We start from the raw sequence: 69,631 nt of genomic DNA, 5'->3' as shown, positions 1-69,631 counted from the left end.
GCAAGAACAGAGGGTCTCCAGGGCAAATTCGTTAGACTTTAGTCAAATAACCAATATCTGAGTTCAAGTGGGATGCTCTGTTTTGTTCAAGATGTGTTTAGGCATACGGATGTTTTACTGCTTGTATGCCTGTGTACCATGTGCTGCAGTACCCATGGAGGCCAGAAGAGGGCGTCAGATCTCCCTGGAACTGAAGTTATAGATGTCCTCTGCCGTCCTTTTTTGTTGTTGTTGCTGTTGGGATTTTTGTTTGTTTGTTTTTTCAAGACAGGGTTTCTCTGTGAAGCCATGGCATTCCTGGGCTCACACTGTAGACCAGGCTGGCCTCAAACTCACAGAGATCCACATGCCTCTGCCTCCCCAAGTGCTGGGATTAAAGGTGTTTGCCACCACACACGACTGTCAGCAGTCTTGTGGGTGGTAGGAACCAAACCCAGGGCCTCTTGGAAAAGCAACCAATGCTCTTAACTGATGAGCCATCTCTCCAGCTCCCAGGGGATAATTAAAAAACAAACAACAGCAACAACAACAACAACAACAAATACCACATGCATACCATACCCACATACATACGAAAAATAGATGAGCTTTAAAAAAAAAAATCTTGCCTGTGTTCGTTATTATTCAAAGTGTCTCCAACTCATATGTTGGTTAACTCACATTTTCCGTGGCCAGGGAGGGGCAAGGAAAAGGGCTTTTTCAGCTGCTTGCTGCTCCAGGCCCCTAGGCTAGAGGCTGCAGCTGTAAAGAATTCCTTTCTATGTGGGCCAGTGATGCTGCGATAAGCCTGGACCACAGGATGCAGTTATCATCAGGCTTGGAGAACACATCCCAGGCTGAGGAGGTTGTAAGCTGGCACCAGAGGAGAAGCCACTCAAAGCAGGCAGGCTCTGGACCCTGGAGGGGATGGGATGGAGGGGGTTGGGCAGGGAGGGGGCTGTTCTCCATAGCCTCAGTCTCACTCTTTGCCCTTGCAATCTTCCTCACGTCTACCCACTCATGCATCCTGCACAGCCAGCATCTGTTCCCCACCCCCATGGTTGCATGCACGCACACACACACACACACACACACACACACACACGTGCACACACACACACATACACCATACCTTACCACACCACACCACAAGATTCTCAGAATGAAAGCTCTGAAGCTCGACCTTTTTTTCTTTCCTTTTCTTTTTTGTTTGTTGTTTGTTTGTTTGTTTGTTTGTTTTCCGAGACAGGGTTTCTCTGTGTAGCCTTCGCTGTCCTGGACTCAGTTTGTAGACCAGGCTGGTCTCGAACTCACAGTGATCCGCCACCACCGCCCGGCTGAAGCTTGACCTTTAAATGTTGTCTAACATCCTGGGTTTGCAAGAGTAACCTTTGCCTGTTGGCTGCTGGGTATCAGCAATGGTATCAGCAGACTCCGGAGAGGGTAGAAACCTGGAAGCTGGCATATAGAGCTCTGAAATGCTATCTTCCAGGCACATCGTGGCTGTTACCCTCTTTTTTGTTTGTTTGTTTTGTTTTTGTTTTTGCTTTTTCCGAGACAGGGTTTCTCTGTGTAGCCCTGGCTGTCCTGGACTCTCTTTGTAGCCCAGGCTGGCCTCGAACTCACAGAGATCCACCTGCCTCTGCCTCCCGAGTGCTGGGATTAAACGCGTGCGCCACCACCGCCCAGGTAGCTGTTACACTCTTGAACTAACCAGCGCAAGATCAGGCTTTCAAACCCTCTATCATAGGTGTGAGAGGGACTCCCAAGGTCTCATCGCTCTCCAAAGATCTATACGCCGTGAGTGGTCGGTCGCTGAGGGGAGCAAGAGAGGTTTTCTTCAGTGGTGTAGCCACTGCTAAGTTGCCTCTGCTCTGTTAAATAACCATGCTCCTGTAACAAACTCTAATTATAAACTCACTGGGACACACACACACACACACACACACACACACACACACACACACACACAGAGAGATGTGACAGTAAAAGGGGGACTAGTTGGGAGTCAGAAGGGGGCCAATAGGAATAAGAAAGGGGACAAGAGAGGGTGCTGGGGGTGACTATGATCATGACACACACATATGAAAATGTCACAACGGAAGTCATTACTATGGATTTAATAGATGCTAATTCAAGACATAACATCTGCCATCGGCCTGACTAGGAGGCTTGGACCCTTCCCTTGGGGACCAGAGCCAGGTAACTTTGGAGTCCCAAGGGCTTTCGCTCATGCTACATGTCTATCCTGAAGCCCAAAGGGTTAGCGCCCGAGCAAGATGGCTCAGCAAGTGAAGACGCCTCCTGCTAAGCCTGGTGACCTGAGTTTCACCCCCAGGACCCATGTGGTAGACAGAGAGAACGGACTCCTACAAGTTGTCCTCTGACCGCCGCACGTGTAGCGTGTCACACACACACACACACATACAATAAATAAATGTAATTTTTAAAAGTAGTTATCAGTGACTGAACTGAGCATGAGCAGTGAGCAGGTTAAGGGGCTGGGGACCTATTTGCCGAGTGTCCAGGAGGACCAGGGATCATCCTCAGTTAGGTAGAGAATTTGAGGCCAGCCTGGACTACATGAGAGCCTGTCTCATTAAAACAAAACCAAAAGCAGGCCCGGCATGGTGGCGCACGCCTCTAATCCGGGCACTCAGGAGGCAGAGGCAAGGGGATCTCTGTGAGTTCGAGGCCAGCCTGGTCTAAAAAGTGAGTCCAGGACAGCCAGGACTACACATAGAAACCCTGTTTTGAGAAAAAAAAAACAAACAAATAAAAACAATCCAGTTATGATGACATTAGTCACTGCTCAGCAGGTCCCTTACCTCTGAGGTCATGTCTTTTCCACAGGCTAGCCCAGTTCCCTCTAGTTGTCTTTCCCCAGGCTATCCTCATCTGAGTCTCGGGGTTCTAGGGAGACCAGAGACCACCTGCTCCCATGGATGACCCCTGCCTTCCAGCTGTTGGAACTCCAAGAGAAGGCACGCAGAGAGGCAATCCAGTGGTCCCAGAGGCTCTTTTAAGTGATGCCAACAACCTCTCTCGGGTGGGCTGGTGTAGAGTGGCAGCTGTCACCAATCCGGGACAAGGGACATGTGCGCAGAGTATGTTGAGATGACTCTGTTGCCAAGGTAAGCCCTTCGGGTGAAGCCCGGAGAACGGTCCCATTTAGAACGGTCTGGGGAAACTCTCTGAACACAGGACCCCTAGCTCAGGGAAAGGGCCCCAGGCAGACAGCGGTAATGGTGGCAGACACAGCTCCTGACCCAGCTGGACACGGCCTCCAGCCCTCCAGATGTGCAGCCAGCATTCCGCTGTGGAGACGGGGCGGAGCAGCAGCGAGGGGCCCAGATGGGCTGTGTTAACCCAGAAACAGTGCTTCATGTCCAGATGCCCTGTGTTTAGCCAGCAAACCGGCTTTGCTCTCCAGATGTGAGCCTGGGCTTGGGGGATGGGGGAGTACATCGCCCCAGATGTGCACTCTGTGGACAAGAGCGGCTGCAGGATCCAGCTGCTGCGCCAGGGAACCCGACGGCTGGGCTTGGATTTCTCTATTTATTTAGACTGGGGGTCCCGTCCAGCACTCCTAATCCCAGCACTCTTGGTCCCTGGTTCAAGGAAGCTTCAAGGTTCATAAATGCTAAACTGCAGATGCAGGCAGAGCCCTGTGGTGGGAATAAGAACCAAGCCTGACCCGGCCAGGGCTGTAGAAGCCAGGGAGCCATCAGAAATGGGTCGCAGCGGAGTTGAAGGGTGTGAGGTCCCTCAGAGCACAGGTGACTGAGACTGGAGATGCACCTGGGTTGGGAGAGTGCTTGCCCTGCATGCATGAAGCGTGAGGTTGGATCCCTAGCACTGTGTGGCTAGTCCTGGTGGCTCATGCCTGTAATCCCAGCATTTGAGACGGGGAAGGAGGAGAGTTAGAAGTCCAAGGTTGAGCTGGAGAGATGGTTCAGCGGTTAAGAGCACTGTCTGCTCTTCCAAAGGTCCCGAGTTCAATTCCCAGCAACCCCATGGTGGCCCACAACCATCTTTAATGACATCTGGTGCCCTCTTCCAGCCTACAGTTGTACAGGCAGGCACAACATTGTATATATAATAAATAAATAAATAAATCTTTAGAAGAAAATTGAAGAAGAAGAAGAAGAAGAAGAAGAAGAAGAAGAAGAAGAAGAAGAAGAAGAAGAAGAAGAAGAAGAAGAAGAAGAAGAAGTCGTCCCAGGTTGTCTTCAGCCTCAGAGTAAGTTCAAGACCAGCTGGGCTACACACACACACACACACATGCACACATGCGCACAGATGCTAAGTAAACTAATGGAATGTAATGGGAGCAGAGAGAGGCAGGAATGTCTCCAAAACAGAACTTCAGAAGGTTTCCAAGATAGGGAACCTTCTAAAAGGAACCCCGGGGTCAAACTGCAGAGATAACCAGGAGCCCCAGGACCTGGACCTGCCTGAGACCCTGCAGCTTCCCTCCCCCAACAACCTAGAGGCACCCCTCCATATCAAGAACTGCCCCAGGCCTGGGAAGATGGATCACTGGCTAAAGTGCCTGCTACCAAGCCTGAGGACCCGAGTTGAGAACCATGGAACCCGTGTGGTGGAAGGTAGAACCGACTCCTGAAAGCCGTCAGTGCCCTCTGACCTCCACATGTGTGCAGTCATACACACATGTGCATGCTTGTGGGCGCCCACACACACACACAAATGTAGTCAATGAATTTGTTTAATTTTTTTAATATTTAAGTTATTTTACTATATGTTGCTGTTGTTGTTGTTATTGTTTATGCGTGTTCTGCATGTTTGTGTGTTTGTGCACCACATGTGTAGCTGCTACCCGTGAAGACCAGAAGAGGGCATCCAAGCCCCTGGGACTTGAGTTACAGACAATTATGTGCCACCATGTGGGTGCTGGGATTTGAACCTGGATCCTCTAGAAAAGCAGCCAGTGCTCTTAACCATTGAGCCATCTCTCCAGCTCCTCAATATAATTTTTCTTTTTAAGTTTTAAGAATTGGCCAAGTAGGGCCAGGCACGGTGGTGCATGTCTGTAATCCCAGCACTCGGGAGGCAGAGGCAGGTGGATTGCTGTGAGTTTGAGGCCAGCCTGGTCTACAAAAAGTGAGTCCAGGACAGCCAAGGCTACACAGAGAAACCCTGTCTCAAAAAACAAAAACAAACAAAACAAAAAAAAAGCATTGTCCAAGTAAAACCTCCCACCCCCCAATTTCCTACCAGGGGCAGAAACTGAAAAGCAAAAGTCACAAGTCAAGAGGAAAACCCCATCCTCTCCTGACTCTGAGCCAGGAAGGCATGGTAGCAGAGGTCAAAGGTCAACCCTATCCAACCACAAGGCAACTGAGGCCTGTGGATAGACAACAGCCTCTAAATCTTGCCAGGAAGAAAGCTGTAGGGGTGACTATGGGGTCATAGGGGGCTCTTTATAACCTGCTGGGGACAACAGGGTCGCCATCACAGGGCTTGGGCAGGGAGTCTCACCACGGAGCCTCTAGGCTGAGGCGTGAAGTCCTAATAAGTTGTGTCAGGCCAGAGCTCCGGGGAGGGGGCTGCGCTCTCGGCTCTGGCAAGCCCCACCTGGGGCCAAGCCCAGAGCTGGGATTTGAGGGAGACTGAAGTGGAGTATGAAGGCCCCAGAAGGGAAACGTAGTCTACAGCTGAGCGCTCCCCCCCCCTCCCCAGCTCCTAACAACGGAGTGAGATGGTGCTCTCATGGGCACGAAGATGGGGGGGCAGTCTTAGGTGGAAAGTTACCCAGGCTTGGGTGGGCTGGGTGAGATGCTAATCTCCAGGGACCTCAGCCCCATGCTCACACCAGGACAACCAGGAGTCCATCCCCCAATTTGGGGGGCATTGACCACTTACCCACTTCCAAATCTTCTATTGTTCTGCCTGACACGTTCATCTGCAATTGCGCTCCCCATGTAACTCCTGAAACCTTCGCCTTATTTGGGGGTCAGACGGGTTGAGGACCAGGGACACAGGGAGAAATTTGAACATCAGCCTCCTCACCCAGGCTGTAGCCCCAGAGAGAAGAACAAGTTGGGAACCTGTGCTAGCAGGAGGGTCAGTGAAGGGCCAGAGTCTAGGGATGGGGGGGCCCCCCCGCTTGCAATCACGGGCGAGACAGCCAAGGGCCCTGTGTGTCTTGGCCGAGCGGGACCCCTAGGCCCGCCAGGTATGTAACAATTCTAGCCGTTTCCTGTCGTAATAATGAGAAAGGGGTTGGTATAAATATACGCGCAGCATAAATAAATACAGGCCGGGCCGAGGCTGCATAGCAGACAGATTGCGTGGAGCCGACGGCCAGCCCTCCAGCCTGCTCCCCCCGACCCCCCCCCCCGCTTTGCCCAAGGCCTCCCCTCCCCCTTCGCTGCTTCTCCCCACTTGCTTTCTTCCAGACAGCCAGAGACCCTGCCACACTCGCAGGCCTGAGAAAGATGAGTTGGTGACCCTCAGCCATAGGACCTCAGAATCCCCATCACTCTGTGGCCCCTGGGAAGCCAAAGAGTCTAAAAGAGATAGCCAAGGGCACCAGGGCCAGCTGGAGCACAGGCCTAGACTAAACAAGGACCCTGTGAGGGCTGGGGTGCTGTCACCAATCAAAAATGGGGAAACTGAGGCTTGGGGAGTTAACTTGCCCAGTCACTTCACGGAGCTAAGACCGTCTAGGCTTTTGACTCTGGAGCTAAGACTCCAATCCAAGGTGTTCTCGCTCCAGGGCCTCTGCTCTGTGCGTGGTTATGAGGCCAGCTGAGGGGCTGAAGATACAGCTCAATGAGTAAAGTGCTTGCCACAAAAAGGATGAGGACCCCAGTTCAAATCCCCCCAGCCCCAGTGCTCCTGGAGTGAGATAGAAGGTAAGGATATGGGAATCTCTCGGCCAGCTAGCCTGGTGTACAAAGCGGGGAGCACAAGTCTGTCGTAAATGAGGCAGAAGGCTAATGTCTCTTCCCTGGGGGACGTGTGAGCATCTATCCCCACCCCCTTCCCAAGGTCCCAACAACAAACCAAAGTTCACCCCCAGGGAACTGATGCGCTTCTTAGACCCACCCTATAGAGCTTGAGGGAAGGGTTATGGCCAGAAGAATGGGTAACCCCAAAGCAGAGACCCTGGATAGTCTGCATCCTGCATGGCTGATGTCTCCGCTGTGGCCGGCACCCTCTTCCCCCTAGCCTTCCGCCAGGCCATACACTCCAGCTCTCCCAAAGCCATGTACAGTCGAGGCAAGAACTGCATACAAATGGCTGGGAGAGTGGATGAACTATCAGGTCAGAGGACCCAGTGAGCCTTCCCAGCCCTCCGTCTACGAGGGACCGCCAGCAGTCAGCCAGCCCAGCCCTGAGAATCCTGCACACGAGACAGTTGGTTGTTCAGCTTGGATGACAATATATCAATGGGCGAGAGGGGAGGATGCAGAAATAGGAAGCATAAGTCTAATCTTGTCTCCCAAGCCCTGGCCTCAGGCCACCGGGGTCTTTAAAAGGCTGGAGGATTTATCTCCAAGGCTGGAAAGCAAATACAGCAACATCCGGGGATGGGGGGGGGGGAGGGCCAGAGATGCCAGGGGTCAGATTCCATGCAGCTTGTGTAAAGGTCCAGTGGCCAGGGCTGTGTACACAAGAGGCCTAATTGGTCTGCAGCTCGGCTTAGCTTTCAGCTAGGGCACTCAGGGGCAAGGGCTGGTGGGCCGTCCTTCATCAAGTTGTGTACACGGGGAAACTGAGGCTGAGAGAGGGCAAGAGCCTCATCCAAGGCCACAAAGGAAGTCAAGAACAGACACATAAGGATCCTAGAAACTTGGACTATGGCCTAGTCCAAGAAGGGCCACGCCCCCAGGCCCCAACCAGCTCCCCAGACTGATCATCTGAAGGGCTTCCCAGAGCCTGGCCTGGTGGGACAGGCCCGTTATCCCACCTATTTGGGAGAATGAGAAAGGACCACAACGTCAGGGCTAGCATGGACCAATTCGTGAAACTTCATCTCAAAGTGACAAGTAAAAGGAGCCAGGAGTGATGGTACAAGCCTTTAATCCCAGCACTATGGAGGCTGAGGGAAGCAGATCTCTCTGTCCTGTGGTTCCAGACCATCCAGGGGCTATATAGTCTCAACAAACAAACAACAACAATAATAAACAAAAAATTTAAAAAGCTCTGGAGATGTAGATGGCCAGCCGGTCTAGCAAAGTCAGCGAGCTTCAGATGCGAAAAGAGCGAGTTGGAAAGTAATAGAAGGAGACACCCAACATCAACCTCTTACCAGAGAGAGAGAGGGAGAGAGACAGACAGACAGACAGACAGACACATGAGGTCACCTCCGCTCAATGCCAGGGCCTGTTCCATCCCAGTCTCCAGCCCCACCCTGCTCAGCATTGTGTCCCTCTTGCTCGGACTTTTGCCGCCTCCCTTCTTGGGCTTTGAACCCCTCTCCACTCCCCGCCCCCTCTGTTCCAGTTGAGATGGCCTGCGGTCCTGGCCCTAGCAGCTCTAGCACCTTCCTGGAGCTGGCACCCTTGTTCCCCAGCAAGTTGTGGGTACTGTGGAACCTCTAAGAGGCTGCCCTTTCATCAGGAGCTTGCAGGTCACACCACACACTCCAGGAACTGTGCAACCTTGAACAAAGGGAACTCACTCTGATGTCTCTCAAAGGCAAGTAAGTTGCTTCCTGTATTCGGAGGAAGGACCTGGAAGACACATCTAACCTAGACCATTTGCAGTCTTTTTTTTTTTTTTTTTTTTGGGTTTTTTTTTTTTTTTTTTTTTTTTTTTTTTTTTTTTTTTGGTTTTTTGAGACAGGGTTTCTCTGTGTAGTTTTGACTGTCCTGGACTCACTTTGTAGTCCAGGCTGGCCTCGAACTCACAGCGATCCACCAGCCTCTGCCTCCCAAGTGCTGGGATTAAAGGCGTGCGCCACTATGCCCGGCTACCATTTGCAATCTTAAGGGAGGCACTAGCTACCCTGAAAATGAGGAATGGGGTGAGGTGGGGGGAACCAAGGTTCTCTGAACCTACACACACACACACACACACACACACACACACACACACACACACACACACACGATGACAGGTCTTGAGCTAAGGAAAAGGGTAAGAGGTGATGGTTGATTTTCAAGAAACCAATCCCACCTCTTTTCTCCTAAGAATCACTCACCCAAGGCCAGGGCAGGAGCCTGTGCTAACTCATGTCTAAAGGACCCCACCTTCCCCAGTGAGAGGCTGAGGACTGGGTAAGTCCTCTCTTGCCTGGGGGAGATTGACAGTCTGCGGCGTGACATTTTTGGAAAGAGGGAAAAGTAGAGTAAGGAATCTGTGAATGAAGAGAGGAAGGTGGGTAGATGCGTTCTGGGATAGATGGACGGGTGGGCAGGCAGGTGGGCGGGTGAACATTTGGGTGGATGGATAGATGGACGGGTGGGCAGGCAGGTGGGCGGGTGAACATGTGGATGGATGGATAGCTGGACGGGTGGGCAGGCAGGTGGGCGGGTGAACATGTGGATGGATGGATAGATGGACGGGTGGGCAGGCAGGACGGGTGGGCAGGCAGGTGGGCGGGTGAACATGTGGATGGATGGATAGCTGGACGGGTGGGCAGGCAGGTGGGCGGGTGAACATGTGGATGGATGGATAGATGGATGGGTGGGCAGGCAGGTGGGCGGGTGAACATTTGGGTGGATGGATAGATGGATGGATTTTGAGTGGACGGAGGGATAGATGGATAGAGGGAAAGAGGGGGGAGGGAGAGGGGGAAAGAGGGAGGGAAGGAGGGAGGGAGGGTCCTCTGGATGGATTGGCAGGTGTGCAAATGCACTGGTGGGTGTGTAGGGCCATAACCATGTGTGGGTGAATGGATAAGCTACTTCCACCAGTCTCAAGTGTCTCTAAATTTTTTTTTTAATCCTACGTCTCTAAACTGTGAGGTCCTGGCACCACCCAGAGGCCAGAGTCTCTAACTGCCCAGTTCCCTTTAAGTCCCTGGGGAGCTAAGAACTAAGAGTCAAGAGTTGGGAGGCCTGGGAAACAGCCATCTGCAGACCTGAGCTGGTTCTGACCCGTTCCATGACCTTGGAAATGTCCAGTTCCTGAGGCTTAGTATTGTGTGTGTGTGTGTGTGTGTGTGTGTGTGTGTGTGTGTGTGTGTAAAATGATGGTCAAGCCAGATGCTAGGGTTGCTAGGAGGCAAACCAAAAAGTATAAAGTGTCAAGTGTCTGTGGGAAGTTGATAACTGAGGCACTCGAGGAATGTGATTTCCTTCCCAGAGGCGCCTCAGCCTGGGATTTCATCCCTGTGTCCCGCTAACCACAGGTACACACAGATACACACATGCACACATATGACTCAGAATGGCCTTTCCAGGCCAGCTAGGTAGAAAGACGGTTGAGTCTGAAAGGCAGATGGGGGATCACATTTATTCTCCGGGGGTTCCAGGCTGGGATGGGAGGGGCTCAGCCTCAGTGATGGAAGGTTCCGGAATTAAGAACTGAGGCAAGGGCCCCGAGGTCTCCTGGGACTTGGCCTCCTGGGCTTGTGCCAGTTGGGCTGTGTGTTCAAAGGCAGCCTGAAGCAGGTGGGAAGCAAGGCAGGTAGTCCAAGTGACAAGATAGGCCAGGTTCCAGGAAGTGAGTGTGGTCGTGTGCTCCGCCCACAAGTAGAGGCGTCTCAGTAGTGCCAAGGCTTCCAGCAATACCGAATTCTGCAGGAGGGTGTGGGAAGGCAAGAGCCTTGGTAAGGGCTGAAGGGGATGGCTCAAGCAAGCAGATTTTGCACTCCAGTACCCTCTCTTTTTTCTTGGGGGGGGGGAGCTTTTTTTGAGACAGGATTTCTCTGTGTAGCCGTGCCTGTCCTGGACTCCCCTTGTAGACCAAGCTGGCCTCGAACTCACAGTGATCTGCCTGCCTCCCCAGTGCTGGAATTAAAGGCATGTGCCACCACTCCCGGCCTCAGGAGTGCCTCAGGACCCTCATGATAGAAGAAAAGAAACAAATCCTGCTGTTCTCTGACACCCACTTATATGCAGGCACAAGCATGCCTACATACATACATGCTCACACATAAATAAATAATATATTTTTAGTAACACTCCACAAGGCAGGTGGTGGGAGCACGTGCCTTTAATCCCAGCACCCAGGAGGCCGAGGCAGGCAGATCTCTAAGAATTGGAGGTCAGCCTGGTCTACAGAGCGAGCTCCAGCACAGCCAAGGCTTCATAGAAAGACCCTGTCTGGAGAAAAAAAAGTTAAAAATAACACTCTGTGGACCTGGAGAGACAGACTGGTGATTAAAAGCAAGTGATACTTTTGCAGAAGACTCCAGTTCAGTCTCTATTACCCACAGCTGGTGACTCCAGCTCCAGGAGATCTGATGCCTTCTTCTGGCTTCTAAGGACACCTGTGCACATACACATGCACGCACGTATACACACACACACACACACACACAATCTAAAATTAAGAATAATTTTTTTGGTTTGATTTTTGTTTTTCAAGTCAGGGTTTCTCTACGTAGCCTTGGTTGGTCTGGACTTGCTTTGTAGACCAAGCTGGCCTCGAACTCGCTGAGATCTGCCTGCCTCTCTGCCTCCAGAGTGCTGGGATTAAAAGCATGTGCCACCATGCCTAGCCAAGTATAATTTAAAAGGAGGAGGAGGAGGAAGAGGAGGAGGAAGAAGAGGTAAGTAGCCCCCAGGACCTGCTCATAACCAGTACTGACCAGCTGTGGCCACACACACAGGTTCATCAGCATCCTCAGCCTGCATCCCTGTCAACCCACCTGGCTGGGTAACCAGCTCAGACCCAAGTGATGGGCTTTCTGCACCAGCCTCCAGGTTAACAGCAGCATCAGCAGGGCCACCAGCATCAGGCTATGCAGGCAGGATAGAAACAGGTCCCTGAAAGTGGCCGCAGACACGGCCAGAGGTTCACAGGCACCCAGGTGCCCCAGGGCCAGTCTCACGGTGCGGGTACAGCGCAACCCGACTTCGTATGCCAGCCTGGGTCCCCAGAGCAGCAGCCATATGGGGACCCATAGAACTGCCAGTCCAGCTCGAAGGGCCAAGCCCAGAGGGCAGGTTATGACGACTCCCGGAAGCAGATGGGCCGCGTCACTTCCGGAGCCCCGGGCCTCCTTGGCCAGCCCCAACACCCAGTGCTGAAAGATGGCCATCTTCAGGAGCAGGAAACGGTACAGGTGCGTGCGGTTCTGGATCAGCTGTAAGGAGGATGGGGACACCAGTGTTACGGGTGCCACGAACCTAGGGTGGAACCCGACCAGTGCTTTAGCGGGAGGGGCTGCCAGGTCATTGTGGGCGGAGTCTCAGGTCACTTGTGAATGCGCAAGAGTAGTCTCTCTCTTGTTTTTTTTTTTTTTTTGTTTTTGTTTTGTTGTTGTTGTTGGTTGGTTGGTTGGTTGGTTGGTTGGTCGGTCGGTTTTTGGAGACAAGGTTTCTCTGTGTGGCCTTGGCTGTCCTGGCCTCGCCTTGAACTCAGAGATCCGCCTGCCTCTGCCTCCCGATTAAAGGCGTCGGCCACCATGCCCGGCGTCTCTCTCTTGTTTATTCACTTGATTTTGGTTTTGAGACAGTGTCTCTCAATGTAATCCTGACTGTCTCAGAGATCGCTGTGTAGACCGGCTGGCTTTGAACGCACAAGAGGTCCCCCTGCCTTTGATTCCTGAGTACTGCGATTAAAGGCCTTTGCCACTATGCCTGCTCAAGGCCAGCTAGGGGTATACAGTGAGTTTTGAGGCTAACCTGGGCTGCATGGTGAGTTTGAGGAAAGCCTGAACCGCGTGGTGAGACAGTGGGGGAGGGGAGGAAGACAAAAGGAGGACCGGAGAAATGGCCTAGCGGTTGAGAGTGCTGAAGCTGGGTGGTGGCGTGCCTTTAATCCCAGCACTTGCACTTGGGAGACAGAGGCAGATGGATCTCGGAGAGTTCGAGACCAGCCTGGTCTACAGAGGGAGTTCCAGGACAGCCAGAGTTGTTACAGAGAAAAACTCTGTCTCAAAAAACCAGGGGGGGGGGGGGGGGAAGAGAGGGAAGGGGGAGAGGGAGCGCTTTCTGCCTAAAATTGAGGATTAGAGAACCCACTGGTCTCAGTACCCACATATTAAGCCAGTGTATGCATGTTCCAGCGCATGCCTGCAACCCCAGCACTGGAGATGCTAAACTGCCAGACAAAACAAACAAACAAAATTGTCAGCTCCAAATTCAGAGGATCAAAAAAATAAATAAATAAATAAATAAATAAGGTAGAGAGTGTTAGGAAGGATGCCCATGGCCTGCCTCCGGCTTCAATGTGCACACACACAAGCATGTGCATTTGCACACATCATACCCACACACATGCACACTAGAAAGAAAGAAGGAAGGGAAGGGAGAAGGGAAACAGAGGAAATGGAAAGTAAGGCAATGAGATGGCTCAGTAGGTAAAGACACTTGCTGCCAAGCCTGAGGACGTGAGTTCGATTCCCAGGACCCACATGGTAAAAGAAAAGACCTGACTACACACACACACACACACACACACACACACTAAGTATAATCTTTTTAAAGGAAAGAAAGAAGCCAGGCAGTGGTGGCGCACGCCTTTAATCCCAGCACTCAGGAGGCAGAGGCAGGTGGATCTCTGTGAGTTTGAGGCCAGCCTAGTCTACCCAGCGAGTTCCAGGACAGCCAGAGCTATGACACAGAGAAACTTTGTCTCGAAAAACAAAACAAACAAACAAGCAAACAAAAAAAAAGGAAAGAAAGGTCTGGGTGTATAATGGGTACACACCTTTAGTCTCAATAGGCAGATCTCGAGGAGTTCAAGGCCAGCTTGGTCTACAAAGAAAGTACCAGGGTAGCCAGGGCTACATAATAAGACCTTGTCTCAAAAAAAAAAAAAACATATAAATAAATAAAAAGAAGGAATGGGAAAGAAAAAGAAGAAAAGAGATAGGGAGGGGAAGGAAGAAAAATGGCTGATAGACAGCCACGCCACAATAGTTTGGGGGTGGGGTTTCCAGGAGTGCTCTGGGTTTCCCCGGGTGGCTGGGAACAGGGAACCTCAACAGGCCCCCTAGCCCCGCCATGCTTACCAGCGCAGAGAGCCTCCCAACCTGCAGCAGAATTCTGAGGAGGCCAGATCTGCCCCGGGAAGCGGCCTCCATGTCTGTCCTCCATCCATTCCCAACCAGGAGAGGCAGGGTGACCTCACAGATGCCATGGAGTGGGAGGTCCAGTTGCCATGGGGACCCGGTTGCTACATGAGACACTACCCGTTTCCCTAGATTCCCTGCCCTGCTGCTCTCGGACCTCAGCTCAAATCTGGCTACACAGACAGGATCATAGGCCAGACGGCTGATCCTAGGATCAATCCCCTGTCTACTCCGGTGAAACAGCTCAGAGCAAATTTGAGTATCAGCTTAATTTACCTGTCAGGCATGGGTGCTAGGGAGGTAGGGAAAGAAGAAGGGAATGAAGGATGGAGGAGGAGGTGAAATCTGTATGGCCTTACCTTCCAGGATGGGCCGGAGGAGAGCAGATTTGCCGCAGGAGGAGCCCCAATTTAGCTTCCTCACCTGGGAGCCCTCTGTCCTCAGCCCCAGGCCTCCCTCGCTGTCCCCATCGTGCTGGTGCTTGGAATTTCCCCATACAGAGGATCAGGGATGAGCACCTGGGAGCATGGAGAAATCAGCGGATGCTGCCTTGCACCACGCCAGGGGGAGCCATTCCGGATCCTCCCTGGAGAAACTAGATCTCATCCTCAGAGCAAGACCTGCAAGGGCTCGGATCGGGTGCAATACCGAGATATGGCCACGCGGGGGCAGAAGACACCGCGGGGCAAGCAGGGCTTGAGAAAGTTTCTGGATTTTTTGCCCTACCACCTGCGAGGTGGGGTTTCCTGGTAGCAGGCTTGTCTGGGAATCTGAGAGCACTCCTTATGCAGTTCCCGCCAATACCTGGGTTACAAGAAGAGGAACCACCCAGAGATAAGGAGCCTTTATGTAACCCTCTTCTCTTTATTTAACCCTCTCATATGTGCAGAACTGGGCGTTGAAAACGGCCTTCTTGCAAGCAATACACCCATGATTTTCTTTTTTAATTTATGTGACTTGGATAAAGCCATTTTTAGCAAGAAAAAAAATACAAGTTCCCATACAAACATACATGGTGGCATATCAATCATTTTTGTATACTTCAGAAAATAATGAAAGAAAAGAATAGAAATAAAAGAATGAACCCAAAGCCAGCACACTTTTAATCCTAGCACTTGGGAAGCAGAGGCAGGTAGATCTACAAATTCAAAGCCAGCCTGGTCTACACAGTGAGCCCCAGGACAGCCAGGGCTACACAGAGAGACTCTGTCTTGAAAAACAAACAAACACTCTCTCTCTCTCTCTCTCTCTCTCTCTCTCTCTATATATATATATATATATATATATATATATATATACACACACACACACACACACACACACACACACACACACACACACATACATATAAAGAGCTTTAAGACTTTTTTTCCAAATCAAAGGAACCAATGGAGCATGGGAGCAAAGATCGTTAACAACAACAGAAACCAAAAGAGGAGTAATGTGAACCAAAGCCACAGTGAGATACTATCTCTCCTTCCTGAGCAAAACAAAAGAGTCAGGAGTTCACCATGCACAAGTGATTTTATAAGATAAACAGAAACTCATGCAGAGCCCAGAGCCTGACAGGACCTCAGAGATGCACACAGGAAATGACAATGCAAAGCTGACTATGAAACACGTGGGAAACTAAAACTACAAACTGACCAAGAGCTGAGTGCATAGGTCAGCAGCACAGCCCCTGCCTAGGATCCCCCAGTGAGGGGCTGGGGTGTGCTCAGTGGTAGAGCCCCTGCCGAGAATCCCCAGTGAGGGGCTGGGGTGTGCTCAGTGATAGAGCCCCTGCCGAGAATCCCCAGTGAGGGGCTGGGGTGTGGCTCAGTGATAGAGCACCTGTCTAGGATCCCCCAGTGAGGGGCTGGGGTGTGGCTCAGTGGTAGAGCACCTGCCTAGAATCCCCCAGTGAGGGCCTGGCAGTGTGGCTCAGTGGTAGAGCACCTGCCTAGAATCCCCAAGTAAGGAAGGCGGGAAAAAGACACCCTACCATCCATATGCTCTGGTTTTTGTTGTTTGGTTGGTTTGGTTTTGATTTTTCAAGACAGGGTTTCTCTGTGTAACAATTATGGGTGTCCTGGACTTGCTTTTTAGACCAGGCTGGCCTTGAACTCAGAGAGATCTACCTGCCTCTGCATCCCAGCACTGGCTCCTGTGCTCTGGTTTCTACTCATCCTACTTCACACACACACACACACACACACACACACACACACACATACACACACACACCTATTGGCAAAAGGATCCCTTACAGGAACATCTACAAGGGTAGAACTGTGGGAGGATTCTTCCCCTCAGTACAGAGATGGACACATAAACGTGGAAATGCCTTTGAGGAATGACTCGAGGCTAGAATAAATGAGATCTATGCGAGGTGACCTCGGGAGATATGGTGTATTGGAAAATTTGGCACTGTCACCACCAAGAGCCAACACCAGCATGGGCATGGAGGACACACCCCTGCACAGCTTGCAGATGCTTCACCAAAGAGCCTCCTCTTCCAACGCCAGCAACCGTTCCCCGCTGGCGTGGCCTCACTGGAAGCCTCTTGTAGGCCTGGAGGTTTACGGAGCCGGCAAGAGGGATCGGTTCAGTCCAAAGGTGACAGCTGCAGAGACAAGTCACAAGACAGTCTGAGCTCCGTCCGGGATAAACAAACCACTGATTGCCTAGGGCAGGCCTGTCGGCAGGGTCCTGGTCTGCTGTGAACTTCCTGGGGTTCTCATCATGGATTCTGAGCGCCCGCCCCCCATCCTTCTGTCCCCACTTGGTGTGGACTGTCACTGGCAGCCACCTCAAAGGCCACAGTTCTGCTCAGACTGCTCCACCGGTCCAGCCTGATCTCTCTGATGAGACTAAGACTAAGGACTAAGGGGACGGCTCAGTAAGAATAATACTTAGCATATAAGCATTAGGACCCTAGTTCAATTCCTGGAAACCAGGTTTTTTGGGTTGTTTGTTTGTTTGTTTGTTTTTAAGGATATGGTTGTGCATGCTTGTAATCCCAGCACTGGGTGACAGGGACAGTAGGATCCCAGGCAGTCTATACAAACTGGTGTGTTCAGCCAGGTGGTGGTGGCGCACACCTTTAATCCCAGCACTTGGGAGACAGAGGCAGGCAGATTGCTGTGAGTTTGAGACCAGCCTGGTCTACAAAAAGAGTTCCGGGACAGCCAAGGCTACACACAGAGAAATCCAGTCTCTAAAAACCAAAACCAAACCAAAACAAACAAAAAACAAAAACAGAAACAAAAAAGCCTGTGGATGGTGCCTGAGGATAGACATTCTTGGCTGACCTCGATCCTTTACATTCATGTACACAGATAAACACCCCCCCACACATACACTTACACGTACATAAACATGTACGCACACACACTATCAAAAGGGATCCTTGGAGCCGGGCGTGGTGACTGACACCTGCCCATCATCTGGCAGAGTCTGAAGCAGGAAGATCTCACATCTGAGGCCAGCCTGAGGTCACACAAGTATAACTTCCTTTCCGAGAGGCCGAAAAACAAAAGTGGCAACGTCCAGTTCCCCAGCATCCTCGCCACATTTCATGTAGACAGCAGCCACTCCGTCTACTGTCTGGGGGACATCTCAGTAACCACTGGGGTTGACTGACAGCCCAGAGGTGCTGGCAAGGCTTGGCCAAAGCAACTCCCACCACCTCAGCTTGGGCCAGGAGGTCCTTCTCCAAACACTCCAAGGTCATGGCATGGAACACAGGCAGGCCCCTGTGAGTTCAAGGCCATCCTGGTCTACAAAAAGAGTTCCAGGATAGCCAAGGCTACACACAGAGAAACTCTGGGGGGGGGGGTTGGGGGGGAATGAGATCGCTGGTATCAGATGGAGAGCTCCATAAGCCAGTGATTATACCTAAAGTGTGTGAGCTGCTGTGCTCATGGCACCCATGGCATAGCAATCAGGCAAACATCTGAAACCCACAGTCAGGTCTGGTGAGACACAGGTCCAACTTCCCTGGGGTCTTCCCAAGGGGGAAGAGCTCTCCTCTACCAAGATGCTTGCTCTTTGGTTTTAAATCTTCCCAGCCTGGGTGAGCCCTCCCTTTCCCCGTGACAGACACTCCAAGGTCCCTCCCCCTTTCCTAGCCAGTCTCCATCCCCATGATAGCTCTCACTGGGTCAGGGTCTGATGTTAGCCCAGGACTGGACACACCTCCTCTCCTCCACGGGATCAGCATCCTACAGAGACATGTGGTATGGCCTGCCTCCTTTCAACTCGGGTCCATCACTGGGTACTGGATTCAAGGAAGATCTGAGGCCACAACATAAAAAAGGACTATCTTCCATCTCCACCTCATACACAGGGACCTGCCACAAAGTACTGATGGTGGGTGTGCTCAGGGACAGCCAGGTCACCTACCCTGCTATACCTAGGGTGATGTCACCCTTGTCAACCTGATAGAATTCACAATCACCATGGAAACAAAACTCTGGGCATGCCTGTGAGGGAGGCTATTTGTTTGGTTGGGGTTTTTTTTTGTTGTTGTTTTTGTTTTAAGATTTGTTTATTTATTATGTATACAGTGTTCTGTCTGCATGTACAGAGGGCACCAGATCTTATTACAGATGGTTATGAGCCACCATGTGGTTGCTGGGAATTGAACTCAGGACATTTGGGAGAGCAGCCAGTGCTCTTAACCCCTAAGCCATCTCTCCAGCCATGTTTTTGTTTTTGGAGACAGGGCTTCTCTGTGTAGCCTTGGCTGTCCTGGACTCGCTTTATAGACCAGGCTGGCCTTGAACTCACAGCGATCCACCCCTGCCTGGGTCTGTGAGAGAACTCTTATAGTAATTTAACTGAAGTGGGAAGTCCCACCCTGAATGTGTTTGGCATCATCTCCTGGGTTGGGTTCCAGACTCGAGAAAAAGGAGGAGAGACCCGAGCACCAGCGTTGTCTCGCTCTGCTTCCTGACTGCGGGTGCTGCAGTGTGACCAGCCGCCTCACGCTCCTGCCGCCGTGCCCTCCCCACCATTACATCCCATACCCAGGAACGAAGAGCCAGACTAAACCCTCTGTCACAGCCCAGAGAAAAGTGACCGAGGCACCTGGGTTCGCGGGAGCCACCCATCCACACAGGAGCACCGCGACCTGCCCTTCCACAGCCACCTCTCCCGTCTCCACACCACAGTCGAAGCTCACAGCTTCCTGTGACAAGGAGAGTAATGGAAATTTCCCAGCCCAGCCGAGCTTATCAGCCAGCAAGCCATTTTGCAAGCTGCATTTATTTAGAGGGCAGCCTGATGTGAAAAAACGGTGCATTGAAGCTCATCAAGACTTTCCCGTTCCCCAGGGTCGTAGACAATCCAAAGGCTGCCAAAGCAGTCCGGAGTTCCCCTTCTGGGTTGAGGTTCCGGGTCCCAGGTGATCAATTAATAGATGGTTTTCCAAGACCATCGCCCTCTGTAACTTTCACCAACAATTGAAAGCCTTAGGAACGTGTGGAAATGAGTCAGGAGAGGAAAAAAAAAAAAAAGGCCTAGGGCTGCCAGACACCAGGCAGGCTCAGTCCTTGCTCACTCAATTCCAATAGTCAGCGACCCTGCCAGGACCATCTCGAGCATCACAGGATGCACAGAGATCAAGCCAAGAACAAACAGGCCCCAGAGGGACAGTCGGTACCTAGCTTATGGATTGTAGCACGTCTGTGGTTCTCAACCTGTGACCCCTTTGACAACCCCTACCTCTGAAAATATTTACATTACTTGAAAAACCAAAAAAAAAAAAGAAAAGAAAAGAAAAAATATTTACATTATATGCCTCATAACAGTAGAAAACTGACAGTTGGGAAGTAGCAACAATAATGATTTTATAGTGGGGGAGGGGGGAAGTCACCACAACACGAGGAACCGTAGTTAAGGGACACAGCATCAGGAAGGTTGAGAGCCTCTATTATAGATGATGCTGGAGCTGGCAGCATAGTATCTGGCGGACTGACAAGGGTCCGTGAGGAGTGGGTAGCTGCAGAAGAGCAGGGGTCCTCCTAGAAGCAGCAATCCGGAGCTAGCCCAGCCAATGTAGAGCGTGGTACCCATCTTCCCCTTCTGCATGGAGGGTATCAGCCGGTTGGAGAATTCTTGCATGATGTCGTGGGTTACCCAGCACACACATACCATCACTAACAGGCCAGCCAGCAGGCACAATGCCCCCGCCCCCATCCTGAGCTTGACTCTGGTGCTCTCTTTCTCCACACACTTCAGGCACTTGCTCCCAAACACGCACAGAAGCAAGCCCAGTCCGGCTGCGACGAGACACGTGATCATGAGGACCCGAGACACCTGCCATGACTCCGGCAGGCCCAGCAGTGAGTCATACGCCTTGCACTGAGTCTCGTGACTATCTTGTGCCACACAGGACCTCCACCGGCCTTTCCAGATAGTCGATGCTCTGATGATGTGACCGCCGGAAAGTTCTGTCACCTGCCAGGTGGGCAGAAGACAGCTCAGTAGGGCGCACAGCAAGCCCTTCATGACCAGAAAGGTGCCCACCACTGGCTGCCACTGGAAAGCCATGGTACGGCTTGTGCTGAGCAACAGGAAGCCTGGGCTGCTGCGGCCACTAAAGAGGTTCTCTGGAAAGTGAATGTACGAGGCGACTAATTCACCAACAGAACTTTCTTCCGGTGGATCTCTGTGAGTTCGAGGCCAGCCTGGTCTACAGAGCAAGTTCCAGGACAGCTAGAGTTACACAGAAAAATCTTGTCTTGAAAAGCCACGGGGGGGGGGGGGGGGGGACCACACACAACACACAACTTCCTTCAGGGGACAGGGCAGAGGCAGGAGTTTCATTTCTCTTGCCGGCCACCAGCTCGCCAACTTTTCTCAGTATTTCTGAACCCAAGCCAACAAAAACATCCTAATGTCCACGGGCATGAGTCACTCTCTGGTATCAAGAAACTCCCTCTTGGGGTCCAGGATGTGGCTCAGTGGGTAGAGGACTCCCCTAGCATGAATCTAAAGCTCTGCCCTTAGCCCCAGTGCGGCACAGCCGGCTGTGGTGGTGAAACCCCCGTACTGTCAGCATTCAGAAGGAGAGGCCGAGGGAGCAGGAGTTTAAAGTCATCCTCAGATACATAGAGAGAGGAAGGCCACCCTGGGATACATAAGACACTGTACCAGGAAAGAAAGAGAGAAAGAGAGAGGGACCTGTGGAGGAGGACGGCAGGCAGAGAACTCGGAGTGGCCAGGAAGGAGCACTCCAGGTCTGCAGATGCTCACATTTGGGATAAAAACTTGGGGTTGGAATATCTCTGTTTCTCTGTGTCGCCTTGGCTGTGCTGGACCTCACTCTGTAGATCAGGTTGGCCTCAGATTCACAGAGATTCACCTGCCTCTGCCTCCCAAGTGCTGGGATTAAAGGTGTGTGCCACCATGTCTGGCAAGACTTATTTATTTATTTTAGTTTTACAAGACAAGGTTTCTCTGTGTCATCTTGGCTGTCTTGGACTCACTCTATAGATCAGGCTGGCCTCAGACTCACAGAGATCCATCTGCCTCTGCCTCCCGAGTGCTGAGATTACAGGCGTGTGCCACCACGCCCAGCCCAGTGAGACATATATAGCCTGGGCTGGCCTAGAACACACTCCGTGCCTGAACATAATCTTAAACTGTGCCTCAAGTGCCGGGATTACAGGCAAGCATTGCCACACAGGTTGGCGCAATGCTGGGGATGGAACCTAAGGCTTTGTGCATGCCAGGAAAGCATTCTACCAACAGTCTTTGTTCAAGGTTTTATCAGGGGCAGACTCCTAATTTATCAGATTGCCACCCCATTGCACACCGTGAACCAACCGTTGTGAGTTCAAGGCCAGCCTGGTCTACAAAGTGAGTCCAAAACAACCAAGGCTACACAGAGAAACCTGGTCTCAAAAACAAAAACAAAAAAACAAAAAGCAAAACAAAACCCAAAAATACATTAGTGGGTACACCAGGCAGACAAGTTAAAGCCAAGGGAGGGATCTCTGCTCCAGGCTTCTTGCTTTGGGTTGGCAGAAGGGAGGGGCCTGTTGATACATTCCTAGAGGTTTCATGTGACAGTCACAAGGATGTTAGGTCACAGGTCAAGATGGGCAATAAATGGCTATTTAGGAGGCTAAGCCTGTGGCATTCCAACTATCCAAAAACACAGAGTTTCTAACTTGTCCATCAGCCTTGTGGAGTTTTCGTTCAATGTGGGTATGGCTTATTTCTGGGAATTTTCATTTCCTCACATACACACTCTTGTAGTTTCACATCCATTACCAAAAGCACCACCAAAAAAAAAAAAAAAAAACAGTGAGTGGGGGAGGGGGGGCGGTCAGTGTGCCTTTCAGAAAATAGAGTTGTCTAGCAATGGATGAACCCACGGGCTCTACCCTCAACACTACCAACAGACAATAATGATGGTCCTAAAAAAATAATAATGATGATGATGATGATGGTTCTAGCTGTACAGCAGATGTGATGTTCTCGTTAGACTGTTCCTCAGATCTCAGCCGCCTCCCACAAAGTAAGCCTGTATCTTAGTCTAGAATATGGCAGGAGGCTGTGGAGGGCCCTGCCTCACACACGTGTTCAGGGACCCCACTGTCATTGGAGTTTTGGAGGTCTCTCCAAGAAGGACAGACGTCCAGGTTGGCTCGGTGGACATCAATTTCTGTCCACATGGTGGCACCTACACGGCAGGAGCCATCTGTAACTTCAAATCCTTGCTTGAGTCTCAAGTCTCATTTTTACAGCATTTTTTTTAACCTATATTCATTGTATGTGAGAGAGAGAGAGACAGAAACAGAAATAGAGACACAGAGAGACAGACAGACAGAGACAAATACACAGAGATACAGAGACACACACACACAGAGACAGACAGACAGAGACAAACACACACACACAGAGACAGAGACAGATCACACACACACACACACACACACATACACACACGAGGGGGGGGGGAACATGGGAATGGGTGGTGTGGAGGCCCAAGGAGAACCTGCCAGGATCAGATCTTTCCATTCACCTTCGGATGTCACCGATAGAGCTCAGGCTGTAAGGCTGGGCAGCAAGCGCCTTTATCCACTGAGTGGTGCATGACCCTCTTCAGTACCATAAGACAGATCTACCTCTGGATTGCTCTAAAATGTGTGTGTGTGTGTGTGTGTGTGTGTGTATGTGTGTGTGTGTGTCCTCCCTCCTGCCTTTACTCCCATTTCCCTTGCCTGGCTTCAGGTAATACACGTTAGCCTCAAACTTGTTATATAGATCAAGATAATGTTGGATTTTTAATTGATTGGTTGGATGGTTGGTTGGTTTTGGTTTTTGGAGACAAGGTTTCTCTGTGTAGCTCTGGATGTTCTGGGACTCCCTCTGTAGACCAGGCTGGCCTCGAACTCATAGAGATCTGCCTGCCTCCGCCTCCAAGTGCTGGGATCAAAGGTGTACGCTACTGCCACCATAGCCAAGCTAAGGTTGAATTTCTGATCCTCCTGATGTGATGCTGGGGATGGTCCCCAGGGTTTCGTGTGTGCTAGGCAAGCACTCTACAGCCCAGTCCCACAAAGCTCCCCTTACTAATGTCCCATGAAGCACTGGGGGTCCTCACCTGGATCCTGATCCCCATCTTCATTCCTCTTCCAACTCGGCACAGCCAGCTGCCACCTCTGTCATACACTCTGGACTTTCAGTGTGTCCCCAGCTTGGTTTCTTTTCTGAGCTCAGGCCTGAGAGAACCTGTACACCTGTAATCCCAGCACACCACTTTACGGTGGCTAAAGACAAAGGATTTGAATCTGGCACAGGTGGCACACACCTTTGATCCCAGCACTTGGAAGGCAGAGACAGCCTGATCTCTGTGAGTTCAAGGTCAGCCTGGTCCACAGAGTGAGTTAGTTACAGGATAGCCAGGGCTACACTGAGAGACCTTATCTTTTAAAAAGGAGGATTTCAAGGCCAGCTTGGTCTACAAGGCAAGTCTAGGACAGCCAAGGCTACACAGAGAGACCCTGTCTCAGAAAAACCAAAAGGAAAAAATAAATAAAAATAAAATAAAAAGGAGGATTAGCCGGGCATGGTGGCACATATCTTTAATTCCAGCCCTCAGGAGGCAGGTAGATCTCTGTGAGTTCAAGGCCAGCCTGGTCTATAAAGAGAGTTTCAGGATAGTGAGGGCTACACAGAGAAACCCTGTCTTGAAAAACCAGGGGTGTGTGTGTGTGTGTGTGTGTGTGTGTGTGTGTGTGGAGAGAGAGAGAGAGAGAGAGAGAGAGAGAGAGAGAGAGAGAGAGAGAGAGAGAATAATTTAGAATTAGTTAAAAACAAAATACTTCCAAGGACTGGGCATATAACTCCGTTGATAGAGTGTTTCTCTAGCATAAGTCAAGTCCGAAGCTCAAGGCCCAGAGCCACATAACTCAGGCCCGGTGTGTGCACAACCGTGATCTCAACACTTGGGAGGTAGAGGCAGGAAGATGAGAACTTCAGGGACATCCTCGGCTACAGAGAAAGCTTTAGGCCATCTTGAGCTACATGAAACTATTGGGATCAAATAAATGAGACTTATCATAAGTACTGCCATTTTGTTTTCAGACTCCATTTTGGTCGTAAGGAAATATTAAGTTCAAGTTCCCAGGCTCTGGGGGAGATTAGGGCTTTCTAGATGGCTAACCAACTTCCTCTTTATTCTTTTGGGGTTTTTTGTTTTGTTTGAGGTTTTTTTGTTTGTTTGGTTGGGTGGGTGGTTGGGTGGGTTTTTCCAGACAGAGTTTCTCTGTGTAGCCTTGGCTGTCCTGGACTCGCTTTGTACACCAGGCTGGCCTCGAACTCACAGCGATCTGCCTCCCAAGTGCTGGGATTAAAGACAAGCCCTGTCCTCCTTATTCTTCTTTGATCCTCCAAAACATAATGATTGTTCCTAACCTTGAAAGGACAAATGAATTTGATTGACAAATGAATTTGATTGATGGAAAATTGTGACTATAACTTGGCACAGATATTTGTGGTTTTCAAGCTTAAAACTGAAATATTACGGAGGGGCCGAGGGGCACCATGGGACTTGCAGTTCAGCTCCAGAGTCTGCTCTGCGGCCCTGATTGATCAGTAGTGGCCTGAGTACAATCACTTTTTGTCATCTGCTTAAATACTAAGATGACCATTCCAAGCCACAGTCAGCTCACGGGTCTGTGCTGTTGTTCCTGACCAGTCAGCTTCTGCTGCCTAATTCAAACAAAGATCTTGCTTTGCACGAACTCTAATGCCTGCTTGGGTTGTTTTGGATTCTCAGGCCCTAACAAAGCCATAAAAGATTAAAAGTCGGGACCAGTGAAATCACTTCGCAGACAAAGGCACTTGCTGCCAAGCCTGAGAATCTCACTCCCATGCCTGGAACTCACAAGATAGAAGAGATCAGACTCCAAAAGCTGGTTCTCTGCCCGCTACACACGATCCTAAAAATAAATAAATAATTTGAATTTTGTTTGTTTTGCTTCCTTTTTTTTTTTTTTTTTCTTTTTTTTTTTCAAATACTGTACCCTGGAGCAGTGACTCAGGGATTTTATCCCAGTACCTGGGACGTAGGGGCAGGAGGATCTCAGTGAGCTCCAGGTCCGCCTGGACTATGTAAGGAGTTCCAAAGTCATACAGGGCTACACAACAGACCTTGTCTCAAAAACAAAAAACAAAAATAAAAACAAAACAAAACTCTGTAGACCAGGCTGCCTCTGTCTCCGAGTGCTGGGATTACAGGAGTGCGCCACCACGCCCGGCATAACACTTTTTTATTTGCTTGTAAAAACAAAGCAAAACAAAAATAAAATCCGTTTAGGAGAGTTTGAGATTTTCGCAGACAAGGGGGGGGAGGGAAGGGAGGACGGGAAGGACAAGAACCTTACTATCATTGGCTCGTGGTAGGAGGGGGGGGGCGGATTTACATCCTTTTTCTTTGATTGGCTGTTTTCTCTCATGGAAACCCAATCGTCGCGGGACCAGCCTCTCCATGCCTTTCCTCCTTCAGTTCCACAACAGAACTGCCCCGGAAAGGGGGATCTGCAGGGTGAGTTTGAGCTTTCACCTCTTAGGAGACCCTTGCGGCGCACAGCCCCACCCCCCATCCACGCCCGGGCTGGTGCAGACCTTCCTCCCTGCGCGGGAGCACCCCCTCTACCAACAACCCCTCCTCCTACGAACAGCCCCATAGTGTAGAAGTCAGCTCCCGCCGTCTCCCACGCAGGGTCTTGATTGTGACTTGGGACAGTTAGAGCATTGATAAGCTCCTCCGCTGGGTAAAAAAGGATGGGAGACTGCGGCGGATCTCGTCACAGGTTGATCCCTGTCCCCACAGGAGGATGACTCGGGAGGAGGCTGAGAGGCTGCCTCAAGTACTGGCCCGGATCGGGGCCTCTCACGGTATCACCGACCTGGCCTGCAAGCTCCGCTTCTATGACGACTGGGCTCCGGAGTACGACCAGGTGAAAGCACGTAGCTCCTCGATTACTGTGGCCCAGATGGTGTTTTTATGTGTGCAAAGCAAGAATATAGTGTACGTGTGTCCCAGGGGAGCTGAGAGCTGAAAAGAGACCTGGTAAAGAACTTTGCAGAGGTGCTCCTTAGCGGCCTGTCCCCCTCCCCCCCGAATAGCCTGTAAGCACCCGCTCTAACTCTGGATTGGACGGCCACCTATTTGAGCCAAGAATGACCCACCTTAATACTGAACCCAGGGCCTGCAGAGATGGCTCAGAGGTTAAGGGCACTGACTGCTCTTCCAGAAGACCTGAGTTCCATTCCCAGCAACCACATGGTGGCTCACAACCATTTCTAATGTGATCTGATGCCCTCTTCTGACATGTAGGTGTATGTGCACCAGAACACTATACACATAATAATAAATATTTTTAAAAAGGAAAAAAAGAAACTTCAACACCGACAGGAGGACTGCCTGTAGGAGGCGCCAATGAGACGCCATGCGACATGGAATAGCTAAGAGCTGCCACAGCCAGTAGGAGCCAGTTCCTTCCAGCTTGAGCCCCACTAGTGTGGGGCCCCTTGACAGTAAAAGACTCCTCAAGAGTCGGGCATGATGGCGCATGCCTTTAATCCCAGCACTCGGAAGGCAGAGGCAGGCGAATCGCTGTGAGTTCGAGGCCAGCCTGGTCTACAAAGCGAGTCCAGGACAGCCAAGGCTACACAGAGAGACTCTGTCTACAAACAAACAAACAAACAAACAAGACACCTCAAGCCTGAGTCTTCTGTTACTGGGGTCCCAGAAGCATCCAAACCCTAACACACCAGTTCAAACTAGCACATTCTGGGGCACCCAACAAAGTGAGTCCTCCAAACTCTATGTTAGGCAAAGTGCTCTCTCCCCAGGATGTGGCTGCTTTGAAGTACCGAGCCCCGCGCCTTGCTGTGGACTGTCTCAGTCGAGCCCTTCTGGGCCCACCTCCTGAAACCCTGATCCTGGATGTAGCCTGTGGCACTGGCCTGGTAGCTGTGGAGGTAAGACCTCTTAATATGATGCCCTGCTTTCCTTCAGCACCCAGGACACTACAGCTAATTCAGCCCTCAGCCCCTAGTTAATGAATTCTAGGCAGGCACTCTATCATCCACACCCCAGCCCCTCACTGGGGGATTCTAGGCAGGTGCTCTACCACTGAACCACAGCCCAGCCCCTCACTGGGGGATTCTAAGCAGGGGCTCTACCAGTGAGCCACACCCCAGCCCCTCACTGGGGGATTCTAGGCAGGTGCTCTACCACTGAGCCACACCCCAGCCCCTCACTAGGGGATTCTAGGCAGGTGCTCTACCACTGAGCCACACCCCAGCCCTTCACTGGGGAATTCTAGGCAGGTGCTCTACCAGTGAGCCACACCCCAGCCCCTCACTGGGGGATTCTAGGCAGGTGCTCCACCACTGAGCCACACCCCAGCCCCTCACTGGGGGATTCTAGGCAGGTGCTCTACCACTGAGCCACACCCCAGCCCCTCACAGGGGGATTCTAGGCAGGTGCTCTACCACTGAGCCACACCCCAGCCCCTCACTGGGGGATTCTAGGCAGGTGCTCTACCACTGAGCCACACCCCAGCCCCTCACTAGGGGATTCTAGGCAGGTGCTCTACCACTGAGCCACACCCCAGCCCCTCACTAGGGGATTCTAGGCAGGTGCTCTACCACTGAGCCACACCCCAGCCCCTCACTAGGGGATTCTAGGCAGGTGCTCTACCAGTGAGCCACACCCCAGCCCCTCACAGGGGGACTCTAGGCAGGTGCTCTACCATCTAGCCACCCCCTCAGTCCCTTTCTGGGGGATTGTTGTCAAGTCCTTTACCAATGAGCCACACCCTCAGCCCTTTTATTGCTTTTCAGAAAAATAGTCTCAGCTGGATGGTAGTGGCGCACACCTTTAATCCCAGCACTCGGGAGGCAGAGGCAGGTGGATCACTGTGAGTTTGAGGCAAGCCTGGTCTACAAAACGAATCAGGAAAGCCAAGGCCACACAGAGAAACCCTGTCTCGAAAAACCAAAAAAAAGAAAAATAGAAAAGCAGTCTCAAAGCTGGCCTTAAACTCCTTCTATCTAGGCAAGCTTTGACCTATAGATTCTTCTGCCTCAGCCTCCAGAGTAGCCAGGATGAAAGGCCTACACCACACTCCCAGCTCCCCACTGCTCAAATTCCCTGCCCCTCCTTGAGCAACAACTCACCCTCCATCTCCGGCTCATGGGTCCCAAGGTACAAAACAGGACCCAGCTGAGCAGTGGCAGAGGATGAGCCAGGACTGATGCTACCTTCTCTCCCAGCTACAGGCTCGGGGCTTCCTCCAGGTGCAGGGGGTAGATGGAAGCCCAGAAATGCTGAAGCAGGCCCAGGCACGTGGCCTGTACCAGCACCTCAGCCTCTGCACCCTGGGCCAGGAGCCGCTGCCAAGACCCGAAGGTACTTCCTCTTCCTCTCCATCCTCACCCTCGTTCCTAAGAATAGCACCCCTGCTGTCCAGCTGCCATCTTCACTCCGGAGCCCTGTGTGTGTCCGCTCACTGTACCCTCTCCTCCAATCTGAAGTCCTCTCCTCTCTGCACAAGGCTGGGGACCTACAGGTCCCAGAGGTCCTAGGGTCCTACTATACCCAGTGCATATATAACATCTCTTTTTTTGTTTTTGTTTGTTTGTTTGTTTTCCAAGCCAGGGTTTCTCTGTGTAGCCGTGGCTATTCTAGAACTTGCTCTGTAGATCAGACTGGCCCTGAGCAAAGAAAGAGATCCACCTGTCTCTGCCTCCAGGATGCTGGGACTAAAGGCATGGGCTTATGACATCTTCTATTAGTTACTTTTCTTCCTTCCTTCCTTCCTTTCTTTCTTTCTATCTTTTTTTCTTTCTTTCTTTCTTTTTTCTTTTCTTGGTTTTTCTAGACAGAGTTTCTCTGTGTATCCTTGGCTGTCCTGGATTCGCATTGTAGACCAGGCTGGCCTCGAACTCATAGCGATCCGTCTGCCTCTGCCTCCCGAGTGCTGGGATTAAAGGCGTGCGCCACCATGCCTAGCCTATTTTTGGTTTTCCATGACAGGATTTCTCTGTGTAGCCTTGGTTGTCCTGGACTCACTTTTGTAGGCCAGGCTTGGCCTTCAACTCACAGAGAGTGCTAGGGTTATAGGTGTGTACCACTATGCCAGGCTTAGTTACTTTTCTTTTCTTTTCTTTTCTTTCTTTCTTTTTTTAGGATTGATTTATTTATTATGTATTCAGTGCTCTGCCTGCATGTACACCTGTAGGCCAGAAGAGGGCACCAGATCACATTATAGAGATGCTTGTGAAGCACCATGTGGTTGCTGGGAATTGAACTCAGGACCTTTGGAAGAGCAGCCAGTGCTCATAGCCTCTGAGCCATCTCTCCAGCCCTGGCTACTTTTCTTATTGCTGGTGACAAAAAAAAAAAAAAAAAAAAAAAAAGCAGACAAAAACAATTTAATCAGGAGGTCCCATCCATCCCTAGGAAGCTACTGGCAGTTATTGGGGCAGGGAGAGTCATTTCTCTTCAGTGGTGCTGCCACTGAGAAGTTGCCCCCGCCCCAGCACCCCACCTACACCAAATTCATGCAGGTCACCCCCAGTGAGACTCAGTGGGTCACAAACAAAACAAGACATGAAAGTAGCAAGAGGCGCTGGGGTGTGGGGGTGCACACTTTTAGTCCTAGCACTCCAGAAACAGGCTGACCTCTCTGAGCTCGGGGCCAGCCTGGTCTACAGAGCCAGGGCAGCCAGGACTAAACAGAGAAACCCTGTCCCAAACAACAACAACAAAAAAGTAAAGAGGGAGTTTGGCAGAAGGTAGAGGAGCAAGAGAGAAGGCAAAGGGGGTGAAAAGGACCAAACTACGTTTTTGGTTTGGTTTGGTTTGGGTTTTGGTTTTTCCAGACAGGGTTTCTCTGTGTAGCCTTGGCTGTCCTGGAATCACTTTATAGACCAGGCTGCCCTGGAACTCACAGCGATCCACCTGCCTCTGGTTATACTGCTCTTGCTGAGGATCTGAGCTTGGATCTTAGCACCTGATTCATTCACAACTTCCTGCAACTCCAATCCTAGGGAGATGTGAAGCCCCTGGCGCCCATGAGCACCTGCACCCATACACAGGAACTTAATTTTTTTTCTTTTCTTTTCTGTTTTTTGTTGTTGTTGTTTTGGTTTGGTTTTGGTTTTGGTTTTCGAGACAGGGTTTCTCTGTGTAGCCTTAACTATCCTGGACTCACTTTGTAGACCAGGCTGGCCTCAAACTCACAGCAATCCACCTGCCTCTGCCTCCCAAGTGCTGGAATTCAAGGTGTGCGCCACCACGCCCAGTTTCATACACTTAATTTAAAATAATGAAAAAAACTTTTTAAAGTTAACTCTATGGGGAGGTGGCTCAGGAGTTAAAATCCCATACTGCGTTTGCAGAGAACACAGCTCTCTTCCCAGCATCCCCCAGCAGGTAGCTCACAATGGCCTGTGACTCCATCTTCAAGGGATCCAGCGCCCTCTTCTGGATTCCAAGGGCATTGCATTATGGACATGCACACATCCATACACATAACACGCACAATTCAGTGTAGAGTGAGAATCTGGCTATAGTGGCGCAGGCCTTTAATCCCAGCACTCGAGAGGCAGAGGCAGGTGGATCACTGTGAGGTCAAGCCCAGCCTGGTCTACAAAGTGAGTCCAGAACAGCCAAGTGTCTACACAGAGAAACCCTATCTCGAAAAAAACAAAAACAAAAAAGAACACTTGATGAGTTTGCTGAGGACCTCGGTTCGATTCCCAGTACCAACATAGGGGCTCACACCTTCTCTTAACCCCAGTTCTAGGGAAATTGTCTGGTGCCCCCTTCTGACCTCATTGGGTACTGCATGCAGGTGATCCCCAAACATACATGCAGACAAAACACCCATACACATAAAACAAAAATCAATTAAATTAATTAATTAAAAATAAAAATCATAGCCAGGCGTGGTGGTGCACACCTTTAATTGTAGCACTCGGGAGGCGGAGGCAGGCCTCCAGATCACTGTGAGTTCAAGGCCAGCCTGGTCTACAAAGTGAGTCCAGGATGGCCAAGGCTACACAGAGAAACCCTGTCTCGAAAAACAAACAAACAAAAAAATTCATTTAAAGTGACTTAAGGGAAGAAGGGCTTATTTCGAGTCACAATTTGAAGGTCCAATCCCTCCTGCAGAGGAAATCATGGCATCAGTAGCATAAGGTGGCTAAAGTCGGGCAACACTGATGTCTTCTCCTTTTCCTTCAGTCCAGGACCCCAGCCTAGGGACCGGATGGCGCAGCCCCCCACAGTTAGGGTAGGTCTTCACCCCTACATTAACTCAGCCTAGAAACTCCCCTCCCGGCCCAGAGATTTGTCTCCTGGATCCTGTCCAGTTGACAATCGATAGTAACTATCGCCCGTCTCCACCCCGCTCCACACGCAGGGACCTTTGACGCTGTGATCATCGTGGGTGCCCTCAGTGAGGGACAGGTGCCCTGCAGTGCCATTCCTGAGCTCTTAAGAGTCACCAAGCCTGGTGAGTCACAACCCAGACAACCCCTCCCCTCAGACACCCTTTCCCCCTCTGTCCATGACACACAGACCCAGGAATCACTCAGGCTGAGGCAGGCACAGCAGGGCATTGCGTAGGGGTACACACCCCAGCCCAGCTGTCCAGTTCACCATCTGCCACTTCAAGTGCTACTAGGGACAGCTCCACCCTTCCGGTCTTTATTCCCTTAACTAAATGGCATTGTCCCTATGATCCTTTCCCCGTTAGACCACAGTGAGAGTCGGGTACAGTCATGTCCCAGAGGCCTTTGCTTCCGCCCTGGCACACAACAGTGGTCAGATCTACTCTGTTTCCAATCTTCTTACTGGTTTAGGGAGTGCCCTTGCTGCTTGAATCTTTTTGTTGTTGATGATATTTTCCCAGATGGTTTGTCTGTGTTGCCTTGTCTGTCCTGGACTCACTTTGTAGACCAGGCTGACCTCGAACTCACAGAGATCCACCTGCCTCTGCCTCCGGAGTGCTGGGATTACAGGTGTGGGCCACAATGCCTGGCTTGTTACTTGTATCTTTTTGATAGTCTTCCTTTTGTGGTGTAGGTCCAAGTCTGTTCATTCAACATGACTATGGAAACAACTTGGATCAATGGAGCAGGGTGGGTCTCTCTTTTTCCTGTGGTGCTGAAGATGGAATTCAGCACCTCAGGCAGGCTATGCACCCCAAAATCAGTAACTGGGCAATTCAGGAAGAAGCTCTACTGCTGAACCATGCTCCCAGCACTGCTGATTCTAAATGGGGCTCAACCACTGAGCCACGCCCTAGCCCCTCACTGGGGGTTCTAGGCAGGTGCTCTGCCACTGAGCCACACCCCAGCCCCTCACTGGGGGATTCTAGGCAGGGGCTCTACCACTGAGCCACACCCCAGCCCCTCACTGGGGGATTCTAGGCAGGGGCTCTACCACTGAGCTACACCCCAGCCCCTCACTGGGGGATTCTAGGCAGGGGCTCTACCACTGAGCCACATCCCCCCTTCTCTGGGGGATTCCAGAGAAGGCAGTGAGGGCTCAGCACTATCAGAATAAAGTTGCATTTTTTTTTTAAAGTTGCATTTTCAAGGGTTGGGGGCAGGGCACTCACAAACAAGAAGTCACATCTCAGGAGAAGAATAGAAAGATCTAGAAGAGGGTCTGCCTGGCCTGACCTGAGGACAGAATGAGGAAGTTGGGAGATTAAAAAAACTTCCTCTCTGAAGTGGCTGGCACTCCTGGAGCAAAACCTGAGCATGTCAGGGCAGGATTCTGTCTTAGAGAGGCCAACGGAAGCTAGGACATCAATAGGGTCATCAGTCAAGGCATGGGTTGGGCTCAGAAATGCCCCTTGCATGAACCTGAACAAAACAAGCTGTCCTGTGCCACCCTGAACCGCCCACCGTCCTTACCCTGTCTGCCAGAAACCAGCCATACTGGGTACCCTGCAGCTGCTTGGACAAAGTCCATCCTCCGCCCCTTCCCCTCCCCTGCCCCCCCCTCCCCGCGCACCCCCCAAGCCATACTTTTTAGATAAGGTCTGACTATGGAGCCCTGGTTGGCCTTAAATGAAAAGAGATCCACCTACCTCTGCCTCGGCCTCGGCCTCCTGAGTGCTAGTTCTGTGTTGGCGTGGAAAGATGGCTCAGGGTTAAACTAACTTGCTCTTGATGGGGTCCTGGGTTCAATTCCCAGAACCCACATGGCATCTTACAACTGTATGTAACTCGAGTTCTAGGAAATCTAATACCCCTTTCGTGTGCCCAACTGCACCAGGCATGCACGTGGTACACAAACATACAGGCAGGAAAATACTCACATACATCACGGCCAGCTTTTTTTTTAATCCTAGACTTGCTTTGTAGACCAGGCTGGCCTCAAACTCACAGCAGTCCTCCTGCCTTTGCCTCCCGAGTGCTGGAATTAAAGGCATGCGCCGCCACACCCTGCCTTTTTTTTTTTTCCCAAAGAAAGTCAGGGTCAGAGCTTGGGTCCTGACAGCCCTAACAAAATGAGCCCCCAGCTACCCACCATCTCCAATAAACCAATTAAAAACAAGTTACTGAAAATGAAAAAAAGAGAGAGAGAGAGAGAGAGAGAGAACAAATTGCTGGGGGGCATGGTGGCACATTCCTTTAACTCCAGCACTCCGGAGGCAAAGGCAGGTGGATCACTGTGAGTTCAAGGCCAGCCTGGTCTACAGAGTGAGTCAAGGACAGCCAAGGCTACACAGAGAAACCCTGTCTCAGAAAGTAAAACAAAGAAGCAAGTTATAGTAAAATGCAGTGAAAGTTTTATTTAGTGTGGCCTCTTTACAAAGAGGAACAAAGAGCCAGGCGTGGTGGCACACGCCTTTAATCCCAGCACTCAGGAGGCAAAGGCAGGTGGATCGCTGTGAATTCAAGGCCAGCCTGGTCTAAATAGTGAGTCCAAGACAGCCAAGGCTACACAGAGAAACCCTGTCTCGAAAAACAAAAAACAAAAAAGAGGAACAAAGATGTCAAGATACACACACACACACACACACACACACACACACACACACACACACACGGGCCAGGTGTGGTGGTGCACGCCTTTAATCCCAGCACTTGGGAGGCAGAGGCAAGGGGATCTCTGAGTTCAAGGCCAGCCAGGACTACAAGAGAAGCATACTCCAAGCCCCTATTCTTAGTCATGACATGGATTTTAGGTTTAAAGAGGGGGCAGGAGTGAGTTTGCATAGGTAAGCAGTCTGGTCAACACCTGGTAATGCTTTATCACTGACCCATCATTATCTGGGCCGCAGCGTCTCCTGCAAGGTGGACCGACAAGTGTCAGAACTATGTGAAGTCTCTTCAGAGAGACAGGGAACCTTCTGTATGGTACCAAAAGCCTTCTCCTTCTTCCTGCTTAAGATGACTGGAGGAGTTCGAATTTGGGGGAAAACATTGATTCCATAGTCTGATAGCCAAAGCAGGGGGAGGGGGTATGTAGCGGGAGGGCAGGAGGGGGGACAGTGGTGGGGACGGGGCCCACAGGTGTCTTTTTAGTATATCTTGATTGCCAGCAGGGTGGTTACAAGGTCATGCTACACAGCCCAGGCTGGCCTGGAAATCACTGTGTAGCCCAGATTCACACTAAGAGTTTCCTTAGGACTAGGGAGATGGCTCACTGGTTAAGAGGACCTGGGTTTGATTCCCAGCACCCACACAGCGGCTCACAACCTTCTATGACTCCAGTTCCAGGAGACCCAACACCCTTGCCTGGCCTCCATGGGCACTGTACACATGTGGTTCACAGACACGCACGTAGGCAAAACACCTATAAACAAATTTTTTTTAAATTTGTTTTGCTCTTCCTGAGCCTGCTAAATGCTGAGATGTTAGGCATGAGCCACCATGCTTGGCTCTGCCAGGAATTTTGTACATTCGTTTGCATAATACATCCTTCCCCTGAAACAGAATTAGCATTCCCCGCCCCCCATGCCTGAAAGAAACTTAGGCATCAAAAAGAAAAAGAAAAAGAAGGGTTTTGCCCAAGGACCAAAGCACAGACTTCTCTCTTTCCTTCTTTCTTTCTTTCTTTCTTTCTTTCTTTCTTTCTTTTGAGATAAGGTTTCTCTGTGTAGCCACTTGGTAGACCAGGCTAGCCTCAAACTCACAGAGATCTGGCCTGCCTCTGCTTCCAGAGATGGGGCTGAGTTAGCAGCTAGCATGGAATTCCCTGCCCTGCAAGGAGGTAAAGAATTCCCAGAGTGAAGGACACTTGGGCTTTAAGGGGTTGCATAGAAACCTGACCTGGTAATACAGACGTGACATTTACTGAGAAAGTAAGTGACACAGCAGAATCTCAAAACCAAGGCCTGCCTGGGCTACACAGTAATTTCTAAGACAGCCTGGTCAGCTTAGCAAGATCCGGTCTGAAAAGCAAAAATGAAAAGAACAGGGCATATAGCTCAGGAGCAGAGTGCTCACCAAAGAACCCCTGTAACAGTTAGGGGTCTTTGCTCAATGGAAGAGCACCTGCCTAAATACAATCCCCCAGGGAGGGGCTGGGGTGTGGCTCAGTGGTAGAGCACCTGCCTAGAATCCTCCAGTGAGGGGCTGGGGGTGTGGCTCAGTGGTAGAGCCCCTGCCTAGAATCCCTCAGTGAGGGGCTGGGGGCATTGCTCGGCTATAGTGTCTTTTTTTTTTTTTTTTTTTTTTTGGTTTTTCGAGACAGGGTTTCTCTGTGTAGCCTTGGCTGTCCTGGACTCACTTTTGTAGGCCAGGCTGGCCTCGAACTCACAGCGATCCGCCTGCCTCCGCCTCCCGAGTGCTGGGATTAAAGGCGTGCGCCACCACGTCCGGCTTTTTTTTTTTAAGCATATTTGAGGCCATGTTTCCATCTGCAGCCCTGAAAAAAAATTTTTTTTCTTTTAAATGGGGACTGTGGGAAACCATCAGATTGAGGAAAATGAAGGGAATTTCCAGGGCAGCAGTGGGGGGAGGCAGTTAAGCCTGGATGTGGGGAGCTGGCCTAGAACCGAAGTCTTGAGCAGGGACTTCCCTGAATTCATCCCACTCAGCTTCCCCTCCCCCAACTCTCCCCAGGTGGACTTGTATGCCTGACTACCAGGACCAACCCGTCCAACCTTCCATACAAGGAGGCGCTGGAAGCGACCTTTGACTCCCTGGAGCAGGCTGGAGCGTGGGAACGCCTGGTGGCCCAGCCTGTGGACCACTGGGAGCTAGCAACCTCAGAAAGGGAGACAGGGCTAGGCGCCTGTGGCCACGATGGCTTCATCTCCGGCATCATCTACCTTTACCGAAAGCGGGAGGCAGTTCAGGGTGAGGGAGGCAGGCTCAGTGCCCAGCCCCCAACTGACCACTGAGCCTCTATGTACGGTGTCAGCTTAGTCTGTCTTCCTGGCCTTCACTGCTCTGCCTGTAAAATAGGCCCCATTCCCAAGCCTGCTCCTTACGAATGCCCTGCCAGGTAAGCCCCAGAGAGCCTGAAAAAAACCCCTCTAGTTTCTTGGCCCGTCCTCAGCGTCCACATGAAAACTATGAGTTCCGGGAGTGCCTGTGCGTAAGACCACCTCTGGGGTAGGAAGATGGGTAGATTCCTCAGGCCAGCTGGCTGAACCAAAACAGGCAGCTCTCAACTCCGTGAGAGATCCTGTCTCAGAGCAATAAGGCAGACAGAGGAGAGTGGGGGGGTGCGGTAGCCACCCGGCTCAGCCTGGTCTACAGAGCCAGTTCCAGGACAGCCAGAGCTACACAGAGAAAGAAACCTTGTTTCAAAGGAAAAAAAAAAGGGGTGTGGGGGTGGCTGTTGCTGAGGACCTGGATTCAATACCCAGCATCCATGTCACAGCTCACAAGTGTCTGAAGCTCTAGTCCTATTGGGTCTAACGCTTTCCTTCATGACCTTGACAGGCAGCAGCATGCACATGATGCATATGCGTATATGTGCAGGCAAGACATTCAAACATGTAAAAGAATAAAATGCTTTTTAAAATGAAAACAAAACGATAACGTCTTAAGTGAATAGGTGAAATAAAATTTAAGAGATGCTTATTTTTAACAATTGAGATGTAATCTGAATAAATTAACTAAATTTAAAAAAGAGAGAGATGTGAGCCGGGCGTGGTGGCACATGCCTTTAATCCCAGCACTCAGGAGGCAGAGGCGGGCGGATCGCTGTGAGTTTGAGGCCAGCCCGGTCTACAAAGTGAGTCCAGGACAGCCAAGGCTACACAGAGAGACCCTGTCTCGAAAAACAAAACAAAGAAAACAACAACAACAAAAAAGATGCTTGTTTCAAAACCCCAACTCAAGTTACATATGGTAGTGCAGACCTGGAATCCCAGCACTCAGGAGTAGAGACTAGAGGATCAGAAGTTCAAGGCCAGCCAGGCGTGGTGGCGCACGCCTTTAATCCCAGCACCCGGGAGGCAGAGGCAGGCAGATCGCTGTGAGTTCGAGGCCAGCCTGGACTACAAAGCGAGTCTAGGACAGCCAAGACTACACAGAGAAACCCTGTCTCGAAAAAAAAAAAAAAAGTTCAAGGCCAGTCTCCACTACATAGAGGTTTTTTTGTTTGTTCATTCGTTTTTGTTTTTGTTTGTTTTTTGAGACAGGGTCTCTCTGTGTAGCCTTGGCTGTCCTGGACTCACTCTGTAGACCAGGCTGGTCTCGAACTCACAGTGATCCACCTGCCTCTACCTCCCAAGTGCTGGGATTAAAGGTGTGCGCCACCACACCCAGCCCATAGGGACTTCTAAACCAGCCTAGGCTACATGAGATCCTGTCTCAAAGAAACGAAACTCAGGGCTGACAAGATGGGGCAGCACATACAAGCACTTCCTTTGAAGCCTGATGACCTGACTTCAATCCTCAGGACCCGCACCATGAAAGGAGGGAGAATACCAATACCCCAAGGTTGACCTCTGACCTCCATTCAAATGTTATGGAGTATATACACTCTCATATGTACTAGCATATAATAAATAAGTACATAAATGTAGTTAACATTTTTTAAAAATGGCAGAGCTGATGGTCAGTAGGTGAAGGCCTCTTACCCTGCAAATCTGTGGCCTAACTTTGATCCCCAAATCCCACATAAAGCTGTTAAGAGAGTACTGATTCCACAGTGTTGTCCTATGACCTCCACACATATCCTATGGCACTGGGACCCACATACATATGTATACATACATACACACATACATACATACAGTAATTATAGTAGTTTTGGGGCTGGAGAAATGTTCCGGTGATTAAGAGTGCTTGCTGATCTCCCAGAGGACCAGAGTTCCCAGCACCCATTTGGGGTGGCCCACAACTGCCTGTAACTCCAGCCCCAGGGGATCTGCCACCTCTGGCCTCCAGAGCATGCACTGCACTCACACACATGTACAATATACACACACATACTCACACACACATACACACACACACACATACACACACACACGCGCGCGCGCGTTTACAAATAACTATTGGGCATTAGTGACATATGTCTTTAATCCCAGCACCAGGGAGACAGAAGCAGGCAGATCTCTGTGAGTTCGAGGCCAGCCTGGTCTACAGACCAAAAACTAAATAATTTGAAAAGTGTGTTAAAACAACAACAACAAAAAAAAAAAACCCAACCCAGCTGGGCACTGGTGGCACACACCTTTAATCCCAGCACTCGGGAGGCAGAGGCAGGTGGATCACTGTGAGTTCAAGGCCAGCCTGGTCTACAGAGTGAGTCAAGGACAGCCAAGGCTACACAGAGAAACCCTGTCCCAGAAAGTAAAACAAAAAAACAAGTTTTAGTAAAACACAGTGAAAGTTTTATTCAGTGTGGCCTCTTTACAAAGAGGAACAAAGAGCCGGGCGTGGTGGCACACCCCTTTAATCCCAGCACTCAGGAGGCAGAGGCAGGCGGATCGCTGTGAGTTCCAGGCCAGCCTGGTCTACAAAGTGAGTCCAGGACAGCCAAAGCTACACAGAGAAACCCTGTCTCGAAAAACAAACAAACAAAACAAAAAAACCAAAGAGGAACACACACACACACACACACACACACACACACACACACACACACACACACACGGGCCAGGTGTGGTGGTGCATGCCTTTAATCCCAGCACTTGGGAGGCAGAGGCAGGGGGATCTCTGAGTTCAAGGCCAGCCAGGACTACAAGAGAAGCATACTCCAAGCCCCTATTCTTAGTCATGACATGGATTTTAGGTTTAAAGAGGGGGCAGGAGTGAGTTTGCATAGGTAAGCAGTCTGGTCAACACCTGGTAATGCTTTATCACTGACCCATCATTATCTGGGCCGCAGCGTCTCCTGCAAGGTGGACCGACAAGTGTCAGAACTATGTGAAGTCTCTTCAGAGAGACAGGGAACCTTCTGGATGGTACCAAAAGCCTTCTCCTTCTTTCAGCTTAAGATGACTGGGGGAATTCGAATTTGGGGGAAAACATTGATTCCATAGTCTGACAGCCAAAGCAGGGGGAGGGGGGATGTAGCAGGAGGGCAGGAGGGGGGACAGTGGCGGGGACGGGGCCCACAGGTGTCTTTTCAGTATATCTTGATTGCCAGCAGGGTGGTTACACAGCCCAGGCTGGCCTGGAAATCACTGTGTAGCCTAGATTCACACTGAGAGTTTCCTTAGGACTAGGGAGATGGCTCACTGGTTAAGAGGACCTGGGTTTGATTCCCAGCACCCACACAGCGGCTCACAACCTTCTATGACTCCAGTTCCAGGAGACCCAACACCCTTGCCTGGCCTCCATGGGCACTGTACACATGTGGTTCACAGACACGCACGTAGGCAAAACACCTATAAACAAATTTTTTTTTAATTTGTTTTGCTCTTCCTGAGCCTGCTAAATGCTGAGATGTTAGGCATGAGCCACCATGCTTGGCTCTGCCAGGAATTTTGTACATTCGTTTGCATAATACATCCTTCCCCTGAAACAGAATTAGCATTCCCCGCCCCCCCCCCCATGCCTGAAAGAAACTTAGGCATCAAAAAAAAAAAAAAGAAAAAGAAAAAGAAAAAGAAGGGTTTTGCCCAAGGACCAAAGCACAGACTTCTCTCTTTCCTTCTTTCTTTCTTTCTTTCTTTCTTTCTTTCTTTCTTTCTTTCTTTCTTTTGAGATAAGGTTTCTCTGTGTAGCCACTTGGTAGACCAGGCTAGCCTCAAACTCACAGAGATCTGGCCTGCCTCTGCTTCCAGAGATGGGGCTGAGTTAGCAGCTAGCATGGAGTTCCCTGCCCTGCAAGGAGGTAAAGAATTCCCAGAGTAAAGGACACTTGGGCTTTAAGGGGTTGCATAGAAACCTGACCTGGTAATACAGACGTGACATTTACTGAGAAAGTAAGTGACACAGCAGAATCTCAAAACCAAGGCCTGCCTGGGCTACACAGTAATTTCTAAGACAGCCTGGTCAGCTTAGCAAGATCCGGTCTCAAAAGCAAAAATGAAAAGAACAGGGCATATAGCTCAGGAGCAGAGTGCTCACCAAGGAACCCCTGTAACAGTTAGGGGTCTTTGCTCAATGGAAGAGCACCTGCCTAAATACAATCCCCCAGGGAGGGGCTGGGGTGTGGCTCAGTGGTAGAGCACCTGCCTAGAATCCCCCAGTGAGGGGCTGGAGTGTGGCTCAGTGGTAGAGCACCTGCCTAGAATCCCCCAGTGAGAGGCTGGGCTGTGGCTCAGTGGTAGAGCTCCGGCTGAGAATCCTCCAGTGAGGGGCTGGGGTGTGGCTCAGTGGTAGAGCACCTGCCTAGAATCCTCCAGTGAGGGGCTGGGGGTGTGGCTCAGTGGTAGAGCTCCTGCCGAGAATCCTCCAGTGAGGGGCTGGGGTGTGACTCAGTGGTAGAGCACCTGCCTAGAATCCCCCAGTGAGGGGCTGGGGATGTGGCTCAGTGGTAGAGCTCCTGCCGAGAATCCTCCAGTGAGGGGCTGGAGTGTGACTCAGTGGTAGAGCACCTGCCTAGAATCCCCCAGTGAGGGGCTGGGGTGTGGCTCAGTGGTAGAGCTCCTGCCTAGAATCCCCCAGTGAGGGGCTGGGGTGTGGCTCAGTGGTAGAGCACCTGCCTAGAATCCCCCAGTGAGGGGCTGGGGTGTGGCTCAGTGGTAGAGCTCCTGCCTAGATTCCCTCAGTGAGGGCGTGGGGTGTGGCTCAGTGGTAGAGCACCTGCCTAGAATCCCCCAGTGAGGGGCTGGGGTGTGGCTCAGTGGTAGAGCTCCTGCCTAGAATCCCCCAGTGAGGGGCTGGGGTGTGGCTCAGTGGTAGAGCCCCTGCCTAGAATCCCCCAGTGAGGGGCTGGGGTATGGCTCAGTGGGAGAGCACCTGCCTAGAATCCCTCAGTGAGGGGCTGGGGGCATTGCTCGGCTGTAGTGTCTTTTTGTTTGTTTGTTTGTTTTTTGTTTTTGTTTTTGTTTTTCGAGACAGGGTTTCTCTGTGTAGCCTTGGCTGTCCTGGACTCACTTTTGTAGGCCAGGCTGGCCTCGAACTCACAGCGATCCGCCTTCCTCCGCCTCCCGAGTGCTGGGATTAAAGGCGTGCGCCACCACGTCCGGCTATTTTTTTTTTTAAGCATATTTGAGGCCATGTTTCCATCTGCAGCCCTGAAAAAAAATTTTTTTTCTTTTAAATGGGGACTGTGGGAAACCCATCAGGTTGAGGAAAATGAAGGGAATTTCCAGGGCAGCAGTGGGGGGAGGCAGTTAAGCCTGGATGTGGGGAGCTGGCCTAGAACCGAAGTCTTGAGCAGGGACTTCCCTGAATTCATCCCACTCAGCTTCCCCTCCCCCAACTCTCCCCAGGTGGACTTGTATGCCTGACTACCAGGACCAACCCGTCCAACCTTCCATACAAGGAGGCGCTGGAAGCGACCTTTGACTCCCTGGAGCAGGCTGGAGCGTGGGAACGCCTGGTGGCCCAGCCTGTGGACCACTGGGAGCTAGCAACCTCAGAAAGGGAGACAGGGCTAGGCGCCTGTGCCCACGATGGCTTCATCTCCGGCGTCATCTACCTATACCGAAAGCGGGAGGCAGTTCAGGGTGAGGGAGGCAGGCTCAGTGCCCAGCCCCCAACTGACCACTGATCCTCTATGTACGGTGTCAGCTTAGTCTGTCTGTCTTCCTGGCCTTCACTGCTCTGCCTGTAAAATAGGCCCCATTCCCAAGCCTGCTCCTTACGAATGCCCTGCCAGGTAAGCCCCAGAGAGCCTGAAAAGACCCCTCTAGTTTCTTGGCCCGTCCTCAGCGTCCACATGAAAACTATGAGTTCCGGGAGTGCCTGTGCGTAAGACCACCTTTGGGGTAGGAAGATGGGTAGATTCCTCAGGCCAGCTGGCTGAACCAAAACAGGCAGCTCTCAACTCCGTGAGAGATCCTGTCTCAGAGCAATAAGGCAGACAGAGGAGAGTGGGGGGGTGGGGTAGCCACCCGGCTCAGCCTGGTCTACAGAGCCAGTTCCAGGACAGCCAGAGCTACACAGAGAAAGAAACCTTGTTTCAAAGGAAAAAAAAAAGGGGTGTGGGGGTGGCTGTTGCTGAGGACCTGGATTCAATACCCAGCATCCATGTCACAGCTCACAAGTGTCTGAAGCTCTAGTCCTATTGGGTCTAACGCTTTCCTTCATGACCTTGACAGGCAGCAGCATGCACATGATGCATATGCGTATATGTGCAGGCAAGACATTCAAACATGTAAAAGAATAAAATGCTTTTTAAAATGAAAACAAAACGATAACGTCTTAAGTGGATAGGTGAAATAAAATTTAAGAGATGCTTATTTTTAACAATTGAGATGTAATCTGAATAAATTAACTAAATTTAAAAAAGAGAGAGATGTGAGCCGGGCGTGGTGGCACATGCCTTTAATCCCAGCACTCAGGAGGCAGAGGCGGGCGGATCGCTGTGAGTTTGAGGCCAGCCCGGTCTACAAAGTGAGTCCAGGACAGCCAAGGCTACACAGAGAGACCCTGTCTCGAAAAACAAAACAAAGAAAACAACAACAACAAAAAAGATGCTTGTTTCAAAACCCCAACTCAAGTTACATATGGTAGTGCAGACCTGGAATCCCAGCACTCAGGAGTAGAGACTAGAGGATCAGAAGTTCAAGGCCAGCCAGGCGTGGTGGCGCACGCCTTTAATCCCAGCACCCGGGAGGCAGAGGCAGGCAGATCGCTGTGAGTTCGAGGCCAGCCTGGACTACAAAGCGAGTCTAGGACAGCCAAGACTACACAGAGAAACCCTGTCTCGAAAAAAAAAAAAAAAGTTCAAGGCCAGTCTCCACTACATAGAGGTTTTTTTGTTTGTTCATTCGTTTTTGTTTTTGTTTGTTTTTTGAGACAGGGTCTCTCTGTGTAGCCTTGGCTGTCCTGGACTCACTCTGTAGACCAGGCTGGTCTCGAACTCACAGTGATCCACCTGCCTCTACCTCCCAAGTGCTGGGATTAAAGGTGTGCGCCACCACACCCAGCCCATAGGGACTTCTAAACCAGCCTAGGCTACATGAGATCCTGTCTCAAAGAAACGAAACTCAGGGCTGACAAGATGGGGCAGCACATACAAGCACTTCCTTTGAAGCCTGATGACCTGACTTCAATCCTCAGGACCCGCACCATGAAAGGAGGGAGAATACCAATACCCCAAGGTTGACCTCTGACCTCCATTCAAATGTTATGGAGTATATACACTCTCATATGTACTAGCATATAATAAATAAGTACATAAATGTAGTTAACATTTTTTAAAAATGGCAGAGCTGATGGTCAGTAGGTGAAGGCCTCTTACCCTGCAAATCTGTGGCCTAACTTTGATCCCCAAATCCCACATAAAGCTGTTAAGAGAGTACTGATTCCACAGTGTTGTCCTATGACCTCCACACATATCCTATGGCACTGGGACCCACATACATATGTATACATACATACACACATACATACATACAGTAATTATAGTAGTTTTGGGGCTGGAGAAATGTTCCGGTGATTAAGAGTGCTTGCTGATCTCCCAGAGGACCAGAGTTCCCAGCACCCATTTGGGGTGGCCCACAACTGCCTGTAACTCCAGCCCCAGGGGATCTGCCACCTCTGGCCTCCAGAGCATGCACTGCACTCACACACATGTACAATATACACACACATACTCACACACACATACACACACACACACATACACACACACACGCGCGCGCGTTTACAAATAACTATTGGGCATTAGTGACATATGTCTTTAATCCCAGCACCAGGGAGACAGAAGCAGGCAGATCTCTGTGAGTTCGAGGCCAGCCTGGTCTACAGACCAAAAACTAAATAATTTGAAAAGTGTGTTAAAACAACAACAACAAAAAAAAAAAACCCAACCCAGCTGGGCACTGGTGGCACACACCTTTAATCCCAGCACTCGGGAGGCAGAGGCAGGTGGATCACTGTGAGTTCAAGGCCAGCCTGGTCTACAGAGTGAGTCAAGGACAGCCAAGGCTACACAGAGAAACCCTGTCCCAGAAAGTAAAACAAAAAAACAAGTTTTAGTAAAACACAGTGAAAGTTTTATTCAGTGTGGCCTCTTTACAAAGAGGAACAAAGAGCCGGGCGTGGTGGCACACCCCTTTAATCCCAGCACTCAGGAGGCAGAGGCAGGCGGATCGCTGTGAGTTCCAGGCCAGCCTGGTCTACAAAGTGAGTCCAGGACAGCCAAAGCTACACAGAGAAACCCTGTCTCGAAAAACAAACAAACAAAACAAAAAAACCAAAGAGGAACACACACACACACACACACACACACACACACACACACACACACACACACACGGGCCAGGTGTGGTGGTGCATGCCTTTAATCCCAGCACTTGGGAGGCAGAGGCAGGGGGATCTCTGAGTTCAAGGCCAGCCAGGACTACAAGAGAAGCATACTCCAAGCCCCTATTCTTAGTCATGACATGGATTTTAGGTTTAAAGAGGGGGCAGGAGTGAGTTTGCATAGGTAAGCAGTCTGGTCAACACCTGGTAATGCTTTATCACTGACCCATCATTATCTGGGCCGCAGCGTCTCCTGCAAGGTGGACCGACAAGTGTCAGAACTATGTGAAGTCTCTTCAGAGAGACAGGGAACCTTCTGGATGGTACCAAAAGCCTTCTCCTTCTTTCAGCTTAAGATGACTGGGGGAATTCGAATTTGGGGGAAAACATTGATTCCATAGTCTGACAGCCAAAGCAGGGGGAGGGGGGATGTAGCAGGAGGGCAGGAGGGGGGACAGTGGCGGGGACGGGGCCCACAGGTGTCTTTTCAGTATATCTTGATTGCCAGCAGGGTGGTTACACAGCCCAGGCTGGCCTGGAAATCACTGTGTAGCCTAGATTCACACTGAGAGTTTCCTTAGGACTAGGGAGATGGCTCACTGGTTAAGAGGACCTGGGTTTGATTCCCAGCACCCACACAGCGGCTCACAACCTTCTATGACTCCAGTTCCAGGAGACCCAACACCCTTGCCTGGCCTCCATGGGCACTGTACACATGTGGTTCACAGACACGCACGTAGGCAAAACACCTATAAACAAATTTTTTTTTAATTTGTTTTGCTCTTCCTGAGCCTGCTAAATGCTGAGATGTTAGGCATGAGCCACCATGCTTGGCTCTGCCAGGAATTTTGTACATTCGTTTGCATAATACATCCTTCCCCTGAAACAGAATTAGCATTCCCCGCCCCCCCCCCCCCATGCCTGAAAGAAACTTAGGCATCAAAAAAAAAAAAAAGAAAAAGAAAAAGAAAAAGAAGGGTTTTGCCCAAGGACCAAAGCACAGACTTCTCTCTTTCCTTCTTTCTTTCTTTCTTTCTTTCTTTCTTTCTTTCTTTCTTTCTTTCTTTTGAGATAAGGTTTCTCTGTGTAGCCACTTGGTAGACCAGGCTAGCCTCAAACTCACAGAGATCTGGCCTGCCTCTGCTTCCAGAGATGGGGCTGAGTTAGCAGCTAGCATGGAGTTCCCTGCCCTGCAAGGAGGTAAAGAATTCCCAGAGTAAAGGACACTTGGGCTTTAAGGGGTTGCATAGAAACCTGACCTGGTAATACAGACGTGACATTTACTGAGAAAGTAAGTGACACAGCAGAATCTCAAAACCAAGGCCTGCCTGGGCTACACAGTAATTTCTAAGACAGCCTGGTCAGCTTAGCAAGATCCGGTCTCAAAAGCAAAAATGAAAAGAACAGGGCATATAGCTCAGGAGCAGAGTGCTCACCAAGGAACCCCTGTAACAGTTAGGGGTCTTTGCTCAATGGAAGAGCACCTGCCTAAATACAATCCCCCAGGGAGGGGCTGGGGTGTGGCTCAGTGGTAGAGCACCTGCCTAGAATCCCCCAGTGAGGGGCTGGAGTGTGGCTCAGTGGTAGAGCACCTGCCTAGAATCCCCCAGTGAGAGGCTGGGCTGTGGCTCAGTGGTAGAGCTCCGGCTGAGAATCCTCCAGTGAGGGGCTGGGGTGTGGCTCAGTGGTAGAGCACCTGCCTAGAATCCTCCAGTGAGGGGCTGGGGGTGTGGCTCAGTGGTAGAGCTCCTGCCGAGAATCCTCCAGTGAGGGGCTGGGGTGTGACTCAGTGGTAGAGCACCTGCCTAGAATCCCCCAGTGAGGGGCTGGGGATGTGGCTCAGTGGTAGAGCTCCTGCCGAGAATCCTCCAGTGAGGGGCTGGAGTGTGACTCAGTGGTAGAGCACCTGCCTAGAATCCCCCAGTGAGGGGCTGGGGTGTGGCTCAGTGGTAGAGCTCCTGCCTAGAATCCCCCAGTGAGGGGCTGGGGTGTGGCTCAGTGGTAGAGCACCTGCCTAGAATCCCCCAGTGAGGGGCTGGGGTGTGGCTCAGTGGTAGAGCTCCTGCCTAGATTCCCTCAGTGAGGGCGTGGGGTGTGGCTCAGTGGTAGAGCACCTGCCTAGAATCCCCCAGTGAGGGGCTGGGGTGTGGCTCAGTGGTAGAGCTCCTGCCTAGAATCCCCAGTGAGGGGCTGGGGTGTGGCTCAGTGGTAGAGCCCCTGCCTAGAATCCCCCAGTGAGGGGCTGGGGTAGGGCTCAGTGGGAGAGCACCCTGCCTAGAATCCTCAGTGAGGGGCTGGGGGCATTGCTCGGCTGTAGTGTCTTTTTTGTTTGTTTGTTTTGTTTTTTGTTTTTGTTTTTGTTTTTCGAGACAGGGTTTCTCTGTGTAGCCTTGGCTGTCCTGGATCACTTTTGTAGGCCAGGCTGGCCTCGAACTCACAGCGATCCGCCTTCCTCCGCCTCCCGAGTGCTGGGATTAAAGGCGTGCGCCACCACGTCCGGCTATTTTTTTTTTTAAGCATATTTGAGGCCATGTTTCCATCTGCAGCCCTGAAAAAAAATTTTTTTTCTTTTAAATGGGACTGTGGGAAACCCATCAGGTTGAGGAAAATGAAGGAATTTCCAGGGCAGCAGTGGGGGGAGGCAGTTAAGCCTGGATGTGGGGAGCTGGCCTAGAACCGAAGTCTTGAGCAGGGACTTCCCTGAATTCATCCCACTCAGCTTCCCCTCCCCCAACTCTCCCCAGGTGGACTTGTATGCCTGACTACCAGGACCAACCCGTCAACCTTCCATACAAGAGGCGCTGGAAGCGACCTTTGACTCCCTGGAGCAGGCTGGAGCGTGGGAACGCCTGGTGGCCCAGCCTGTGACCACTGGGAGCTAGCAACCTCAGAAAGGAGACAGGGCTAGGCGCCTGTGCCCACGATGGCTTCATCTCCGGCGTCATCTACCTATACCGAAAGCGGGAGGCAGTTCAGGGTGAGGGAGGCAGGCTCAGTGCCCAGCCCCCAACTGACCACTGATCCTCTATGTACGGTGTCAGCTTGTCTGTCTGTCTTCCTGGCCTTCACTGCTCTGCCTGTAAAATAGGCCCCATTCCCAAGCCTGCTCCTTACGAATGCCCTGCCAGGTAAGCCCCAGAGAGCCTGAAAAGACCCCTCTAGTTTCTTGGCCCGTCCTCAGCGTCCACATGAAAACTATGAGTTCCGGGAGTGCCTGTGCGTAAGACCACCTTTGGGGTAGGAAGATGGGTAGATTCCTCAGGCCAGCTGGCTGAACAAACAGGCAGCTCTCAACTCCGTGAGAGATCCTGTCTCAGAGCAATAAGGCAGACAGAGGAGAGTGGGGGGGTGGGGTAGCCACCCGGCTCAGCCTGGTCTACAGAGCCAGTTCCAGGACAGCCAGAGCTACACAGAGAAAGAAACCTTGTTTCAAAGGAAAAAAAAAGGGGTGTGGGGGTGGCTGTTGCTGAGGACCTGGATTTCAATACCAGCACTCCCATGTCCACAGCTCCACAAGTGTCTGAAGCTCTAGTCCTATTGGGTCCTAAACGCTTTCCTTCATGACCTTTTGACAGGCAGCAGCATGCACATGATGCATATGCGTATATGTGCAGGCAAGACATTCAAACATGTAAAAGAATAAAATGCTTTTTAAAATGAAAACAAAACGATAACGTCTTAAGTGGATAGGTGAAATAAAATTTAAGAGATGCTTATTTTTAACAATTGAGATGTAATCTGAATAAATTAACTAAATTTAAAAAAGAGAGAGATGTGAGCCGGGCGTGGTGGCACATGCCTTTAATCCCAGCACTCAGGAGGCAGAGGCGGGCGGATCGCTGTGAGTTTGAGGCCAGCCCGGTCTACAAAGTGAGTCCAGGACAGCCAAGGCTACACAGAGAGACCCTGTCTCGAAAAACAAAACAAAGAAAACAACAACAACAAAAAAGATGCTTGTTTCAAAACCCCAACTCAAGTTACATATGGTAGTGCAGACCTGGAATCCCAGCACTCAGGAGTAGAGACTAGAGGATCAGAAGTTCAAGGCCAGCCAGGCGTGGTGGCGCACGCCTTTAATCCCAGCACCCGGGAGGCAGAGGCAGGCAGATCGCTGTGAGTTCGAGGCCAGCCTGGACTACAAAGCGAGTCTAGGACAGCCAAGACTACACAGAGAAACCCTGTCTCGAAAAAAAAAAAAAAGTTCAAGGCCAGTCTCCACTACATAGAGGTTTTTTTGTTTGTTCATTCGTTTTTGTTTTTGTTTGTTTTTTGAGACAGGGTCTCTCTGTGTAGCCTTGGCTGTCCTGGACTCACTCTGTAGACCAGGCTGGTCTCGAACTCACAGTGATCCACCTGCCTCTATCTCCCAAGTGCTGGGATTAAAGGTGTGCGCCACCACACCCAGCCCATAGGGACTTCTAAACCAGCCTAGGCTACATGAGATCCTGTCTCAAAGAAACGAAACTCAGGGCTGACAAGATGGGGCAGCACATACAAGCACTTCCTTTGAAGCCTGATGACCTGACTTCAATCCTCAGGACCCGCACCATGAAAGGAGAGAGAATACCAATACCCCAAGGTTGACCTCTGACCTCCATTCAAATGTTATGGAGTATATACACTCTCATATGTACTAGCATATAATAAATAAGTACATAAATGTAGTTAACATTTTTTAAAAATGGCAGAGCTGATGGTCAGTAGGTGAAGGCCCCTTACCCTGCAAATCTGTGGCCTTTTGATCCCCAAATCCCACATAAAGCTGTTAAGAGAGTACTGATTCCACAGTGTTGTCCTATGACCTCCACACATATCCTATGGCACTGGGACCCACATACATATGTATACATACATACACACATACATATATACAGTAATTATAATAGTTTTGGGGCTGGAGAAATGTTCCGGTGATTAAGAGTGCTTGCTGATCTCCCAGAGGACCAGAGTTCCCAGCACCCATTTGGGGTGGCCCACAACTGCCTGTAACTCCAGCCCCAGGGGATCTGCCACCTCTGGCCTCCAGAGCATGCACTGCACTCACACACATGTACAATATACACACACATACTCACACACACACACACACACACACACACACACACACACACACGCGCGCGCGCGCTTACAAATAACTATTGGGCATTAGTGACATATGTCTTTAATCCCAGCACTGGGGAGACAGAAGCAGGCAGATCTCTGTGAGTTCGAGGCCAGCCTGGTCTACAGACCAAAAACTAAATAATTTGAAAAGTGTGTTAAAAAAACAACAACAACAACAAAAAAAAAACCCAACCCAGCTGGGCACTGGTGGCACACACCTTTAATCCCAGCACTCGGGAGGCAGAGGCAGGTGGATCGCTGTGAGTTCGAGGCCAGCCTGGTCTACAAAGTGAGTTCAGGACAGCCAAGGCTATACAGAGAAACCCTGTCTCAAAAAACCAAAAAAAAAAAGAAATAAATGTTTAAAAGAATTATTTAAAGACAAAAGTAATGGGGTGAGCTGATTTGTGGGAGAAAGAGACAGGAGAAGAATATTCAGAAAACTGTGATTTAGCCTGATCTGAGATTGTAGCCTGGGCCCCAGGATGTCAAAATGACATTCACTGGCTGCTTGTACAGCTCCAAGCAAAGAACTCAGTGGCTTCAACCAGTTTGAACTAAGCAAAGGCCGCATCCAAACCCAGATAGAATGAAGCAAAATAAACAACTGTCAGCCATCCAGCACCCATGTCCCCCCCTGCAACTACTCCCACCCCCACCCCCACTCTGAGATGTTATCTGTGGTTAAGCCAAGGGGGGAACGTGGAAAGAGTAGGCTTTCCTGAGTCACATGGGAAGCTGGCGGCAGTAGCTTAGCTCTATCTGGAACAAAGAGCTACACCTGGGTTGGCCTAGTTGCTCAGGCCTATGCCCCCCACCACCACCACCTGAGAGGCTGAGGCAGAAGGATAGAGGGTCAGTCCAAGGCCTGCCTCAGCTTCCAAGTGAAATCCAGGCCAGCGTGGACCATTTGATGACTTTTTTTTTTTCCAGACAGGGCTTCTCTGTGTAGCCTTGGCTGATAGTGCACTCAATTTGTAGACGAGGCTGGCCTCGAACTCACAGATATCTGCCAGCCTTTGCTTCCCGGGGGCTGGAATTAAAGACGTGCACCACCACACCGCAGCCTAGAAGATAATTCTTTCAGATGACTCAGTTCAATTCCCAGCACCCGCATGGTAGCTCATAACTGTCGGCAACTCTATTTCCGGGGAATCTGACAAAACACCAATGCACACAAAATAAAAATAAATAAAATTTGTTAAATGCCTGGAGACGCAGAGTGCTTGCTAGAATCCCCCAATAAGGGATTAAAGGTGTGCTTCAACAGTAGGGCAGCTGCCTACAAGCCGTGGCCCACACAGGGGAGTGAAAATAAATAGACCTTAGGAGAAAAGTCTAGAGCTGGGCGGCATGCATGCCTTTGATCCTGTCACTGGGGGGTGGGGGGGCAGAGGGAGGCGGATCGCTGTGAGTTCGAGGCCAGCCTGGTCTACAAAGTGAGTCCAGGACAGTCAAGGCTAGACAGAGAAGCCCTGTCTCAAAAAACCAAAAAGAAAAGAAGTCTAATTTTTTTTCATCTTGTTTTACATTTATATATTTCTTTACTGTGTGTGTGTACGTACATATGTACGTGTTCATGTGCCCTGCTGTGTATGCTCACAGAGGTCAGAGGGTAACTTGTGGGACTGACTATATGGGCGCTGGAATGCCATTTAGGTCATCAATCTTGGCAGCAATCACCATTTGTCACCTGTGGGGCCATCTCACAAGCCCGAGGCAGTTTAGTGAAACATATAGTAAGGCCTTTGTGTCTGGCTTTGAGTGAACTGGTCCAGGGAAGGTTTCGCTATGTTTGCGTCAATCAGTTGAGGCTGAGAGATTGTTTTGAGACTGTTTGAACCTTGGAAGAAATGTCTCTCTGGAGAGCCTGCAGCTACGTGAGAGCTGAGCTTGCAGCCAGCTGCACAGGCCTTTGTCCTAAGACACTCCTGGCAAACTGGAGTTCTTACTTTTTTTCCCCCCTCCGAGACAGGGTTTCTCTGTGTAGCCTTGACTGTCCTGGACTCACTTTGTAGACAAGGCTGGCCTCGAACTCACAGCGATCCACCTGCCTGAGTTCTTACTTCTGACTGTGCCTAGCCATGGCCAAAAAGGACTAAGATTTGTGTGTGTCGTCTGCTTTCAGGGGCAGCAAGAGCAAGATGACTTTGGTAGTTGGAGCCTTTCACAACCCCAACTAACCTTGTACAGGTTTGAATAAAGTAAGTCAATGAGCTAGCTAGGTATCAGTCTTTTCCAATAAGGCTAGACTCCTCTGCTCCTTCGATAAATGAAGGCACCTGTCACCAAGGTCCAATAAGAAAGGAAAATCTCTCTCTCTCTCAAGATTTATTTATTCATTACTATGTACAGTGCCCTGCCTGCATGTACACCTGCCGGCCAGAAGAGGGCATCAGATCACATTATAGATGGTTGTGAGCCACCATGTGGTTGCTGGGAATTGAACTCAGGACCTTTAGAAAAGCAGTCAGGGTTCTTAACTGCTGAGCCATCTCTCCAGCCCCCTGTAATGTCTCTTTTGTTATTCTGATACATTTTTTTTTTCCTAGACAGGGTTTCTCTGTGTAGCCTTGGCTGTCCTGGACTCGCTTTGTAGACCAGGCTAGCCTTGAACTCACAGCGATCCACCTGCCTCTGCCTCCTAGGTGCTGGGATTAAAGGCCTGCGCCACTATGCCTGGCTGATACATCTCTTTTGTTGCTCTGACACAGGGCCAAAGTAGGCTTGGTGGGTCTTTAACTGGCTGAGGCCTAGCAAGCCCTGACAGCCTTGATCCTCAGGCAGGCTCTCTGGAGCATCTGGGATTACTTTACAGGCCTGTGTGCCTGCACCACTTAATTTTAAGCAGTTGCTGGGGCTTGAGCCCAGGATTGCTGGTATGCTAGGCTAGCCCTCTAGACCCAGGAAGGTACATCCCTACACCTTGGGGAAAGGGGCAGGGGTTGTTGGTTTATGTTTTGTTGGCTTTTTTTGTTTTTACTTTTGTTTTATATAGGGTCTCACAATGTAGCCTTGGCTGTCCTGGAACTCACTATGTAAACCGGGCTGTCCTCGAACTCAGAAATCTGCCTGCCCCTCAGCCACCTGGGTTTTCAATATTTAATGAGGAGGAGGCTGGGGCTGCTCAGTAGCAGAGCCTTTGCCTAACATGGGAGACCCTGGATCTGATCCCAAGCACATAATTAACTATGGAAGGAAAACAGAACAACCCAAGTGTGTTACGTAGTCTCAGGTAGCCCAGGCTGGCCTCAAGCTGGCTATGAGGATGGTCTTGAACTCATGATCCTGTCACCTCTACCTCCTGAGTGCTGGGACTCTGTCACCAGCCCACACACACCTGGCTTTAAAACAATCTTGATACTTTCATTAGGAAAACTTGGTTATACCTATGGAGTCAGGAAATGACAAGTACGCCAACAAAACAGCTCCCCCAGTAAAGGCATATGCTGCGCAAGCCTGGTGAGGAGAGTTCCACCCCAAACCACCCACATAAAGATGGAAGGAGAGAACCAACTCCACAAAGTTGTCTTTCTGATCTCAGACGTGGCTCTGAGCCACGCTTCCCCGCCGTGAACAGGGATTCAGTTTCCTTTTCCACGAAGGGGCTGTGTGTGTTGGGGCTCAGAGCTAGAAAGCTTGCTTAGCATACATGAAGCCCTGCGTTCCATCCCGGGACTGAATAAAGCCGGGTGTGGTGGTGGTGGTCCATGCCTGGAATCCTAGCACCAGAGGCGGGAGGCTGAGGAGTTCAAAACCATCCTTTGCTTTGGGTCAACTTTTGAGTTCAGCCAGGGTTCATGAGAGCCTCTTTCAAACAAAGTGGGGATCCAGGCCTAGTAGCAAAGGCGCTCAAGCACAAACCCTTTATCCTCATCACCACATAACTAATCCCAACACTGAGGAAGTGGAGCAGAAGGATCAGGAATTCAAGTCATCCTCAGCTATGTAGCTGGAGGCTAGCCTGGGCTACATTCAGATCTTGTTATCAAAACAATAAAAAAAACCCAAAGGAGTGGAATGGGAAAGTCAGGGCGTGTCCCAGGCTGCCCTGTGGCAGTGCAGCTGTAGGTTTAAGGACTCTCAATACCTTGGGCATTCCAGGGCTGTGGGAGGACTCTCGAGGGAGGAGTCTACAGGCCAGACCTGCAAGACCAGCAAGAGTGGGGAAAGGACATTCCAAATGTAGGGAAGGTGGCACCTGTAGGGGCAGCCTGTGGAAGATAAGCAGGCCAGCCTGGCTGCTCAGAGAAAGGGAGACAAATGGGAGAGGAAGACAACCGGCAGGTGACATAGCCTCAATCCCATCTGTTGTCCTTTCTGGAATCCCCAGCTTCCTACTCCCCCCCCCGCCCCCCGCCCCCAACCAGTTCTGGTCATACTCTGGCCCCTAACTACAGGGCTTCCCCTCTTAACAAATGAAGGGCTTGCCATCATGGTAGTGCACTGAAGAGGCTGACGCAGGAGGATTGCTTTGAGTTTGATAATAGTCTGGGCTTTATACTGTGACCCTGTCTCAAAGAAGAAAAAAGCAAATAAAGGGTTCAAACACTACAGCGCCCCAGGTTAGAAATAGTTCTGATTTTTTTTACCGTTCTCTGTAATTTCTTTTTGTGTTTTGTTTTTTGAGACAGGGTTTCTGTGTCGCCTTGGCTGTCCTGGACTCACTTTGTAGACCAGGCTGACCTTGAACTCACAGCGATGCGCCTGCCTCTGCCTCACCTTGTGCTGGGATTAAAGGAGTGTGCCACCACCACCCACCCTGAAATCACTCTTTGAGACGGGGGTTCATGTAGACCAGGCTAGCCTTGAACCTCCTTCGTAGTGGGGGGGGATGGCCTGCAAGTTCTGATCTTGCCTCTGCACTTGGTCTATTTGGTCTGAGTACGGAATCTCTGGCGTGTAGCGCGTCAGCCATGCTCTCCACCCTCTGTGCGCCATCTCCAACCCTTGAAATCACCTCATCTTAGCACACTGTCAAGGCCCCTTGTGAGCCTTGTCCACCCTTCCAACCCTGTCCCATCCAGAGAGAAAACAGACCAGACCTCTCCTGAACGCAGGTGCCATTTATTGTAGAAAATAATAATTATTACAGCTGTGAATAGACCTTAAATTACAAAACAAGAAACCACAGAGACGGTAGAGATCAGGAGACTGCCTGAATGCAGCGCCATCTCCCCCCCCCCCAATAGCTTTGGCAGACTGGCCAGCGTCCTTGAAATTGACATGGGTAGGGAATTTTGGGTCCTTCTGAGGAGGGAGTGGGTGCACAGAGAACGGGGCATTAGCAAGACAGTACCGGAAAAGGGTGGGGACAGCCTGGGCTGCGTCTAGGTCTCCAACCCCAGCACTCCCCAAACCAGTTTAATCCACCTCCACCCTTCCCTCAAACCTGTCCATCCACTCCACAGAACTCCATGACGAGGGGAGGTGGGTGGATGAGGCCCCAGTCATTTGTCAGTCACTGGGGTTCCGAGGCAGGACCCATCCGCCTCACAATGGCCCCTTCAGTCACAAGGCATGGTCACACGAAGGCTCCACGTAGGAGGACCTGGGTGCGCTCGGAAACGTGAGGCATAATGGCAAGAGTAGATGTGGGCAGAGAGCGTGAGGAGAATAGAAAGGGACAGTGGCGTTGCTAGCAGGTGCAGGACATCCACTCTTGAGCCCAAAGTCACAGCTGAGCTATCCTGGCCAGCAGGACCCAACTCCCCGGTCCACAGCGGTACCCAGCCGCTTCTGCCTTCAGCCCGGTCTCCGTGAGCAACTTGGATGTAGGCAGCAAGGAAATATTCTTTTACATCCATCCTTGCCGGAGTAAGGAGCCTTGAGATGTGTCCAAGTGGGGGCAGGTAGTCCTCACTACTTCAAGAGCTACCGGCCAATAACAGCACAATCCGGGTTTGCCCGTTCCCAGCAGTCAGTGGCCCATAGGAGGGCAGGTCCTGGCGGGAAGTGAGGGAAGGCCACAGGCTGTCGTGAGCTCAACCCAAGGAAAGTAACAAAGGCAGTGTGAGTGGGGACAGAGCAAGAGTGGCCCACCTTACACGTAGTTGCTGGCGGGGGCAGAGCGGGCGGCGGAGTACTTGGCTGAGTATGGTTTGTCGCTTCCGCGCGGTGGGCAACTGCAGCACAGGAGGCCTCCTCCCAGGAACAGGAGCCCAGAGCCTGCCCAGCCGATGTAAAGCGAGGCTCCCATCTCCCGTTTCTGCCCGGCCGCCACCAAAGGGTTGTAGAAGTCGCGGATCACGTTGTGTGCGGTCCAAGACACAGGCACCAGAAGCAGCAAGCCTGCCACGATGAACACGGCGCCGGCTGTGATCATGATCTTGGCCTTAGCGGTCTCGTCCTCCACGCAGTTGGTGCACTTGCCTCCTACTATTGAGAGCAGCATCCCAAACGCGGCCACGATCGTGCTGATGACTATGAGGGCTCGGGCGGCCTGCAGGTCCTGAGGTAGGGCCAGCAGGGAGTCGTACATCTTGCACTGCATCTGCCCGGTGCTCTGCACCACGCAGGTCATCCACAGGCCCTCCCAGTTGTTTTGGGCCGTGACGATGTTACTGCCGATGAAGGCGGTCACCCGCCACATGGGGAGCGAACAACTCAGGATGGTTCCCAGCCAGCCCAGGACCGCCAAGGCGATTCCCAGCATCTGTAGTCCCATGGACGCCATCGTTCAAGCCTCTGCAGGGGTCAAGGCTGGAGACCACTTTTTGTTTGGATGCAGGAGTCGGAAGGGCTGAGAAAGCCTTTTCTGTTTCAGCCTCACGGACACGAAGGCAGCCGGAGGTGCTGCTGGGTCGGGTATACCAGCTCCAGAGCACAAACACCACAGCTCCTTCCTGCGCGCACCTGCAGCCAGTACGGGAGGCCACAGGTGCTGCAGTTAAAGCACCTTGGAGGAGGGGCGAAGGGAGAGGGAGGGGTTTCAGTCCCCAAGGCCTCCCTCCTGACCAGTTTCTCTGGATTCCTGAGCCTGGGCCAACAAAGGCGTTCTAAGGCCCCAGTCCTGGGCCCCTGAGTCACCCGCCCAGTATCACAGGAAACTACCATCTCTTTACCCCCTTCCCGCCCCCCCCACCCCCCCCCCCCCGCACATGCTGAGGTCAGCCGGGAGACAGACACTGAGTCACCAGCCCAGAACACCTGGATGCTCACCAGGTGGGGACACTAGGAGGGAGAGGCAGCCAAGCCCAGCCAGGGTTCAGAGCCTAAGGTGAGGAGGGTCCCCAAGACTCATTCTGGGGCTCCAGTGAAACAAGAGAGCCTTCACAGGGGAAACCTAAGGCTAATGCCTCAGGATGTCCAAGAGAGACCCTGCCTTAATGAGTCTTGCTTTTACCCTGTCATTTTTATCACTGCCATCATGGTTATTATTGTCATTAATATGCCAGCATCTGTACTTTGCCTCAACAGCAACTTTCCTATCATTGGCCAGAGGAAGTTGGTGTGGGGAAGTGAGGGCCTGGGGCGGTGCCGGTTAGGGCCAGATCACCTGCTGTCCACATTTTCTCTCACGTGATTTCCCCACCCAGCCGTAGAGTGCCTGGGGGGATTAGAGGTGAGGCACTTTTGGGCCAGAACCAGAGACAGAGAAGGGCTGGTAGGAGAGTCCAGTGGGTAAAGCGGCTTGCTACCAAGCCCCCAAAGACCTGGGTTTGATCCCTGGGGCTTACGCGCTAGGAGACACACATACATATGTCCTCTGATGCACAGATGCAGTGCCTAAATAAATGTAATTTTACATTGGGGGAGGGGTGACAGAATCCTGTCCTCTCTTCTTTCCTGAGGCCGAAGGTGAAGTAGGTGAAGAAGAATTAAGAACTCAGCCAGGCCCCAGAGATAGGATTTACCCTGTAAATTGGTGTTTACACTTTGCAGACACAGGAGCCATTCCCAATTCCCATAAAGCCATCCCATAAAGTCCCTGGAGACTTCAAAGAGAAAGGGGACTTCCAGCAGTGTTGCAGACAGGGAGTTCCGTGGAGGAGGTGTGTTTCCTGGCACAATTTAAGGGGTTTCTATGACCGATGTATTTTTGAGATTCTGTCAGAGGCACCAGTACGGAGAAACACATTACCCTCAGAGGGGAATTGTGCAAGGCAGTGAGGGACTGGGTCAAAGAGGACCAGGGAGGTGACTGCTAGGAGGGGGCGGTCAAAGAGATGTTTTGCAAGACAAGGAGTCTAGTTTGACCAGAGACTGGCCTGGGGTGGGGGTCGGTTGGGGAGTACAGAGAGAAAAGGTGGTCGCAGACACTCCCCACCCCACCTGATACATTGGACAAGGATAAACAAGTCCATCTGAGGGCGGATTGCGTGGATCGCAAAGGCTTCTGGGAAACGTAGGAAAGGAGAAAGGCAGGGTTCACAGTAGGGACAGAGTGGGCCTAAAAGAAGGGCCATTAAGCCGGGAAGTGGTGGCGCACGCCTTTAATCCTAGCACTCAGGAGGCAGAGGCAGGTAGATCGTTGTGAGCCTGATCTACATAGCAAGTCCAGGACTACACAAAGAAAACCCTGTCTCAAAAAGAAGAGAAGGAGGAGGAGGAGGAGGAGGAGGAAGAAGAGGGCTATAGATGTAGCTTCCTACAACCATAATGCTCCCTCTATCATCGGCCTCTCTCTATCTACCCTGGGCTAATGTGTGTGTGTGTGTGTGTGTGTGTGTGTGTGTGTGTGTGTTTTATTATTTTTTCATTACATATATATTTAAAATTTTTTAGAGCTGAGCTGTGGTGGTACACGCCTTTAATCCCAGCACTTGGGAGGCGGAGGCAGGTGGATCTCTGTGAGTTCGAACACCAGAAAGGGTGTTGGATCCTACTGGAACAGAAGGTTGTGAGCCATCACGTGGATGCTGGGAACTGAACCTGGGTCCTCTGGAAGAGCAGCCAGTGTCCTTAACCACTGAGCCACCTCTCTGAGTCTCAACATGAGTTTGAAAGCTGTCCTCAGGTTCTCCTTGCCTCTTCCTTATCCTCCTGGGAGCTGGGACTATAGGTGTGTGCCCTACCGTATACAACTGGTGCATAATCCTTGAGTTTAGGGAGGGTGAGCTTCCATTGTGTCACGTGGTCTATGAGGGCTCAGCACTCGGAGTTTGTTGGAGATTGACTCTGGACCACCTCGTGAGCCCAGGGTTAGAAGTATCAATAGAGCATTGGTCCCATTTGTGCCACAAGAGGGAGGTTAAGGCCTTAAGAGACACACACACTTCCATGCCTCTTTCTGGGCTAGGGGCTCACGGAGCCTGGAGAATTGTTTTACTCAAATTAAGTGCTCAAGCTAGGTGTGTCAACAACTGTAATCTCATCCCTTGAGAAGGGGCGGGGTGGGGTGGAAGAGGCAGGACTATCAGAAATTCAAGACCAGCCTGGACTATCTGGCTAAACTCGGTTCCAAAAAATAAAGTTATCTGGGCATGAGGGTAATTCCAGCACTGGGTGGGCTGAAGCAAGATGAGACCAGCTGTTGGGCATAACGCCACCACCAGTGGGCAACAGACACGGTTCCACGGTCTCTGCACTTTGCCTCTGTGTCCACGTCACCTATAAAGCCTGTCATCACGGCTTGGCTCCTTATCAGAGAGATACTCTTTAGACACAGAACCCTTTCAGTAGCTACAAGTCTGATGCCAGCTTGGGCTTACATGAAGACTCTGTATCAGGAAGGGTGGGGGGTGGGGGGGAATATACCTCAGTTGGAGGAATCCCGCTTATATAAAGCTTGAGCTCCGAGTTCCATCCATAGCACCATATATGGTAGACACGTGGTGCCCATCTGTAACCCCAGAACTCCAAAGGTGGAAGCAAGATCAGAAGTTCTTTTTTTTTTTTTTTTTTTGTTTGTTTGTTTTTTTTTTTGGTTTTTCGAGACAGGGTTTCTCTGTGTAGCGCTGGCCATCCTGGACTCGCTTTGTAGACCAGGCTGGCCTCGAACTCACATCGATCCACCTGCCTCTGCCTCCCGAGTGCTGGGATTAAAGGCGTGCGCCACCACGCCCGGCTAAGATCAGAAGTTCAAGATGCTGTTCAAACAACAAAAAGGCTACGCAGGATGGCGCATGGCTTTAATCCTAGCACTGGGGAAGCAGAGGCAGAAGCAAGAAGAAGGGAGAAAAAGAGAAGGGAGGGGAAGAGAGAGAAGAAAATGAGAAGAGAGAAGAGGAAGGAAAAGAAAAAGATGGGTGAGGCAGTGCACACCTGTAATCCCAGCAGTCAGGAGGCAGAGGCAGGCAGATCACTGCGAGTTCGAGGCCAGCCTGGTTCACAAAGCTAGCCCAGGACAGCCAAGGCTACACAGAGAAACCCTGTCTCCAAAAACCAAAAACCAAAGCAAGGTCAGTGTGCCTGCACGGAGCACATAGTAGGTGTGTTAGGGTGTGTGAATTCGGCGTGCACAGGGCATCTTCAGTTTTCTAGCCGCCTTCCCGCACCTACCCCAGGCGGGAACACCTCAACAACACAAACAGGGACAGTTTCTGCCTGGACCACTCCTCCTCCGGTTTTTCCATACAAGGCTCTGAAGATTCTCTGGAAGGCTGCGGGCACAGTAATAACAGAGATAAGCATCTGTCCTAACCAGAAGTGCTTTCCTGGCCATCAATGATGACCTCATGCGGGACTCGCAATCACTCTACACGCCTTCAGGGGCTCTGGCACTAATGAGTAAACTGAGGCGCCAGAGAAGCAAGCGCTTGCCTTGTATGGGCAGCCTTAGCTAGGTTTGCCTTCGCTGTGGTCCCTACCCAGGTTTGTCTTATAGGAAGCAGATGGCCAGATGGCTACAACCCCTAACCGCTTCCATCCTGCCCTCCCCACTTCCGGCTCTCACCAAACCGCACTGGGAGAAGCAGGGGGTGGAAAATGGGAAGCACAAAAGCCCTAAAACTTTCCACCTGTGTCCTAAATGACTAAGAAGTTCAGGCAAGCACACAGGAAATAGGAAGGGCTGCGGCACAGAGAAGAACAGGTGTTCATGGGTCCCAGAGGCAGAGGTGGTGAGCCTGGGGAAGGTGAGGCTATGGAGCCAGCTGGGTAAGACAAACAAAAGCCGCATCATGGGAGAACATCTAGATCCGGACGTGGGTGGCTGGGAGAGACTGGAGGACATTTGGTGGATAGGAGAGGCAAGTGTATCTGCGTTTCCTCGCATGGCTGCCCCCGACCCTCCCCCCAGCTATAAAGCAAAATACCTGCTAGCCCAGGAAAGCTCTCTGTGGCCTCCCTAGCTCTCTGAGCAGTAAAGTAGAGAAAACAAGGAAATTCACCTCAAGCCCCGTGCCTGGCCCTGGCGTGTGCAGATGGTAGAGGCACTTGCTGCAAGCTTCCAGCACGTGTCTACAATTGGTTTGTGCCCCGTGGGATGCAAATAGGTATGTGTGGGGTGTGTATTGTGGCGTATATGTGCATGTGGTATGTGAGGGGTGTGTGTGTGTGTGTGTGTGTTATGGTGTGATGTGTGATGTGTGGTGTGTGTGTGAGTGAAATTCTTGCTGATCCTTAAACTCACCAGTTGGTCAGAATCCTCCGGTCTCCACTTCCCCAGTCCTGGAATTACAGGTACCCCAAACTCAATTCAGCTCCTCTTGTTTGTGCAACAAGCACCTTTACCCACTAAGCCATCTCCTCAGCCCAAGACCGACCCTCTGGATACCAGCCTGGGCACTGGCAGCCCTAACTAGCTAAGCACAGCCCCAAAACACCAAGGAAAGGGACAACAGTGGGTCACAGAGAAAGGAGATGTCATTGATGTAGCCACATGTGAAGAGAAACAAAGAGATCCAGTGACCCTTGACCCCCACACACACACACCCCAGAAAATTCCCCCTTGGGAATATGGGGCAAGAGGTAAGCAGAGCCAAGCAGTCCTAGTCAAGGCATGGTCCCACCCGTCACTGACCCAGCATCATCTCAAATCCACGTGTCTCCTGCAAGGTGTCAGAACGGTGTGAAGCCTCTTTCCGAGGAAGCCAAACTCCTGCTCTGGCTAGCACCGGGCTTCAGCCTTTCTCTTCCCCCTATGTGAAACTTATGAGGAATTCCCAATTTTTTTTTCTCTCTGAGACAGGGTTTCTCTATGTAGCCTTGGCTGTCCTGGAGTCACTTTGTAGACCAGGCTGGCCTCGAACTCACAGCGATCCGCCTGCCTCTGCCTCCCCAGTGCTATGATTAAAGGCGTGCGCCACCAGCGCCCGGCGGCATTTGTCTCAATAGAGTGATGGGCAAAGGGTAGGACACGGCGTCTCTTTAGAATGCCCTCATTCCTGTCAGCTGTGTTACTCAGACCTTTTTCCACATCAGACACTGTAATGTCTGTGCTGGTGGACACATATCACCCAAGCTGGCTTTTCTCAGGGGCGACACCCTCCTCCAGCCCGCCAATAAAGCCACCACGGAAGCCGGGTGTGGTGGCGCACGCCTTTAACCCCAGCCCTTGGGTGGCAGAGGCAGGCGGATCGCTGTGAGTTCGAGGCCAGCCTGGTTTACAAAGCGAGCCCAGGACAGCCAAGGGTACACAGAGAAACTCTGTCTCGAAATGCCACCCCCCCCCAAAAAAAAAACCCACCACAGAGCATAGAATGAAGCACCAAGCTATCTCACCATCCTGTTGCACCATCAGAAGCTACCAAAATATAGATGTGAGCCTGGAAAACCTAAAACGAAGAGAAGGAGGAGGAGGAGGAGGAGGGGGAGGAGGATGGAGAGAGACAGTGTTAACGTCGTCTCAGGCTGGTCTCACAGCCACACGCCCGACGTGCCATGTAACCAGGTGGGTAAGGGTGAAAAGCAGAAAAAAGAGCTGTTTGGTTGGTTGGTTGGTTTTTTGAGACAAGGTTTCTCTGTATAGCCTTGGCTATCCTGGAATTGCTTTGTAGACCAGCCTGGCCTCGAACTCACAGTGATCTGCCTGCCTCTGCCTCCCGAGTGCTGGGATTAAAGGCGTGTGCCACCATGCCCGGCCACTACTCCATATTTTGTGCAGGATATAGGATCTGTGACCCCTCCCCCCAAAAGGACCGATACCCAAAGATTGAGAACTACTATCTACAAGACAGTCCTGAGAAACCCTTCTTGCCTGAGGGGCCAAGCTTCTAGATTCTCTTGTGTTTATGTATCTGTTTAGTGTGGGAGGAGTGAGTGTGTGTGTGTGTGTGTGTGTGTGTGAGAGAGAGAGAGAGAGAGAGAGAGAGAGAGAGAGAGGAGAGGGGGAGGAGAGAGAAGCAGTCACAGTACACTGGTTTTGTTTTGTTTTTTGAGACAGGGTTTCTCTATGTAGCCTTAGTGGGTCTGGACTTGCTCTGTAGACCAGGCTGGTTTCGAACTCACAGAGATCCGCCTGCCTCTGCCTCCTGAGAGCTAGAATTTTAAAGGCCTGTGCCACCCCACCACAGTACAACTTGTTCCAGTAAGTTCTCTCCTTCCACCATGTGGATCTCAGGGATCAGACTGAACTTGAGGCCTCAGGCTGGGCCGCAAGCACCTTTATCCACCAAGCCATCAATGCAAGGCCCACCAGCTGCTTAGGAGTAGATAAAATCACTCTGCTCCAGGGTCTAGTCCCGATGAAAGACCCTCCTCACGGAGTGTCCTTCGTCAGGGAGACCCTCCCCAAGAACCAGCGAAACCAAAAGTCCGGTTGCAAACGCAAGAGGCTTTATTGATTACACGGGTACCCGGGCGACACAGTCTATCGGATGACTGGCGCGCCGAGTGAAGGGGAGGAGACCCTTTTATAGGGTGAGAAGCAGGAAGCGGGGGTTACAGAAGCGAGAAGCATAGTTACAGGGTCTTGATTGGCTAACTTAATGCGGCTAGATTTAGCTCTGGTTAGGGCTTTGGAATCAGGAAATGTTTAGGCTAGCCTATTCACTGACCATACATCCTGTTTTTTCAATAACTTGGCCAGAACCGCTTGTGCAGACCTTGTGAAATGGTGGGTGACCATGAACCTTGTGACGTCTGCGAGCCTTGTGACATGGTGGTATTTTTCCAGTCTGACTGAGCCTTTCAGGTGACCTCCCTTAACCATTGTACAAGCCTTACAAAATAGAATCATTTACAAAATAGCAAGCCTTGACTAAACAACATTTAGAAGTGGGGTCTTTCACCGACCGGTATACACTTGCCTTCACTAGGGGAGGGGACCTGCCCAGACAGGTTCTGTGGTTTTTGAAGTCCAAAATGACTGCAGGTTTGGGACAATGACTGGACACCGCCAGGTGCTCTGGGGGAACCTGGAGCCGAATGCTGTAAAAGCCTGCGGCAGGAGGGCCTGCTGCTCTTATCTCTGGGCCTTCTGCCTTGGAGGTTGATTAGGCAGCTTGGGCGGTATCATTGGACTGCTGAAAGGCGTTCCTTGAATCACTGACATGCCTACAAACATGGTAGCAGCTGACCCAAAACCTAGGAGACCCAACCAAAATGGAGGTGGAGATGCCAGGCTTTTCTCTGCCTTCAGTCACCTTGTGGGTCCAGGTGGAGGTTGGGGTATGGGGCGGGGGGGACACAAAGAAAAGCCTTTTTTTTCCCCTCTTTGTTTTGTTTGTTTGTTTGTTTGAGATAGAGTCTCTTGTTTTGTTTTGTTTTTGTTTTTGTTTTTTGGGACAGGGTGTCTCTGTGTAGCCTTGACTGTCCTGGACTCACTTTGTAGACCAGGCTGGCCTAGAACTCACAACGATCCACCTACCTCTGCCTCCCGAGTGAGTGCTGGGATTAAAGGCGTGCGCCACCACCACCCAGAGAAACAGAGTCTCTTGTAGCTCAGGTTAGACTCTAATTTACCCTATCAGGGAGTGACCTTGAATTCTTGATCCTCCTGCCTCTACCTCCCAAGTACTGGAGTTACAGGTATGTGCCACCGGCCTGGCTTCAGTTATATAGGAATAGAGTTAGATATAGGTGTATATGTGTTTATGAATGTGGCATATGTATGTGCTTGTGTGAATGTATGTTCATGTATATGCATGGCACATGTGTGCATACAAATAGAAGGTAGAAGTTGATGTCGGGTGTCTCCACTTTTTATTTTTATTTTTTAGACAAGGTCTTTCATTGAACCTAGAGCGGATCAATTAAGCCAAGCTAGCATCAAGGATCCTCCTGTCTACAACCTCAGCTTGTCTGACTTTGTTTGTTTTTTGAGACAGGTTTTCTCTGTTTATCCTTAACTCTCCTGGACTCACTATGTAGACCAGGCTGGCCTTGAACTCACAGCAATCCACCTCCTGAGTGCTGGGATTAAAGGTGTGCACCACCATGCTTGGCTTTGTTTGACGTTTTATGTGAGTGCTGGTTAAGAATGGAACGCAGGGGCCTGGAAAGATGGCTCAGAGGTTCAGAGCACTGTCTTCTCTTCCAAAGGCCCTGAGTTCAATTCCCAGCAACCCCATGGTGGCTCATGACCATCTATAATGAGGTCTGGTGCACAGGTGTACAAGCAGGCAAAAAACTGTATACATAATAAATCTTTCAAAAAGAAAGAAGCCGGGCGTGGTGGTGCACGCCTTTAATCCCAGCATTTAGGAGGCAGAGGCAGGCAGATTGCTGTGAGTTTGAGGCCAGCTTGGTCTGCAAACTGAGAGTCCAGGACAGCCAAAGCTACACAGAGAAACCCTGTCTTGGAAAAAAGAAAAAAAGAAAAGACGTATTTATGATGAGTAATAGTGGCACACACTTCTCTTTACTTCCTGCACTTGGGAGGCAGGGGCAGGCGGATCTCTGAGCTGAAGGCCAAAGTGAGTTCCAGGACAACCAGGGCTACACAGGAAACCCTTATTGGGAGCAAGCAAAAGAAACGTGTTCTTGCCAGGTGTGGTGGCGCACGCCTTCGATCTCTGCACTCGGGAGGCAGAGGCAGGTGGATCACTGTGAGTTCAAAGCCAGCCTGGTCTACAAATTGAGCACAGGACAGCCAAGGCTAACACAGAGAGATCCTGTCTCAAAAAAACAAAAACAAACAAACAAAGAAAACAAAACGTGTTCTAAGTACGGTCATTTGTTTTTAGACTCCATTTAATCATGGGGGAAAACTAAGTTTAAAGTCCCAGACCTTAGGGGAGCTGGGGACTTCCCAATAGCTGAACAGCTTCTGTTGGTTTTTTTGTTTGTTTGTTTGTTTTTTATTTTTCAAGACAGAGTTTCAAAAAAACAAAGCAAAATCAAGACAGGGTTTCTCTGTGTAGCCTTGTCTGGCCTGGACTCACATTGTAGACCAGGCTGGCCTTGAACTCACAGTGATTTGACTGCCTCTGCCTCCCGAGGGCTGGGATTAAAGGCATGCGCCACCACACCTGGTTTAACAGCTTGTGTTGTAAGAAGACAGCCATCTCAGGGACAACTTCTCCATCTTGCTGTCAGGGTCAAACTAAGTTCATGTTCCCAGGCCCAGGAACCAACTCCTATCCTGATCGGTGGAAAATGTAACGATAACTTGGCACAGACATTTGTCATTTGTAAACTTAAATATTCTGTGATATTCTGACTCGGGGTTGCAGTTCAGCTCCTGAGTCTGTTCTGCGGCCCTGATCAGTCAGTAGTGGCTTGATTACAATAAACGTTTGTCATCTGCACTGATCGGATGTTTGAGTTACGTTGGATCTCAACAGATCCCCATAACACCCTCTCTTGGAGCGGGGGATAGGATGGGGGTGGGGCAGCACAGCCAGGCATGGTGGTGCACGCCTTTAATCCCAGCACTCAGGAGGCAGAGGCAGGTGGATCTCTGTGAGTTAGAGGCCAATCTGGTCTACAAAGAGAGTCCAGGGCAGCCAGCCAAGGCTACACAGAGAAACTCTGTCTCAAAAAACAAAAGAAAGAAATAAAGTTTTATTTATGTGTGCGAATGTTTTGTCTGTCTGTCTGTCTGTCTGTGCGCATACATGCCTGATGCCCGTGGAGACTGTAAGAAGCTATCAGGTTCCCTGGAACTGGAGCTACAAATGGTAGCGAGTGCTCCGTGCTAGTTGAGTACATGTGGGTGTTGTGGGTGCTGTAATCTGAACTGGGGGTTCTCTGCAAAGAGCAGCAAATGCTCTTAACCACTAAACCATCTCTCCAACAACCCCCAGTTACTTTAATTTTTTTATTTTATTTTATTTTGAGACAGGGTTTCCCTGTGTAGCCTTAGCTGTTCTGGACTCACTTTGTAGACCGGGCTGGCCTCGAACTCACAGCGATCTGCCTGCCTCTGCCTCCCAAGTGCTGCTGGGATTAAAGGCGTGTGCCGCCACCTCCCAGTGGCTGTTACACTCTTGAACTAACCAGCACAAGATCAGGCCTTCAAACCCTCCATCATGGGCTTAGAGAAATTTTCTTCAGTGGTGTAACCACTTTTCTTCCTCTTCTTCTTCTTCTTCTTCTCCTCCTCCTCCTCCTCTTCCTCCTCTTCCTCCTCCTCCTCCTCCTCCTCCTTAATTAACTAGTCCATTAAAGGTTATATTAAGCCTAAAATGCAGGCTGGAGAGATGGCTCAGAGGTTAAGAGCACTGTCTGTTCTTCCAAAGGTCCTGAGTTCAATTCCCAGCAACCCCATGGTGGCTCACAACTATCTATAATGAATCTGGTGCCCTCTTCTGGCCTGCAGGCCTACATGTGGGCAGAATATTATATAAATAATAAATAAATAAAACCTGAAATGCATTTCCTCTGTAGGTGTAAACCTTGCAGGCTCACCTCAGAGTCATCTGCGTGGAATGATCTCTAAGGAGGGTCAGGTGGACAGTTACAGGAAACAGGTCACTCCTTCCACACACAGGCCAGTATAGACTGGCCACTTTCTACACTGTGGGCCTGGTTTCAGAACATGGTGTCTTCCCCGGTGAAAGGATGTTGGGTAACAGAAATTAACTCTCCTCCAATTTCCTCATAGACAATTCTTGTCTGTCTCCATGAGTCAAAGCCAGACCTGGGCAGCAGTGGTTCTCAGCCTAGGGGTCACAACCCCTCTGAGAGGTGGACAACCCTTTCACGGGGTTTGGATATCAGATATCCTGCTTATCAAATGTTTACATTACGGTTCATAAGAATAGCAGAATTAGCCTGGCTTGTTGGTGCAGGCCTTTAATCCCAGCACTCAGGAGGCAGAGGTAGGCGGATCTCTGTGAGTTCGAGGCCAGCCTGGTCTACAAAGTGAGTCAAGGACAGCCAAGGGTACACAGAGAAACCCTGTCTCGGGGGAAGGGGGAAAGCAGAATTACAGTTGTGAAGTAGCAATGCAACTAGTTTTATGGGGGGGTCAACACAACACGAGGGACTGTATAAAGGGTCACAGCCTTAGGAAGGTTGAAAACAGTTATCTTTTTTGGTCTGTTTCTCCCCTACTCCACCCCCCCACCCCCCGCCACCCCCAGACAGGGTTTCTCTGCATAGCCTTGGCTGCCTTGGACTCTCTTTATAGACCAGGCTGGCCTCGAACTCAGTGTTCTGCCTATCTCTGCCTCCCGAGTGCTGGGATTAAAGGCGCTCATCACTTCGCCCGGATGAGAACAACTACCTTAAATTCTTCTGACTATCAGGCTGGCTCGTTTGGGGCTTGCCAAGCTGCTAGAAAGCCAAGGTCCTGGACCTCAAAAGTAAGAGGCTGAGGCAGGATCATCTCCAGTTCCAGGCCAGCTAGGGCTACAGAGTGAATCCCAAGCCCGTGAAGCCATGTCTCTGAATAAGAAGGATTAATTTGTGTGGCCTGTGCTGGAAGCCAGGTTCAGCCATTGGTCTTCAATTAGCCAATTCAAAGAGTCAAATTAATAGTGTGAAGTAGAGGAGGTGGGGGAAAGAGGTGCGATTCGATGCAACTACATTGGAAGGAGGGACAGAGATCCAGGGGAACCCTCCTCCCACAGAGCTGTCTTTCGGGTCCTAAAATAAAGTTAAGTTTAAACAGATGGCCAGGATAGACAGACGCGGCTGAGCAGTCATGGCCAGGGTGTGGTCCCACCCACAGTGGCCCCATCATTGTCTGGGCTTCACTCTCATCCTGTAAGACGGTCAGACAAGCTGTAAGAGCGGTGTGAAGTGTCTTCCGGGAAGGCAGCTTCCTCCTTTGGCTGGGACCTCTTTGTGTTCTCCCCG

At 50.8% G+C, this 69,631-nt stretch overlaps 3 protein-coding genes and 1 long non-coding RNA gene across 7 annotated transcripts; 1 reads left to right on the top strand and 3 right to left on the bottom strand.

The window, feature by feature from the left end:
- Window positions 1-10,375: 10,375 nt before the first annotated feature.
- On the bottom strand, window positions 10,376-14,210 carry TMEM270 (transmembrane protein 270). Of its 3 annotated transcripts, XM_084764656.1 has the most exons (4): window positions 14,081-14,206; window positions 13,777-13,823; window positions 11,771-12,208; window positions 10,376-10,694 (listed from the first exon to the last, which is right to left on the bottom strand). In XM_084764656.1, the coding sequence occupies exons 1-4, from the start codon at window positions 14,163-14,165 to the stop codon at window positions 10,410-10,412; spliced, it is 855 nt and encodes a 284-aa protein (XP_084620782.1). In that variant the 5' UTR covers window positions 14,166-14,206; the 3' UTR covers window positions 10,376-10,409. The 3 variants fall into 3 exon arrangements, with proteins under 3 accessions (XP_084620782.1, XP_084620783.1, XP_084620784.1); XM_084764657.1 differs by lacking the exon at window positions 13,777-13,823 and having other exon boundaries at window positions 10,377-10,694; window positions 14,081-14,210; XM_084764658.1 differs by lacking the exons at window positions 13,777-13,823; window positions 14,081-14,206 and adding an exon at window positions 13,105-13,146 and having other exon boundaries at window positions 10,377-10,694.
- A 6,284-nt stretch (window positions 14,211-20,494) lies between these two features.
- LOC311587636 lies at window positions 20,495-27,492 on the bottom strand. Its single transcript, XR_014775925.1, has 3 exons — window positions 26,834-27,492; window positions 25,528-25,581; window positions 20,495-20,584 (listed from the first exon to the last, which is right to left on the bottom strand). It is a non-coding gene; the product is annotated as an uncharacterized lncRNA (long non-coding RNA).
- METTL27 (methyltransferase like 27) lies at window positions 26,109-37,823 on the top strand. Of its 2 annotated transcripts, XM_084764670.1 has the most exons (6): window positions 26,109-26,186; window positions 26,475-26,601; window positions 27,500-27,628; window positions 28,928-29,063; window positions 32,083-32,175; window positions 36,749-37,806. In XM_084764670.1, exons 2-6 carry the CDS (start codon window positions 26,479-26,481, stop codon window positions 37,027-37,029), a joined length of 762 nt encoding a protein of 253 aa, XP_084620796.1. In that variant the 5' UTR covers window positions 26,109-26,186; window positions 26,475-26,478; the 3' UTR covers window positions 37,030-37,806. The 2 variants fall into 2 exon arrangements, with proteins under 2 accessions (XP_084620796.1, XP_084620797.1); XM_084764671.1 differs by lacking the exon at window positions 32,083-32,175 and having other exon boundaries at window positions 36,749-37,823.
- A 17,785-nt stretch (window positions 37,824-55,608) lies between these two features.
- On the bottom strand, window positions 55,609-57,457 carry CLDN4 (claudin 4). The gene has a single exon (XM_084761314.1). It carries the CDS (start codon window positions 57,234-57,236, stop codon window positions 56,604-56,606), a length of 633 nt encoding a protein of 210 aa, XP_084617440.1. The 5' UTR covers window positions 57,237-57,457; the 3' UTR covers window positions 55,609-56,603.
- Between the last annotated feature and the right edge of the window lie 12,174 nt (window positions 57,458-69,631).

This window comes from Acomys minous, assembly GCF_964271855.1.
Source record: "Acomys minous genome assembly, chromosome: 16".
Lineage (NCBI taxonomy): Eukaryota > Metazoa > Chordata > Mammalia > Rodentia > Muridae > Acomys > Acomys minous.
The sequence above is the reverse complement of the archived record's forward strand: the minus strand, read 5'-3'. Positions and strand labels throughout refer to the sequence as shown.

Coding starts and splice junctions, on each gene's coding strand:
- TMEM270 (XM_084764656.1), bottom strand. CDS start 14,165: ATGGAGGACAGACATGGAGGCCGCTTCCCGGGGCAGATCTGGCCTCCT. Junction 13,824..14,080: donor TTGGGAGGCTCTCTGCGCTG/GTAAGCATGGCG, acceptor CTTTCTTTGTAG/ACCAAGCTGGCCTTGAACTC. Junction 12,209..13,776: donor TCTGCCTATTGAGACTAAAG/GTGTGTACCCAT, acceptor TCCTCCTTACAG/CTGATCCAGAACCGCACGCA.
- METTL27 (XM_084764670.1), top strand. CDS start 26,479: ATGACTCGGGAGGAGGCTGAGAGGCTGCCTCAAGTACTGGCCCGGATC. Junction 26,602..27,499: donor GGGCTCCGGAGTACGACCAG/GTGAAAGCACGT, acceptor CTCTCTCCCCAG/GATGTGGCTGCTTTGAAGTA. Junction 29,064..32,082: donor GCCGCTGCCAAGACCCGAAG/GTACTTCCTCTT, acceptor CTCCACACGCAG/GGACCTTTGACGCTGTGATC.
- CLDN4 (XM_084761314.1), bottom strand. CDS start 57,236: ATGGCGTCCATGGGACTACAGATGCTGGGAATCGCCTTGGCGGTCCTG.